This window comes from Muscardinus avellanarius, assembly GCF_963383645.1.
Source record: "Muscardinus avellanarius genome assembly, chromosome: 9".
Lineage (NCBI taxonomy): Eukaryota > Metazoa > Chordata > Mammalia > Rodentia > Gliridae > Muscardinus > Muscardinus avellanarius.
Window position 1 is genome coordinate 96591761 of NC_137795.1, and position 72089 is coordinate 96663849.

At 38.4% G+C, this 72089-nt stretch overlaps 1 protein-coding gene across 2 annotated transcripts; it reads right to left on the reverse strand.

The window, feature by feature from the left end:
- Positions 1 to 27421: 27421 nt before the first annotated feature.
- On the reverse strand, positions 27422 to 50191 carry PTN (pleiotrophin; the record flags this gene model as incomplete). Of its 2 annotated transcripts, none has more annotated exons than XM_080700911.1 (4): positions 27422 to 27474; positions 46071 to 46232; positions 48768 to 48941; positions 50077 to 50191. In XM_080700911.1, the coding sequence occupies 4 exons, from the start codon at positions 50189 to 50191 to the stop codon at positions 27422 to 27424; spliced, it is 504 nt and encodes a 167-aa protein (XP_080557037.1). The 2 variants fall into 2 exon arrangements, with proteins under 2 accessions (XP_080557037.1, XP_080557036.1); XM_080700910.1 differs by having other exon boundaries at positions 27422 to 27477.
- Between the last annotated feature and the right edge of the window lie 21898 nt (positions 50192 to 72089).

Sequence of the window (72089 nt, forward strand, 5' to 3'; positions counted from 1 at the left end):
CTACTAAAGCTTTTCTTTCTTTCTTTCTTTCTTTCTTGGTTTTTTTTTTTTTTTTTTTTTTTGTAGGTAGAGAACTCTGGGTTTGGTGAACACAGGAATGGCTTAAATTATTACAATCACCAAATGGAACCAAAGATTTAACCGGAGCAGAACTGCACAGGGACCATTGCTAGTTGTGCTGGCTAAGGTCCTACCTTTACTGTGTTGGTATCACAAATTTCAAAACAACCTGCTGCTGAAATTAAAAAGCAATTGCGGCCGGGCGTGGTGGCGCACGCTTGTCATCCCCGCGCTTGGGAGGCAGAGACAGGAGGATCACGCAGGTTCGAAGCCAGCCACGCTGGCTTAGGAGACCCTGTTTCCAAAAAATAAAATAGATCTGGGTGTGTAGCCCAGAGGTAGAAGGGCTTCAGGAACCCCAGTACCACCAAAAAAAAAAAAAAAAAAAATTGTAGCTGGGCGTGGGGGTGCACACTTGTCATCCCAGAATTAGGGAGACTGAGACAGGAGGATCAACTTTCACAGCCAGCCTCAGCTACTTAGTGAGGCCCTTTGCAACTCAGTGAGATCCTGTTTCAAAATAAAGAATAAAAACTAGGGCTGGGGGTGTAGCTCAAAGGCAAAATGCCCCTGGGTTCCATCCCCAGTACCACAAATGTTTTTAAAAAGGCAATTGCAGGAGCAAAATATTAGTGACAGACCTGATAACACTGCACCAGAACCTTAATCTTGGACTTAGCTTCCAGAACTGTCAGGAATAAATATCGGTTGTTTCAGACATCCAGTCAATAGTAATTTATGACAGCAGCCTGAGCTAAGACAGCAGCATAGGCCAGGCTCAGTTCCGTGAGCAGCCAAGCATGTGTGTGCGCTCATACACGTGCATGAACACTCTTATTTGGCAATATCTTGGAGTACTTTTTAAATAAATTATAATTTAAGTAAATCAGTTTTAAAACAGGACAGTTTAATTTGAGTTGTTGAATAGAAAAAAAACCACAAGAGCAATTTTGCTAGAAATCCCAGAGGCCAAATTCATTTTGTTGTAGATTCTATCCAACTAGTCAAAATACTGATAGAAAGCCCATGTCTGTTAGATATTTTCCACATTTATCAAGTGTCTTTTCCCTTAATAGTATTCATTGTGCTTAGTATGCATTGAAGTATTACTAAAAATGAGTCCACTAGGCGATAGTATGGCAGAAGGAAAACAAATCTTTGCTACATGTCTCCGGGCTCTGCCCTATTGAATTTCTCTTCTCAAATTGACCTTTTAAGCAGCCAGAACGTGGTCAGATACTTTGATAATGACAATCCATGCACAGTTTCTTTGAACGTCTCTGCAGCTCATAAAAATACTGTAAGAAGTGTCATATCAGTCCTGAAGATTCTCTTGATATATAAGAACTCTTCTTTCCCTACTTATCATCTTGAAGTCTCTCTTTTCCCTCTACCCTCATAAAATGTGAGAAGATGCTTCTTTGAAAAGGTTATTAAAGTTTGTTTTTCAGCCCACTGGCTGGGAATGAGATTTCCTGGTGATTTAATTTCCATGTGTTTCCGAACTCAGGTTTAATTCCATTCATTCAAATGAATATCAGAGCAGAGAAGTATATTTTACTATGAATGCAAACTCTATGGCTATGAAGTTGATGATACTTTAAATAATTTAATGCAGGGAGCTTTCTACTCTGGTAATTTTAATGACCCATATCAACTGTAGAAATTTCAAAAACAGTAATACGAAATAGAAAGACAACTTGGAAAAGGAAGGCTACACATTAGAAAGTACCCCACAGGGCAGCATCACATCAGCTAGTGTCCTGGGGTTCAAGAGCTGACCCCAGCTGGCTCAAAGACCGTATTATCAACATACTAATATTTAATATTAGACAACTATGGCAGGGTCAATTCCTCCGATCATGCTACAGAGATGACACAGTTGTGAACATAATGGGCCCTCATTAAAGCTTTAATAGTGTTGTTACAAAGTGTTCTATTTTTTTTTTTTTTTGGTACTGGGGATTGAACCCAGGGGCTCCTGCATGATAGGCAAGCACTCTTCCACTAAGCTATACCTCCTGCCTATAAATTTTTGAAGTCCATTATAGGATTTGATTTTTAGAAAAATAAATGTGCTATTATTAATAACATAATGACATAATATTTTAACATAACCTAGAAACTTTTCAGAAATCATAACATCTGAAAATGTGCATAATATATAATTGTATTAACAATATCTCTATATTAAATAGATCAAGGTGGCACACACATATAATCCCAATATTTAGAAGGCTGAAACAGGAGGATCACAGGTTTGAGGACAGTCTCAACAACATAGCAAGACTCAGCAACCTAGTGAAACTCTGTTTCAAAACAAAAAGTAAAAAAGTCTGGGGGTATAGCTCAGAGCTAGAATGCCACTGGATTCAGTCCCCAGTATCAATCAATCAATCAATCAATAAAGAGATCAAACAGAGCATGGTTAGCACATGCCTGTAATCTCAGTACTTGGGCAGCTGAGACAAGAGAATCATAGGTTCAAGGTCAGCCTCAGAAACTTAGTGAGACCTGTTTCAAAATTAAAAAAAAATGGCTAGAGGTATACTTTATAGGTAGGATGCCTCTGGATTCAACCCCTAGTACAAAAACAAAAAGATGATCAATGTTGCCATGAGAAGTTAGAATTAAGTGATGAGATAGTAAAGTACATGGGTAGGGAATAGATTTTGGAACTAGTCTAAGAGATACTTTTTCACATACTTTTTCACAGCAAAATAACTGTTAAATAAACAAATAAATGCATAAGTGAAATAATGGTGCTTAAAAGGAAACAAACTAAAGAATTGGGACAAAGGGCCTTGATTGCACTAATTCCAGGAGGATTAGCATTCTAAGGAGAGAAAATAAAGTAGGAATGAAGGATGTAGACAGGAAGGAGAGTGGTGCATTGGGGGCTTGGCAAGAAAGAAAGTCTAATGTTGGGGAAGAAAGGTGTATGCCAGTCTGAGGAAGTCATGAATGGACTCACCAGGAACGACAGCTGTCATAGCTATATCCAGTGTCTGGCTCTAGTCTTGACTATGATTGTGTCTTCCATTGATATAGAGTTTTCAACTCCTGGGGACTAAGTAAATTTGGAACTTTATGACTTAACTAGAGAATAAAAATATGTATTTTTATTTACATCTATCTAATATTCAACATTCTCTTTCACATTTTAAATGTGAGCAATAAATCACCACAGTATTAGGAGCACTTGTGACTTTGCCATAAATAGAAATCTCATCACGTCAGAATATTTGTAGATATCCGCAAATATCATTGACATATATCACTACTTCAATAATCATTAAGCCTAACTCTAGGTTTTACTTAATGTGCTAATAGAGAAATAAACTGTTTCCATACCAAATGCTTGTTTCTTAGTGTAAGTGACAACTGTTTTTAAAAATAATTGAATCATTCATAATTCCATTAAATTTATTCTATAAATTTATTTATTTATTTATTTATTTATTTATTTATTGGTGATACTGGGGTTCCTGGAAGCCCTTCTACCTGCAGGCTACACTTCCAGACCTATTTTATATTTTTATGTGGAAACAGGGTCTCTTAATCCAGCGAGGCTGGCTTTGAACCTGCGCAATCCTCCTGTCTCAGCCTCCCAAGTGCAGGGATTACAAGCGTGTGCCAACACGCCCAGCTCTATAAATTTAAAAAAACTACCTTCTTCCCCCTTCCTTTCTCCTCCTTTAAGTTGTCTTGTTTGCTCCTCTATAGGATTTCCTTTTTCATCAAGAGTTCCTCCTATGACCCATTTCTCCTTAGCTTTCACATATTAGGGAAAGCATCTGATTTCTTATTTTATCCACCAATAAAAATAAAAAATAAGTAAATAAATAAAAATTTTAACAGCAAAAATATAAATAAATAATAAAAAAAACTACCCTGCCAAGAAGTCCATAGTTCTCGGTAGATTGCTAAAAGGAATTATGAAACAAAATTTCTAAGAACATTTGGCTACCTTAGAGCTGGGATTTGATTTTCCCATCGCCCACTCATTTTCTCTATCAAACTTGTTCTCCAACAGTCTCCAAGTAGCTCCATCTAGTAGCTCGCTCTCTACAATTCTTATATAACTGATACCTAGGATACTTTCTATTACTGCATGTGTTGATAAATTTTAAAACTTGTATAAACTTTACTTATTTTTAAATTTTTTATTGGTGCATTGTAGTCATACATCTTAATGGGTACAAGATGGTGGAGATATACATGCACACATCACCCAATTGGTCCTTACCCAATTCATGCCCCATTCCCTCCCACTCCCTCCTTCTCGTGTTTGGCTTAGTGATTGACATTGATATATTTGTTAAAATACGTCATGTGCATTAGAGAATTTCCCTCTTCCCCCCTCTCGTCCTCTCAGGTTCCTTTATTTGCTCATCTATACTATCTCCTTCTTCGTCTAGAGTTCTTTCTATGACCCGTTTTCTCCCTAGCTTCCACATATTAAGGAGAGCACCTGATTTCTTGCTTTTTCTGACTAATTTCACTTAGCATAATGTCCTCCAGTTCCATCCATTTCTCTGTAAATGATGTAATTGTGGTTTTCTTTATGGCTGAGTAAAATTCCATTGTGTACATATCCCATAACTATCTACAGTTTTCATTATTCACCCCCATGCCATTAAAGCAAACTCCTCTATCTCAGCACAACCCTGAAGATGAAGGGGATTACTTCTAGAGGGAAATGAATATTCAGAATGTCTTATATCTGAAAGTGAAGATTTTCACATATAAATGAGAGTTGCCCAAGGGAAAGAAAGAAGTTGGGGGAGGAAAGAGAGCCACAGATATTGAAAGAAGAACTAGCAAAATAGATAGAAGACAGAATCCAACACCAGGAAGAGATAGAAGTAGGCTACAGTTTGTCCAAATACTGAAAGCAGGGAAGTCCACCAAGAAGGGAAAACGTTTTCTGAAATCTTGAAGAGGAAGGCAGGAGGCATTCTAAGGTCCGGCAGAACGGGAGAGATGTCATGGCTTGGGCATTCAAGTTGCACTAGACAGAGTCTTGGCAGACACGGTAAAGTATTGAGAGCAAGACTGCATGTGGCACGGTGATCGTGTGTTGTGGAGGTGATGGAAGGAGAATAACAGAGCTCAGTCTTGGAGGAAACGACTCTAAGCACATTAGTTGAGGAAAAAGTACAAAGGGACAAAAGTTGGAAACTTTATCCCAAGTATAAACCAGAATCTTAATTCTTATACCTGGGCCTAAGTAAGCATGAGAGAAACAAGGCTGGCATAAAATCTTATTTTATCAGATCATCATAAATAACTGTTTACAAAATCCATAGTGAGAATTAAGGCAGCTAGTGACCCAGCTCATGTTAATGGGAATGTAGCCATAGGAATACAGGGAACCTAGAAGTCTGTAACAACTCGTCAGCTACTTAAATCCACTTCACTTTCAGGGCGATATCTACTCTATATGACAGTAGGCTCCCAATGCATGAAGCAAGATGTGTTATGAAATCATATCTCCTTGGATCACGGAGAAAATTTCAAGCCAACAGTGATTGAAGAAGAGAACAAGAAATAAGGGAGAAAATAATTGGGTGGCCCAAGGTGAAATATATGACATATTCAAATGACCTTCATTATTTCTCAGCTGGAAATTTCTGATAATGTTTTAAATGGCCTCCCCATTTTAAATGCTTCACAATTTAAATTTATAATGTTAATCATTTCTAGGTGACTGACTAAAATTCTTCAAGTGTGCACTCTTAGTCAGTTCAGCCTTCCCCTAAATTATGCAAACAACTTTCATTGCTTAACAAGCTCCTTTCCTTGGCATCCTAATTTCTGTATAATAGAATCATGTAACCCGGGTCAGCGCTTACTATTTAGTATTTATTTTTTACCTTTTTTATTACTTTATTAGTGCATTGCAATTACACATCAGTGAAGTTCAATATAGTGAAAGCATACATGCACACAGATCTTGGTATGTTTTACTCTACATTTGACCCTTCTCTTCAGTCCTTTCTCCCCATATATGTTACTGAAATTATAATAAGATCTTCATAAGCTCACATAGTATTATTTGAACTATTTTCTTCCTCAGTCCTACTTCTTTCTCTCTTTGTCTCCCTCCCTTAGTCCCCCTCCACCATTCTACACATCTCTCCCCATATTATTTAAAGTCCTTTATGCTTTCTATTTTTTTTTTCCTTTTGTGATATTGGGGATGGAACCCAGAAGCATTCTACCTCTGAGCCAAACACCCAGCCCTATTTTTTCACTCTTTATTTTGAAACAGAATCTCACTAAGCTGAGGAGGGCCTCATTAAGTAGCTGAGGCTTATGTTTAGTATTTTCTCTCTAGGTTACACATGAGAAAAAAAAACATACAACTGTTGGCATTTTGATACTGGCAGATCTCATTTAGCATAATATATTTTATTTCCATTCATTCCTGAAAATGACATATTTGTAATTTATGGCCAAGTAGAATTTTATTATGTGTAGTATTTTTTTAATTTAAGCATATTAGGTAAAATATATAATACTGTAGCACTTTTTTGAAGAACTGTTGCTCTTTTTTGAAGAATTGTTCTACTCTACTTCTATGCATTCCTGGTGGTCTGCCAATTTGAAGACTATGAACTTTTGACAACATGGGTGCTATCTGGCCCAGATTGGTCCAAGAAGAGTCCCTGTTCCAGGTGGAATATCCCAATAATGCAAGGATACAGAGACCAAATAGATTAGAACTGTCAGAGGAGGAACTACTAGATGCTTGGATGCTCAGAGTACTTGTATGTTTTATCTTCTCTATATTCTCAGTCTTCTACCTTTGTCTGAGCTCTATAGTTGATTCCTTGAGCCATCTACTATATTTTCAAGAAAATTCTTCACACACACACGCACATACCACATACATACACAAACACCACACACACACACTTTACAACCAAAATATTCTGTTGCGGGAATATCTTACAATCAAAGGACACTAACGGTCGCAGGAATGTCTATGAAAGCATGGCGGTGGGCTCTCTTAGGTGAGGAGCAGGAAGCAGATGCCCAGGGACTAATGAAGCATATGGAATTAATAATTGAGATAAAGTCTCATAAAAAGCAAGAGAATGGCATTACTATCCTAAGCTGGAAAATTAAGACTCCATGATGGATGAGGAAGAGCTGCTATAAAAGATCATCAAGGGGGCCACCTGGTGTAATGAGAATGAAACTCTCAGGAACTAATGGTTGTTGCCATAGATGTATAAATGTAACTGAGGGAATGATGAGCTTAATGTCACAGTGTTCACCTTGAGACATAAGACTAAAATTCAGAATCTATCACCAGGCCCTAAGCATCTATTTTGACTAGTTGTCTGCCAGAGCCTGCCCGCAAGAGTAGGGGTTCTGAAGTGAGGCATGAGGATGAAGAATTTTTAACCCTAATGTGGGGGAGCTGCCAGGCTACTATCTCTACTGGTCGACCCCTGTTCGTGGGTCAATATTTCCTACGGGTCAACGACTATGCCTGGGTCAGTATTCTCTATCGCATGGACACTCCTGGCCAACGCAGCTTCTGGGTCAATCTCGTCTTTATTTTGCCAACACCGACCTTGTTTTTCCAGAGGTATTTATACACAGCTACAGGTCAATCAACATTCTCGTGCTACCACCACCAGAATACAATAAAGACCAATACAAAACACATATTATAGATAGGCCTATCAGTACCCTTGTGTCATCACCACCTGATCCTCTCTCAGACCTCTTTGAACTTTCATAACCCCAGACCTTGTTGACTCTGGGCGAAGGACAATCAGCTGAGTCAGAGACACCAATCTAGGGGAAGGCCTTAATGGCTCCCCACAAGTCCCTCCCCCCTTTTTTTTACTATATTCTAAGAAGACTGTGCCTGTCTTAGGTTGTTTCCTTCAGGTACCAAGGATTACCCGTCTTTGGACAATACAGAGCTAAGCTGTATATCCTGTCAGGTTTCCTTGTCCCAAGGAAATCTTACCCGTCATTGACTACCAGCCTCTTAAATGGGGTACCCTTCAAAGGTAAATTGTACACTTCTGCTGAAAAACTGTTCTCACTTTGTCCTGAGACCACACTTTGTCCCAAGTCTCTAATAAACAAGGTATTGGGAGTATCATGTAACATAGGTATTGCAGCAAGACATTTTCTCCATTTAACACAATGCTTTTTACATGTTGAATCAGTTACAGAGTAAACAAGTTATTAGTGGGCTAACATTTTTATCTCCTTTTCCTGGGTAACCAGGGCCCCACAAGACCAAATCTTCAATAGCACAATTACTCACCAGTCTTTGTCCAAAATAATCAAAAGTACCGATTTCCAAAATAATACTATCAGTCTTTGTACTATCAATTCTCTGCCCAAAATATCAGTCTCTGTACTTGTTCTGCAATATCACAGGTGTCAACTGTAGACATCCCATCTTCCCGACATTTTTAACAGTTCTTTGTTCAGCATAACCAAAAGTTTCCACAATGGGTGCAAAATTCCCGACATTTTTAACAGTTCTTCATTCAGCATAACCAAAAGTTTCTGCAATGGGTACAAAATTCAAAGCAAGAAGTCCCAACAATCGCAAGTTGTTACTGAAGACAGTGATCTCCCGCTGCTCCTAAATAGCTGGACGAAGTATGGGATGATCTGGAACGTAAGCACATGTTTCAGTCATCAGCATTAATCTGATCATGACATAAATGATTGTCAATTTCTCCTATAAAGGATTCAAAAGCAATAGCCCATGAATCCGCATTCTGAAAAAGCCACTGTACTTGTTGTTTAGTAAAAGGAACACTAATAAGTGAAGGCTCTTTTCCAAAATATTTTATAGATTCTGATCTAACAGAACACACCAAGCAGGCAACTAATTCCCAATATGGCATTAAAACTCTGCTTGGAGTAGTGGGTAAATGTATCCACATTAATGGTCCATTCTGCCACAAAACAGCAGTAGGTGTATGTGCTGATGTTAATATATAAGCAGCCCATTCTTTAATATAATCAATGTACTGTTTTCTTTGACATTCAATAGCCAATTCAACTTTTTTAAGAGCAGCACATCCTTACTCTGTTAAGATCCGAGAGGAAGTTGGGTTTGAGTCACATTTCAAGATATCAAACAAATGTTTTAATTCTCCAGTAGTAATACTTAAAGATGGTCTTAGCCAATTAATATCTCCTAAAAGTTTTTGAAAATCATTTAAGGTTTTTAAATTATCTTTACATAATTGAATTTTTGTGGCTTAATAGTCTTGGGATAAAGAATGTTTCCTAAGTAAGTATACGGTGGTTCTCTTTGTACTTTTTCTGGAGCTATAATCAAACCATTATTTTGTAATGCAATTTGTAAGCTAGCATAAGCTGACAACAAAATTCCTTCATCTGTATGTGCTAATAAAATATCATCCATATAATGTATCATATATACAGATTTATAGGATCTTCTGACAGTAGCTATAGCCTTTGCAACAAATTTTTGACACAGAGTTGGACTATGGCCATTCCCTGAGGTAGCACTTTCCACTGATACCTTTGCATAGGAGCTCTATAATTTGTAGATGGAACACTAAAGGCAAATCTCTTACAATCTTGTTTTGCTAAAGGTATCGTATAAAAGCAGTCTTTTAAATCTAAAATTATTTTATGTCTTTGGGGATAGCTGATGGATTGGGTAGTCCAGGCTCCCATTAATTCCATAGTTTTATTAACTTGTCTTAAATCTTGTAACAGTCTCCACTTACCAGATTTTTTCTTAATGACAAATATGGGTGAAATCCAAGGGAAGTTAGAACTTTCTATATGGCCACAGTCAAGCTGTTCCTGTACTAACTGCTCTGTGGCTTTTATTTTTTTTAAGGTTAGGGGCCATTGATCAATCTAAACTGGTTCCTCATTTTTCCAAGTAATAGGATTGGCATGGAGTACAGGCTGATCAACAGCTCCTTCTAAAAATACCCTAGACCTGTTCGAGGGAGTTGTAAATGAAGCTGTAAAGGTTCTATAATACCCTGATTATTTATCTCTAGACCTTCTTCTGGTAAAAGTCCTAGATCTAACATTTGCTGTGTCACTATAGGACTGGGGCTATAAAGATATACCCCCATGTTCTGCATAACATCTTGGCCCCATAAGTTGACAGGAAGTACTGGAACAATATAGGGCTGAAAAACTTCAGAATGGCCTTCCTCATCTTTCCAAGTGAGCCAATCACTGCTTTGTTCAGGGTTTTGCGTCTGTCCTATGCCTTTAAGGTGAGTGAGGAAAGAATGCTTAGGCCATAGATCAGCTGTTATGACAGAAACATCTACCCCTGTGTCTAATAACCCTGAAAATTCTTTCCCATTAATAAACAATTTCAATTCTGGCCTTTGAGTTCCAATTGCTTGGACCCAAAAAGCATCTGATGAACCAAATCCCATTTTACCCCGTTTAGGTCTCTGAGCACTATTATTTGTTTGCACCTGAGGTAGCAATACTAATTGTGCCAGTCGTTGGCCTGCATTAATAACAGCTATTCCTTGAGGAGAATGTATCATGATTTTTATTTCTCCTTCATAGTCAGAATCAACTATGCCAGGGGCTACTATAATTCCCTTCATGGTGACACTACTCCGTCCTAACAACAAGCCTACTGTCCCTTTAGGTAACGGACCATAAACGCCAGTAGGAAGGGCTTGCATTCCCATTTCAGAGTTAATACTGTATAGGTGGAGGCACAGAGGTCCAATCCTGTGCTGCCTGGGGTGGCTCAGAATAAGTCCTGAATGGTTTGTTGAGAGTTGTCCTACTGTGGTACAGCTGTCTGGAGTGCCCCATAACATTGTTGCTGCGGGGCCTGAGGCGGGCCCCTCCTTCCATTTCCCAACAGGAACTGATTCCCTTGCTCATCAGTCCTTGATTTACATTCCTTATCCCAGTGCTTACCTCTTTTACATCAAGGGCATAAGCCTGGCTCTCGTCTATTACTAGCACTCTGCCTCTGTGGACAGTTAACTAAATGACCACTTTGTCTATACCCATAGCTTTTAACCATATTATTCTTAGGTCCCGATTTATGTTGTTGGAAAAGGATTTCTTGTACAGTTTTCCTTTGTAATGCTGCAGCCATAGCTAGTCCCTGTGTATATGCAAGTCCTATATCGGAACATAGTTGAATATAATCAGACAGGTCTCCTTTCTTTCGAAAAGGGCATAAGGCAGCTTGACAACAGTAGTAGCATTCTCAAAGGCTAACCCTGCTTCACTGTCGCCTATCAATCTACTAGCAGTTTGTAATAACCTGGCTACAAACTCCTGATATGGCTCATCTGGTCCTTGTCTTATTTTTTAAAGATCTTCTGTTTGTTTTCCTGAAGAAGGCAACTTGTTCCATGCTCGACGCGCAGCAGCATTGGTCTGAGCATAAGAAGCTAGACTAAATTTCAATTGCTGAGCCATCTCCCTAAACTGTCCTTCTCCTGCTAACATACCAAAATTTATGGGTATTCCCTGAGCTATGTTTAAATCTGCTGTGGATTGGCATTGTTCTACAAATTCAGACTTTCACAATAAAAAATCACCTCCTGATAAACAAGCTTGGGCTATCTGTTTTTAATCAGAAGGACAAAAAGCCTCCATGGAGAGAGATGGCTTGAGTAAAAGGTGCTGTTGGTCCATATTGAGCACAAGCCATTTTTAATTCTTTTGATTGTTTGAAAGGAAAAGGCCTATGTCCTCTAATAACACCTCCTTGACCGTCAGGATTTTCAGTAACTGGATTGTTTGAAAAGAAAGGGTCTATGTCCTGTAATAACACCTCCTTGACCCAGTTTTGTCGGCATCTAAGAAATCTAATAACACTTCCTTAACCATCAGGGTCTTCAGTATCCGGAAAAACTCTAAATCCCCTAGTATCTTCTTTTTTTGCAGCCTGATTTATAGCTGCTTGAAGTGGTGAAATTAAAGAAAACAACTCATCTCTATGGTACTGAGCAGCAGTTTCCTCAAAATGCTCCTCTCTTTCAGTATCTAAAGTATCTTCTTCAGAAAGTGAAGGCAAAGAGCCCTCATGTTCCCTCCTAGTTTCTCTAACAAAAAGCCTATGTAACAAAAACAAAAAGCTAATCTTCTGACCCATTGTATATTATATTTTTTGACCCATTGGATTTTTACAATTCTTACATTAGGAACTAATCTTCTGACCTATCCTCTATTACTATTTACACGTTAGGCGCCTTCATTTTCTATCCTAGTTTCTTTTTTCACTTTCTTAGTTTCTTTCTTCATTTTCTATCTTAGTTTCTTTCTTCATTTGCCAGCTTAGTTTCTTTTGCTCAAAGCTTTACTTTAGTGACCGATTATATATTACAAAATTCCCACGTTTCACCACTACCAAAAATCTTTTGAGTGCACTCCTTTTTTATTCAGCGGTGTCCTTCACGGAATCCTCAATTTCAGAATTTCCCCGTATGGGCAACCACCTGCCGGAGCCTGCCGGCAAGAGTAGGGGCTCTGAAGTGAGGCGTGAGGATAAAGAGTTTTTAACCCTAACGTGGGGGAGCCGCCAGCCTACTATCTCTACTGGTCGACCACTGTTCATGGGTCAATATTTCCTACGGGTCGATGACTACACCTGGGTCAGTATTCTCTATCACACGGACACTTCTGGCCAATGCATCTTCTGGGTCAATCTCGTCTTTATTGCGCCGACCCCGGGTTTGTTTTTCCAGAGGTATTTACCCACAGCTACAGGTCAATCAACATTCTCGTGCTACCACCACCAGAATACAATAAAGACCAATACAAAACACATCATTACAGATAGGTCTATCAGTACCGTCGTGTCATCACCACCTGATCCTCTCTCAGACCTCTTTGAACTTTCCATAACCCCAAACCTTGTTGACTCTGGGCGAAAGACAATCAGCTGAGTCAGAGACACCAATCTAGGGGAAGGCCTTCATGGCTCCCCACAGTTGTCAAATTATAGAGGTTCACGAAAACCAAATTCAGAGATGGATCCTGCAGTTCACTAAATTAAATAAGGTCACTTGAGAACTCTTCCACCTACTTTATTTGATCCTTGAGGAACATAATGGGATACAAACTTTTTACCAGTTTTCTTGGTGAGGATTTGAAGAACCTAAAGAAACTCGAGCTTCCAAACTTCCTGCCATCATTCCGACCTTTCCTCTCTTCATCATCTCATACAAGAATGTTGGGGACCACTCGGCAGGACCGAGGTGGCACCCAGGCTTGTTGCCAGCGTGGACTCAAGATGGCGCCTGGGCTTGCAGCCAAGTCACGAGGCTCACGAGGCTGGCGGTGCCCTGAGCCTGCGCAGTGAGCCCTATCAGGCGCCTTACGGATAATTAGTGACGCAACGCCTCGTGCTACCACCTGCCCGCCCAGGAGAAGGTTAAAAAGCGCGCATGCCCTAGCGGGCGAGAGCTAAGGGAGCTAAGGGAGGAGAAGGAGAAGAGGGTTGGTGGACAGGAAGAGAGTTTCTTGGCGGACTGCTCTGGGCTCCGAGCTGGGACGGACATGTTCACAAAGCCACCACTGTGACCGGTGTGTGCTGCAGCAGAGACGTAGAGTGCCACGGAGGAGGGTTGGTGGAGTGATGAGGGAGGAGATAGAAGACTGATGTTGTTTTTACCTGAGAGGGCGTTGAGAGAGCATTGAAACTGGGGTAATAAAACTGCTTGAGGAAGATCGTGTAAGAGTCGTCACTGCGACCGACAAATGGTGGCCCGTACGGGGAACCTTCGCTTTGATCAGAACCTCGGCAGTCCAGGGCAGCCGGCTGGTAAGTAGGGTTATTTTCCCCGATCAAAGGGGGCTCCATTAAGGAGGATATTTTTTAGTGTAAGCAAGTTATTTCCCCGATCAAAGGGGGCTCCATTAAGGAGGATATTTTTTAAATAAGGCTCGCGGATAAGCGAGGCTCGCGGAAAAGCGAGGGACAGCGCTGTATTTTCCCCGATCAAAGGGGGCTCCATTAAGGAGGATATTTTTTAAATAAGGCTCGCGGATAAGCGAGGCTCGCGGAAAAGCGAGGGACAGCGCTGTATTTTCCCCGATCAAAGGGGGCTCCATTAAGGAGGATATTTAGTAAATAAGGCTCGCGGATAAGCGAGGCTCGCGGAAAAGCGAGGGACAGCGCTGTATTTTCCCCGATCAAAGGGGGCTCCATTAAGGAGGATATTTAATAAATAAGGCTCGCGGATAAGCGAGGCTCGCGGAAAAGCGAGGGACAGCGCTGTATTTTCCCCGATCAAAGGGGGCTCCATTAAGGAGGATATTTAGTAAATAAGGCTCGCGGATAAGCGAGGCTCGCGGAAAAGCGAGGGACAGCGCTGTATTTTCCCCGATCAAAGGGGGCTCCATTAAGGAGGATATTTTCCCCGATCAAAGGGGGCTCCATTAAGGAGGATATTTTTTAGTGTAAGCAAGTTAGAGAATCGGGCTGGTCCTGATTCGACTCCCTCTCCTAATCCGCCACCATAGATGGAAGACACCTGAGGTTAGTTGGAAAAGGCGCCTAATGTGTAAAGGATAGGTCAGAAGATTAGTTCCTAACGTAAGAGTTGTAAACTGCTGCTCGGTACCGTAGAGATGAGTTGTTTTCTTTAAGATCTTTGGGGAATTATTTCTACTTTCCCTCTTCCTTTACCTTGGTTAATGATAGTTTAGGTTGTTTTATTGATACCTGTTTTCTGACTTTCTGCTATGCTTCTATGCACCCTTGGAGACTTTGGAATTTCTGCTCTTATTGCTGTAATTGTGGCCTCTGTGGCCGTGGCAGTTATTGCAGCCACTATGAATGCTCTATCCTCACATGTGGCTGCTGGCATGGCTCAGCAAGCTCAATTATCTGGACTATATGTATAACGTATGTGCAGTATCAGAATTTCTCCCATGCAGGCAATTTGTTTCGTCAATTAAGCAAGACGCTTCTAGGAACTTGGAGCCGTGAATTTGAACACACCATGATTGAGCTATGAGCATCCATCGCTGCAATTAATTCTACCCGCGTGGAAGTCGCCGCAGTACAACAATGAATGGACTTAATACACGGAACATTGGGTTTTTTAAAAGACTGGGGTGGCATGGCGTTCTGGGCATTCTTGCTGGTGGTAGCATGATGTTTCATGGTTGGATATATCAGGCGAACTCGACAACGCACACTGCAACAACAGCGCATATTGGTGCAAGCTCTGGCAGCCCTTGAAGCTGGCTTATCTCCCCATGTACGGCTCAGTATGCTGGATCGGTAGTCAGTGACGGGTAAGATCGTCCCCGGGACCTTTCAACCTAAGACAGGGAAACAATCATGCTATTGTTCTCCCAATGACGGGTAAGAATGGTCCTTGAGGGTCGGCAACCTAAGACAGGCACGATCCCGAGCCTTATTTTAATAAAACAAAAAGGGAGATATGTTGGGGACCACTCGGCAGGACCGAGGTGGCACCCAGGCTTGTTGCCAGCGTGGACTCAAGATGGCGCCTGGGCTTGCAGCCAAGTCACGAGGCTCACGAGGCTGGCGGTGCCCTGAGCCTGCGCAGTGAGCCCTATCAGGCGCCTTACGGATAATTAGTGACGCAACGCCTCGTGCTACCACCTGCCCGCCCAGGAGAAGGTTAAAAAGCGCGCATGCCCTAGCGGGAAGAAAGGAGAAGGAGAAGAGGGTTGGTGGACAGGAAGAGCAGTTTCTTGGCGGACTGCTCTGGGCTCCGAGCTGCGACGGACATGATCACAAAGCCACCACTGTGACCGGTGTGTGCTGCAGCAGAGACATAGAGTGCCAGAAGGAGGGTTGGTGGAGTGATGAGGGAGAGGATAGAAGACTGATGTTGTTTTTACCTGAGAGGGCGTTGAGAGAGCATTGAAACTGGGGTAATAAAACTGCTTGAGGAAGATCGTGAAAGAGTCGTCACTGCGCACGACACAAGAATAGTGAGTAACCATGCTCCATTGGGGCTTTCCATTTATTGCTCTCTTACACCTTCGTTTAAAAAATTCATTCTCAAGCTTTCTCCTATTCCTGGAATTTACTAGGAACTTTCATCTCAGAGCTTTTGCAATCTCTCCCCAGAATGATCTTTCCCCATTAAACCACATGGTTGGCTCATCTTCTCCACACTTGTTGACTTCCAAATCATGTTTTGGAGGCCTTTTCTGGCCATTGTTCTTGAAATTTCAACTCTTGTCCTATGTTATATATTGTTTTCTCTGGGTTGCTTAATTTTTCTCTATTGTAACTACCACCGCCTAACACATATGTGTGTGTGCGTGCGCGTGCGTGCGTGTGTGTGTGTGTGTGTGTGTGTGTGTGTGTGTATTCTCTCTGTGGTTAAATTTGGCCCCAACAAATTGTGCCTCCTGGATTAGCTTTTTTGTGTAGTCAGCTACTGTAAAATCTATATCAGCCATAAACCTAATTTGGACCATTTGAGTGTGGCAGAATTACTGTGGGACAAGTCACTGGATGAAGCTTTAAGGAAGTTTTTTGGCTTTCAGTTTTGTGCTTTGGGGTTCCATGATACCATGTGAATGGGCTGCTTATCCTGATGGGTATGACATGAAGGAAAAGACACTGCCATGTGTTCAGAGTGAAACCTTGATACTATCTGAACACAGAAATTTAGCTTTCCCAGGCGTGGCGGCACACGCTCGTCATCCCCGCGCTTGGGAGGCAGAGACAGGAGGATCGTGCAGGTTCGAAGCCAGCCGCGCACGCTGGCTTAGGAGACCCTGTTTCCAAATAAAAATGTACAAATAGGTCTGGGAGTGTAGCCCGGAGGTAGAAGGGCTTCCAGGAACCCCAGTACCACCACCAAAAAAAAAGAAAAGAAAAGAAAAGAAATTTAGCTTTCCATTGTCTCACTGGAATCCAGTTTTCATCTCTTTCCCTTAAGAAGGCAAACACATGAGTGAGCCATGTTGGATATCCCAGTTCCTCAAGCTAGCATCTCAGGGTGCAAAAGAACCACCGAGATGAATCTGGTCAAACCATGAGATAATCATGAAATAACAAAGTGACTGTCACCTGGCATGATGCACATCTCATCCCAGTACTTGGGAGCCTGAGACAGGAGGCTCACTGGTTCAAGGGCTTGGGGTATAGCTCAAAGGTAAAATGACTCTGGGTTCAGTCTCTAGCTGCCAAAATATAAAGAAAAAACTAAAGTGACTTCCATTTTAAACCATTAGTTGGTATTTTTGTGCAGCAATAGATAGTCATAACATGATTCATTGTGTCCTGCACAGAAATTTTAATTCCATGAAAACAGAGACTGTTTATTCTTTGCTGCATTTACAGCACCTATAACAGTGCCGAATACTGAACAAACATGTTAAATAAATTAATACATGAATTAATTAATAAATTTAAACTAAGAGTAGCCTATAGGGTAAAATGCATAATCAGTATTTAAAAGGGGAAATATACTCAAAGAGATTTTTAGTTATTAATCTAAATAATTAACATCAAATGGTATTTGTTCTAAGGAACTTCAGGGGTGCTCTTCCTAAGAGAACTAAATCTTCTTTTGGATATGGTTAAATTTTTTAATAAGGATGCATTTGCTAGAATGTCTGAATTCAATTTTCCATCTGTGGTTAATTTTCCTCACTTAATGAATGTAAAACTTAACTGAATGATGCCCAAAGCCAGATATCTTCTCACTTAATATACAAGAAAGAAACACAAAGATTTTGCAAATGTTAAATCAGATACACATCTTGCCCTCTCCCCTCTTGACTACATCTCAGAATTAACTTCTAATATCTCTCTCCTTATCCTTGCCATAAGAAAATAGATTGGAAATTCTCTAAATAAATTGGTAAGAATTTCAATTATTGGCTCTTCTCTCTTGATCTCTAATAGAACACTGGAAATCTAGAGAGCTAGAAATTCAACTGAGGCTTAAATTGCAATGAAGCCCTATATCTTAGCAGGATAGAGAGAAATTCCACTACTCAGGTCACTGGAGAGAAGTCAGTCATTGAGTACATGTGGCCTCAGTGATTCTAACAGACCACATGATGTAAGTTTTTTTTTTTTTTAACTTGGCAAGGACAGTATTTCACTCTCATCTTGCAGCAAAGAAAACTTCAATGTTTTAACTGTCACATTCTGATATTTGGACTTCAATCTCCAACACACCTACCTATATTATAAAGGCCTATGGTATTTATAACTACACGCTGATATAACGGTTAGAAACAGTATAGTCCTAGATGCATCGGTAAGACATATGCGCAAAGATTGGATATAAATCATGTCAATAAAAAGAAACTTGTGACAAAAGAAAATAGCCTCTCAATAGTCATCAGAATATCTCCTCCATCTAATATTCCGAAAGTTAAGAGATATTTCAGGCCAAACATTTTGATTCCTTTAAAGATCTTTAATGTTTTCTTCCCTTGAGTGAATACTAAAATTTCTTTATAAATTTTAGATGTTCAATGGTGTGTTCTTTCTTATATAAGCATTACTGGAATATTTTCAAAAAGCAATTTTGAAGTATGCTAATGTATGATTATAAGATGCAAATTTCTTCCCCCTGGTGAGCACCATTATGGAAAGTCTGAATAAGGGTCAGTTTGTGAAGGTATAAACAGGGGGAGTTCCAGAAACCATAAGTGGTCATACAGTATTCAGAGGTACTTTTTCTGTGCATAAAGCGGTTTAATAAGAGAGAAGAAAGGAAAGAAAGAAAGGAGAAAGAAAAAAGAGAAAAAGAGTCAGGTATTAAGATCCCTGACAGGTGCCAAGAACTTAATCAAGATGCAAGCTAATGCAATGCCACGAGGAGAATGGCAGGGGATTAAATACAATGGCCTCAAAACTCCCTTCCCTCCTTCTTTCTTTCTGGTACTCCCAGTTAGAAGTATAAGGTCAGGTTGCCTGGATTATCCTTCTGAGACACAGAGAATGGAGAAGGTAAAAGGTGGACCTGTGTGGGCAAATATAAAACACTTAATATGACCTCTCTATTTATTCTTCTCCTAAAAAGTTCTCCAGATTACCTGTAGGCCCTCATAGAAACTAAATGGCCAACTACAGGATACCCTGTTGCTATGGTTTGAATTTAGAATGTCTACCTAGACCTCAGGGAAGCAAGGCAGCCATGCTGGAGGAGTGGCTTGGTTTCTGAGACAGAATGCTAAGGATATAGTCTTGGGTATTAAATTTGGTCACTCCTTCTTTTGCACTCTCTCTTGCCTCTGGCTTATGTGATGTGAGAACAGAGCCATTGTGAGTGATTTCTCTGTTCCCCACACCCTCCCCCAAGCCCCACAACCTTTACTTGGCCTAAATGAACTGACCTGTTGAAATCTCCTGAACTGTGAGCAAATAAGTCTCTTGCCTCTAAGTCATGATGATCCGGTACTTTTTTTTTTTTTGAACATTTAAAGAAGTTTATTAAAATGATAGAAATACAGAGGATAGGTACAGCTCCATACCAGACCGGCATGGAGGGGTGACTCAAATGAATACACCCGATCAGGTACTTTGGATAGAGTAATGAGAATGTTGACTGAAACACATGTGATAAGACCTATTCAACATGATTTTAGTGTATTCTGCTCTATCTAGTGTATTTAAATTTTACCTAGCAAAAAACATCTAGTAGTAGAAATAAGATACTTATATTTTCTCACCCGCCTTTAAAAGTTTAATGGGGGAATGTTCAATTGCTACCAGACTGCTGACCTTCCTTCTCCACCTGTATAGCCTCATCACGGCAATGCCTTCAACCCTGGGAGAGGAAAGGGAAACTAGTTTTTGCCCATTGTAGCACTGGTTTTGTTAGGAATGATTATGTAAAATAGTGAAAAGTCCTGCCAGTAGACAGAAGTTGCAGCAGTATATTTCTTTCCCAAAAGGAACAATGTCCCAAGCTCAGTATCTACAATAATTTTTCCATAGTAGATAAAGTTTTGGCTAGATGCCAAGCTGGCTGTAAGGAAAAACTGCTCAAATAAGGATTTTGATGCATAAAACAACTAGACATTCAATTAAATAAATTATAATCAAACTTTTTAAAAATGAAATAAAAGAAATATATCAAAGTATATAACACATAGTATGGACAAATATTGTTTTGTGAAGCCTGTATTAATAATTGTTCATGTGTATGTGTTAAAAGAATGATGTCCATGAACACCAAATTCAGTATCACATGGTGGTGTGAACGATTTTAATGATGCTACCTGAAACTTCAAGTAAATTAGTTTAGCTCTATTTAATCTAGGATATTACTATTATGAATGAGTCTGTATCTTTTTCATAATTTTTCATTCAGTTTTCACTTAAACTCCATCCAAATACCATCCAACTCCTAGGAACATACCAAACCTTAACTCTTTTTTCCTATGAAATCGTCTGTAATTATTTCGAAACTTTTAGACTTTATCCCCCATCGTCATTGCAAATACTATGATTCTATCCTGTCACATTATTTATTTTTTTCTCCTATTGTAAAAAATCTTGTATATTCAAGATCTACAAAGGAACAAGGCTGAGGATCACGAATTCTTAATTTTATTTTTTTCCTTTAAATATCTGATATCACATTATTCAGATAATTGTAATTCAGCTGAATGCCGTTAACATTTATTAAAGCAAAGGCTTATTCAAAATCTTTTAGTATTTTTACTTTTATCCTACTTCATAATGTTATATAGAATTTTAATGAATCTAGCATTTTACAAAGTTATGTTTCAAATAGGCTAAATAATTACTAAAGAGCATTCATAAGAATGTTGCTCCACATCATATTTTTTCTCCTTTCACTCTTTTCAAACTTCTCTTTTTTTTTTTTGAAAACAAAACATTGTGATAGAAATAATTCCAGAAATATCAATAATCACAAAATATACAAAGATGCTGCATTCACCTAATAAATAACAGAGACAATGAGATTGGATGATAAAAAAAAAAAAATCCAGCTATGTGCACCTTATGTGAATCACTGGTAAAAAAAAAAAAAAAAAAAAAGAAACACAAAAAGATCAGAAGATTAAAAATACAGCTGGGTTAGCAACATTAATATATTTGTAGAATATATTTTAAAGCAAAAAAAGAGATGAATGGAACATTACATAATAATAAATAACACTCTATGGATAAGATATAATTTTTGAACATGTACACATAAAATATATAAAAACAAGCCAGGTGTGATAGCAGGCTTGTAATCCCAGTACTTAAAGGCTGAGTCAGGAAGATCGAAGGTTTTTGGTCAGCCTCAGTAATTGATAAGAAAATTTGAATAATATAAGCAATTTAATTTCAAACAAGTATGGATAAGTTATATATCTATGTAAATATTTTAAATTTATATAAATGCTATATAATGCTTATATAAACTATATGTATTCATATGTCCTGCACCTAACAAATACAATATATACATAATATTCAAGTATACATGTAATATTCTCATATATTTATAGCATACAAAGTCACAAAGGAAGACCTGCCAAATTTCAATGAATCAGATTTACATAGACTGACTTTTTTATCATAACAGAAATGAAAAATTAATAAAAATATATAAATACACATATGCAAAAAAAAAAAGAATGTTGCTCCATTTTGCAGGAGCAAAATGTTAAATATGGACTTTCTACCTTTGTCTATTTTAAAAAATCATATTTTCACTGGTATGGAATTAAAAATGCTCATATACAAACAATTATGAAACACTTTACTATTAGAAATGACTGTTATGATGATTAACAATTTGCATACATTCTCAAAATGATCAGTGTCCCACAGTGCTCCGTTACCTCAACATGAGAAATATAAGTGAAATAAAAAGGTAGGCTGAAGAAAGATTGTTGGTGGTTACTGATATAAAAACAAGAGAGAACAAAAGAGTATGTATGTATGTATGTATGTATGTATGTATTTATTTATTTATTTATTTTGTGCTGGTCTGGGAATGAAACCAAGAGTATTTTTTTTAAAAAGGCAACAAAAAATCTTAAAATTCTTAATCTTGAAATTTAGTTATATAATTCTGGATAATTGTTACTATACTATACTATCCTATGGCTCAGGCAGTAGAATTATATACTTCACTCCATCTTCATTAAGAAGAGACAAAATTTAAAAGGAGCTATCTTAGTTCTGAAAACCTAATGTTAGCAGTTTTCCCCCTCATACCAAGTTTCAGGTTATATCTTGGTACAATATCCATTTAATCCCAGCACCCATGAGCAACCGATGAAAAAGTATTAACAATTACAGCTACATGGTAACAAAAATAATAACCTGATATTCACGGTGACCAGAATATGTCAAGACAAGCTTAATTTACACTTATCATGTTCTTCTAAAGATAGAGTGGTGCCTATTTTTTTTCAGAAAGAGTATTGATTACCTTAAAAAAATTGGCTACTTTAAACTAGGTGTGGTGGCTCATGCTTGTAATCCCAGTACTTGGAAGGGTGAGACAAGAGGATTGCAGGTCTGTGGCCAGTCTCAGCTACTTAGTGAGGTTCTCTGTAACTTAGTGAGACCCTGTTTCAAAAATAAAGAATAAAACTAGCATTGGAGTAGAGTTTGGGGTATTGAATGTCCCTGGGTTCAATCCCCAGTACTGCAAAAAATAAATAAATTTTGGATCTAATAAACCTAAATTTCATGTACTTCACTGAAAAATATGTCAATCTGCAGGCCATTCATATTGAGTAAGGCATTCAGGAACCGCTCCAAGATTCTCATAAATAAGTATTCTAAGCTTTACCCTATTTTCGACAATCAAAAGAAGCTCTGACAACAAAAGAAGAGGGAAAATTATTCTCTGTGATTAGTTTACTTTATGTAATATTTTTATCTCCACTAAATGCAAGTTGAATGCATGGGCATAATCTCTAAGGTATCCTTCATTCCCAGGAGTTTAGGGATATGAGTCAGGATTTTCCATGTTTTTATTCTCTGGTAAAACATATTAACACTTTCAGAGAACAAAATAAAATATGTAGCAAAAATATTATATTATTATATATGATGACCTTAACCAGCTTCGCAAGTAACTTAATATAGTAGTTGTAATGGATGTATGCATAATAAATATATCGGTATCTGACTGTTAATATTTTTATGCTTTAAAAATCACTTTACAGAAATTAGGTAACTAAGTTATTATTCATTATTTTTCTTTTAAAATAATAATCTTAAAAGTAGATCTTTATTCCTCTTTCATATATACTAAAATATTCTTGAATGGAACTAGCTTATTTGTGACTCCAACAGGTTGAAGTATTTTTTATTTATTTTTGATGCATAAATTATTCAATAATTGAGAAGAAAAAGAAAATAGAGAAAGGGGATTTCTAGGAGTATGCTTTGTTTTTATTTAATTAAAAATAGTCACATCTTTTATTTCTAGAAGAATTAGAACCTATGTGGGTTTGAAGGAGACATTATTTGCTGGATGCTTAGAAAATTATTTACCTATTTTTCTTACATAAATTTATCCCCCAACTTTTAAAAAGTAGATTGAATGCTTTGATATTTTAATATTAATAATGTTGGTCTGCTTTACTTTTGGGAGAGAGAAAATGTGGGAAAGCCTCTTTATCTCACTCTATTAGGAAACTCCATAAATAAAGGTTGATAAAGTTATAATGTTTAGGAAATATTTTAAAATGATTCAATTTGTGAAAGATGGACCTTGCTATTCTCCTATTCAGTGTCTCCTAAAGCAGAGTTACCTCTATTCTTAAGTTGTAAAGCAATTAAGATTTTTATGATTATGTGTCCAAGAGTTAGATGTAACAGGAAAAAAAAAATCTCTTGTTCTTCAAGAAATTGATCTTTCTTTTATAGGGCAAGAACTGTCATCTTTCTTTTTCCAAGAAAATTTCTTGCCACCAAATAAAATTATTTAGCTTTTTTAATATCCATCCACACCTTCCCACCCACCCAGTTTAGTAGTCCTTCCCTTGACATATCCAGAGCATTTGACTCCCTATGGAGTTCACGCCAGCAGAGTTAACAAGATGGTAAGGAGCTCCTTCCAGGACTACATAGGGCATGAGGTCTTCACCCACGATTCTCTCTTCACACCTACATGCACACGCGTGTGCCAGTAATTGTAATCCAGTGCGCCCAGTGCTCTGGATTGTAATTTTGCGCCCAGTGGAGCCAGAGCTCTTTCTGGTCACTGGATGGTTGTTTTCAGCAGGGTTTTGGTGAAGTGCCTTTACACCCTCCCAAAGAATGAATGAAAAGCTTGCTGTGTTGGTCAGATATAGAGTATCCCCTGACAGCTTATGTTTTAATAGATTAGAGTTGATGCCATTGTGTCATGAAGACTGTCATCTCATTAGTGGACAAGTCCACGTGATCGATTCCCATTGCCTGGGTGGTAACACTGGTAGGTGGAGTGTGACTCGAGAAGGCGGGTCCTGGAAGCATGGCTTTAGGGGCTGTGCAGAGTGTCTGTATCCCCGTCTTTGCTTGCTTACTCTCTTTTACTCTCTTTGCTTCCAGCCTCTATGAGGTGAGAGCAGAGCTTTACTGTCTGCGTCTCCACTTCCTGTGACCATACCCTGAGCTCCAGACCCTGGCCTCCCGAGGACTGAATCGGAGATTTCCAAAAAACAAAAAGAAAAAAAAAAAAAAAACACTGAGAGCAAATAAATCTTCCTCTGAGTCATGTGGTCTGTAGTCTGGATTACGGTAGCGAGAATATTGACTATGACACTTGACTTCACTCTAAGTTGGAACAAATACAGATCCCTCCTTTACATTTGCTCTCCCCTCCTCAGTGGTAACTTGAGGGTAACATTCACGAAGCAGAGCATTTGGGAAGAGATGGTGGGCTCAGACACTCTGCCAGTGATAATGTTTCTCTATTAATGAGAAACAGTGATTTTTGGTAACTGGGTCTTTTACGTTTCTGATTCGTTGATTTCTTTTGATTTAACAAGGTGTTCAAGGCTGCAAGTGGGGTAAAATAATTCCCAATACTTAGGGGAAGTGGAATTGCACCTCCCGTGTATTTCAACCCTACTTTAGGGCAGAGTCAGCGAGTTGTAATATGGTTTGCTAAGAATCATAGTCCACACAGTAGAGAACGCCTGCCCTTCTGGCTTCCGGCCATACCCTGTGAATAAAGGAGTGTGCCGCAGTGATTTACAGGCCTGTGTTTCCCTTGGGAGATTTTGTTCCATTTCACCTTAACTCATTACTGATTCATGGGCTGTTTTGGCTAAATGATGATGGAGGAGCCACATTAGCTGAGAGTCTAACAAAATTCACTGCAGGCTCTCCCATCATTCCACCCTTTTGGAAATTTACTCAAAAAAAAAACCACTATTTTTTTTTCCTCTTTTGACATCCATCCCCAGGAGTACTTTTTTTTCTTATTAAAGTCAGTTTTTAAAAGGACTATGCTTACTGCTCATGTTTTTGTCATTTGTGCTTTGTAGATGACTCTGTTTCTGTTAAGCACCAATTCCCAAAATGCCTGGAAGTGCATTCTGCTTTATGCCGGCAGCTGGCTTACAGCGTGGTAGAAATGGAGCCCCTCAGCCTTTATGGCTTAAGTGGAGTCTAGATACTAAACTAGCTGGCTAACGTAGTTTAGCTTCAAGGCCCTTTGCCTACATCTTTAGACAAGTATGTATGTAATTATCTATTTTATAGCTAGCCCAGGGTGTGTGGAAATTATCATTTCTGAAAATGGACTTACAATCATTTTGGTAAATAGTTATTTATTTACTGAGTCTTACCAATTTAGAATTTGAGGTGACCATGTCAAAATAAATGCTTTGAAGCTAATCTCAGCCAATTTTCTAAGACTTTTATTTCTCTGAGTAGTAGAAGGATACATTTGTTTACTTAAATACCTGCTTAAAGTCCAGAAGATAAGGGAGTTGTACAAGTTAGTCCTGGTCACTTATGGTATTTAACAGAGTGGAAATTCTTGGTTTATGGAAACTAACTACCCACTACCATTTTGTATTTTGTTTCTCAGATCTTCACTGGTACTGCGATAGCCCAAACTTATTCAATAAAACAAGATCATTTTTCTGTTCCATCTAATTCTAGACTACTTTAGTATTTTTGTCGAGTTTAGTAGCAGAGGTCAAACCTACTATATACGAATACAGGTAGAGTCTCCCTTATCTAAAATGTTTTGGAAAAGATGTGCTTTATATTTTATTTACTTTCTAAAACTGTTGAATATTTACACATATATAGTGAGATATCTTGGGGATAAGACCAAGCTCTAAGCACTAACTTATTTATATTCCATATATACTGCATACACACAGCCTAAAGGTAATTTTTTACAATATTTGTCTAGTATACCTGTGTTTGAACTAAAACCTGTCATATGAGGTTAGGGTGAAATTTTTTCACTTGTGGTGTTATATCTGTACCCCAAGATTTTTGAACTGAATTTTATTGCATTTCAGATTCTGAGTTTTTATTTAGAGATGCCCATTCTATAGAAGTTCCCCAACACACACACACACACACACACACACACACACACACACACACGTGTGTAACTTTTCCCTTGAGTGATTTAGCCCGTGTCTAAGATAATATTTTCACTAAGTTTGAATTGGTGAGCGTCGGTGACAAAAGGAAAAGAGTTACAATATCAAATTATTGCACACAAAAGCACCTTTTATTCAGCATCACCTTGATTTATTTTCCTAGTATTTTTTCCTCAGATGAAGAAATCATTTCATCAAGAAAACAATGATTTCTGACAAACTGAATGAACTTAATGTTTTAATGCTTTTTTTTAAAAAAAAAAAAAAAAGGTCAACATTGCACTTGGACCATTGTTCTGCCCCCCCCCCTTCCCTTATTTTGCTAACTAATCTTTTAAAAAAGAATCCTCTGGCAGAAAACAAGATAGTTCCCTCAAATAGAGCGATTATACTTTATTGCAGCTTTCTTTAGTATATATTTTTCTCAATTGGGGGGAAAAAAGTCTAGGTGAAAAAAATTACCTAACAAGAGTAGTTTACATGGTCACAACATTTAAATTGCTGCCAAAGGGGGGGAGTAAAAAAAAAAGTAATTGTGAAATATTGTATAACTTCAAAGAACTTACCTCAATTTCCTACCATTTACCATGTACTATAAGTAACTCACTAAATAGGATTACAGTCCTTTATTATAAGCCCCTAGTGGTACTATGGTATACATTTAAAAAAATGCTACTACAAACTTTTTTTATTCCTCTTTGTTTCTGTCTAGTGTGTACTTAAGCTATGGATAATTTTTGAATAAAAAGCCTACAGTAGGTATAAATGCGATAGTTAACTGATTCGGTTTGCTCATGTTCTTTTCATGTTCTTCAGGAAGTGGCATCATTTAATCCAGCATCTTCTCCTGCTTCTTGCCTTCCTTTTTCTTCTTCTTAGATTCTGCTGTTATTAGAAAGAGAAAGAGAAAAATAAGTGTCAAGTGAATAATCTATACAGGAGGAAAAAAACAATTCTTTCTAACAGGCCAGGGATTAAAAGATAAGACCAATAGACATAGTGCTTGCTGTTGGCAATTCTCTTGGTCAGTTGAAAGAAAAGCGTGCGTGTGCGTGTGCGTGTGTGTGTGTGTGTGTGTGTGTGTGTGTGTGTATGTGTGTGTGTGCATGCAAAAATTTTGATCAGGAAAGCACTTTAAGGGTACCCAGGAAGAACATAGCCTACCCCTGTGTGACTCTCTATAAATGTCTGTTACCTAATCCTTGAGTCCATGTGGTATGCAAAACTTTTTCTGAGGTCTTGCTTAGTAAACAAGCACAGCAGGTTAATTCCCTAATTCTTAGAAAATCGACTAGGTCACTGCTGGATGAGAGCTTTACTTTGTCCTTATCTTCTCACCTCCCCTCCTCTTGGACTTATTTGAAAATATTAGCACTTTTTCTTTTTCTCAGTAAAAATCTCCAATATGCCTCCACTCTGATTGTCCCCTTCGCTTATAAAGTCAACCAGCTCTTTATACACAAAAGGGCCGGCGATGAACTACACGTAGTCGGTCTGGTGCTTTGCCTACTGGGACTCCTAGATGGAAGGTACCAACTTAGGTAAATTAGAGAAGTAAATGCATGAGGAGTTAAAACAAAAGACCCTATCCTTTTCCTCTCAATCATCTTGCTTTCTCTCTGTTCCTAATAGAAGAATGCAATAGAATCAAAGACGCATTGACTTTGGGTGCAAAGATAAGAATGTTCAGAATTACCAGGCTAGCAAGTGGAAAAGTATTGCTGATTGTTTCTAACCTTCTTTCCCCATTTGGTCCACAGTAATGGCAGGATCATACTGACTACCTGCAATTTCTGGAGCCAGACATCCAGAGTTTAAATCTGGGCCACATCACTAGGTTATTGTGAGACTTTGGGAAAGCTAATTAATGCATTGGAGTCTGAGATTACTCTTTTGAAGGACCACATGAATATTATCATAACGTATGATAGTAATCACAGGACTAATACCCAAATCACATGACTTGTTTCAATCCACTAAGAACAGAATATGGTAAAATAGCACATGCCCAGTAAAGGTGCACAGTTTATCATTAGTTGATAGAATAAAAATAGGAGGCCCTTTTTCTGTGTAATTAAAATTCTTCATTATCACCAAAATATATTGACTGAACATGGCATGTCAATTACCATGAGTGTGGTACTCAACAGAGGAATATTGGAACAAAAACAATGGCCAACAGAAATTAGGACACTGTATTGGCGTACATAGCTCCCTCCCCACCATGGGCTTGTGATGACAATCAGAAACGATGTATAAAGCCGGGCGTGGTGGTGCATGCTTGTAATCCCAGCACTCGGGAGGCTGAGACCAGAGGATCACGGTTTGGGGACAGCCTCAGCTACTTAGTGAGGCCCTCCGCAACTCAGTGAGACCCGGTTTCAAAATAAAGAATAAAAAAAATAGGGCAGGGGGTGTAGCTCGGAGGTCAAATGCCCCTGGGTTCCACCCCCAGACCCACAAAAAAAAAAAAAAAGAAACAATGTATATTGCCCAGATCATACTTACCTGAAAATGGAAAAATTCCCATTCTTATTTACTACCCTTATTCCATCTTCAGGTAGTTCCCAAAGTCAACTGCAATTAGGCCAAGTGGCAATTCTGTTCAAGTGTAATTGTCCCAAGCTTCCTTTACTCTAATTTCTTTTTCCCCCACTGTGGTAATGGGGATGGAACCCCAGGGCATTCTACCTCCAAGCTACACCCCCAACCCTATTTTTTAGATTTTTTTTTATATTTGAAACAGGGTCTCACTGAATTGTAAAAAGCTTCACTAAGTAGCTGAGGCTGAGTCCAAACCATGATCCTCCAATCTCAGCCTCCTGAATGCTGGGATGACAAGCATGCACCACCACACCCAGCCTCCCTTACTCTAATTTCAAGGTGTATAATATGTTCACAGATTATAAAGTGTGTCCAAAGATTATAAAACCCTGATTAATTGCTGCACGTAACTATATTCGTCTTGTTCAGATCCATCCTTAGCTTTTCTCATTTCTAAACTGGAGACTTAATCTTTCAATCTGTATTTGCTTGTTTTTATAAATGTCTCTTCTCTTCAACCTATGAAAGGTGAGATGGCCAGAATTTCCAAGTTCATGGATACCTGTAAGGCCCCAAAACAGATCCTATCTAATTCATGAGCAGTTAGTGTTCAAACATTGAACAGTTCTCAGTTTTGGATTGGCATGTGACACATAGCCATGAAATAGGATGGTATTTCCAAAGAAAGAGATAAAATGTCAACTGGGATTCTAATTCTGGTTTCCTTTGTCTCAATTTTCTCATATGCCTTACTAGGAAAGCCTGAGTAATTTGTAATCCTTGAGCCATCTAGTAGAGTGGATGTTTGTGGCAGTATTTTCATATTTTGGCTAACACATTCTCTTTTCACACAGAAGTCCAAATGGATGGTGAGGTGCTTTCAAACTGCAAATTATTTTAAATATTGGCCACTACTGAATCTGTCAAATGTTGATTGTCCGTATCAATGAATACCTCCCAAATTCTCGTTGGTACAGACAAGGGAACACCCTTGCTCTATTACCTGAACCTGACATTTCATTCTTCTCACTCATTAAAAATTTGTCCAGTGCTCTAAAATCAATCACTTGCCCACGTCCTCTGCTTGGTGACGGTCAGTGCATTCTTCAGACACAACTTCCAGGTCATCACAGCACTGAATAAACCCACCCACCACAGATCTTAAGTCCACTCTGACCTCAACCCACGCAGAAAGGTGAGATGTCTTCCGTAAAAATTAGTGGAAAGAAGGAAGAATTCACATGTACACTGAGGTCATTTTGATTTCTCACATAATAAAGTGTTTGCAGTTTTGCAAATAAAGAAAATTGGGTCAGTAACATTGCTTGTAATCAAAGCCACATTTTTCTGACTTTTATGTACATTTAACTGGCAGATTAAAGGATCTTTCTCATTGCTTGTCTCTTTGGCCTCAGAAACTTATTAACAACCTCTCAATATTTACCTAGCATACATGTAGAATTTAAAATAGTGCCGTGAAATCTGTGAGCTAGCAGGAACCTGATGTGACTCCTTTATGTAATGGACTAAAAAAAACCATTCAAATCACCTTCATTTGCTTTGGGCTTCATATCTTTATTTATTTCATTTCCCCCAAGCCCATCTTCCTTTTTCCCCTTTGGTCTTTTTTTAAAATTTTTATTCTTTTAGCCAGGCGTGCTGGTGCACGCTTGTAATCTCCACATTTGGGAGACAGAAACAGGAGGATTGCGCAGGTTTGAAGCCAGCTGTGCTGGCTTAAGAGACCCTGTTTCCAAATAAAAAGTATAAATAGGTCTGGGAGTGTAGCCTGGAGGTAGAAGGGTTTCCAGGAACCCCAGTACCACCAAAAAATAATTTTTTTTTACAGGACTGGGGACAGAACCCAGGGGCATTTTACCTCTACGTGTTATCCCCAGCCCTATTTTTTATTTTTTATTTTGAAACATGGTCTCACTGAGTTGCAGAGGGCCTCACTAAGTAGTAGCTGAGGCTGTCTTTGAACCGTGATCCTCCTGTCTCAGCCTTCCAAATGCTGGGATTACAAGCGTGCGCCACCAGGCCCAGCTCCCCCTTTGGTCTTTGATACACAAGCCCTCTCCTCACTGTCAACCACACACAGTCATTAATTTTCTTGGCTCCTTCCTCCCACCTGTCAGGTGTAAACTTCCACATCGGTTCTAGTTTGCTGACCTTGTGGTTTGAGTGAGCTTTCTCTCTCCTTCCTAGAGCATTTATCTCTAGCTCTGAGTGAGGACAGAATCTCTATTTGCTGTCGTATCTCCAAAGGATTGTGTACAGTAGCTGATCAGAATTAGCTTGCAAACTTTCTGCATTTGCAGACCTTCATCTTTGCTTTAGCCTGTTTTTGAATTGATGGAGAATAGTTCTCATACGAGTTAGGATATAGACATGAGAGAGGATGGTAGGGGTGTAAAACTTGTACTATTTGAAAAGAAACTAATTCTTTTACCTAAGATATGTTAGAAAGTACGAGAGAGTTCTAAGCCTTACCTAAGAAAAATCAATCTAATAAGGATTTGGGCTGTTTCTACTGGTAGAAATCCCAGGATCTGAAGTCCTATCTTTACCATATTTTTTGAAAAACTCAAAATTTTGCCAAGAAAATTTTTCAGGCAGTGAGAAGAAGGAGGAAGAATTACTATTCATAAGGCTGCAATGAATTCAGAGTCCCTGTCTTTTTATTCTCAGTAGAAATCTTTAGCGAAAAATAGAAGTCAGTAACATGACAAGGGTATGCCTCACCATCTTCCTAACACAGGTTCCTTGAATTCTCTTTGCCTCTTTCTCCCTCAGCCCTTACATGCGATGTTGTTTTGCTGGACAGCTTTCCTCCTGCTGCCTCAACCTTCCTTAGGCAACATCTGCTCATCCTTAGAATCTTAGTTCAATTTTGCTTCTTTAGGGAAGCTTCCCTGAACTCCCACCCCCAACTAAGCAGGTTTCATGCACAAACACAACTCTTGTTCTTCTCTTTTTTTTTTCAAAAATTAAAAGTGGAAGTATTACTTTTTTGTCTAATTAATTAATATGCATTTCCCCATCCAATTAAGTAGAGACCCTTTCTGTCTTTTCCCTCTGTATCTTCAGTACCTCATATATGATAAGTTCTCATCAAACGCTTCTTGAATGTAGACTGAATAAATGAACATTTGAATGAGAACTGAAGTTTCACCTCCCTAAGATGTTGAAAAATCGCTCTTTTCAAGGAAAACGAGTAAAATTTCAGTCAGAACCTTGCTCTATTTTAGTGTATCTATATATATTTATTTATTTTTATTTATTTTTGTGTGTGTGGGTCCAGGGATGGAACCCAGGGGCATTTGACCTCCGAGCTACACCCCCTGCCTTATTTTTTATTCTTTATTTGAAACCGGGTCTCACTGAGTTGCAGAGGGCCTCACTAAGTAGCTGAGGCTGTCTGCGAACCGCGATCCTCAGGTCTCAGCCTCCCGAATGCTGGGATTACAAGAGCACACCCCTATGTATGGCTTAGTGTATCTTTAAAGATAAACATTTCATAAAGAAAGAAATTAAAAACACACATACACGAGATTCATCTAGATTTCTTAACATTTTTTCTTTCCCTTAGGGTAGAGGCCTGAATTACCTCTGTTGGTCAAACTAATGCCCTACTTTAGTAGCCTTTCATGGTGACAGTAAGGGCAATGTTGCTGTCATCAGGAGGGTCATGAGTTGACCTGGGAAAAACCAAGTGCTGTAGGATGAAGTCAAGTAGTGTCTACTCTGTAAAGGATTAAGAAACAGCAGGACATCAACCTTGATGTGAAATAGGAGGCCACCTTTGTTCACACTGAACAGAGCTAAGTGAATAACACTTTAAATGACACCCCTGGCTTTGTGTCACCTGTCCCCAGGCTGAGAAGCACACATGAAAGGAAACGGGAAGTGAGCCATTGTCAAATGTGAGAGCAAAAGGCAACTGCCTGGGAAATGACTTGCTCTGTCCCTTGGATGGTCCCCACCAGGACGTCCCTGCACTGGAACCCCCAGGAGCACCCTTGCTGTGGTTTCACTTTGTGTTTGCAAGCCGTCCTCCTTTCTTTAGCCTGTTTCCAATTGGTGGAGAATAGTGTTCACAATAATTGGGATAGATAAATGAGGTAGAATGGCAGGGGTGGCTACTACTTGACTAGAAACAAGTTGTTTTGCCTAATATATGTTAGAAAGGGTTGAGAAAGTTAAAAAATTCTAAGCCTTTTCTTTTTGTAAACTTTTTAAAATTGGTGCATTGTAGTTGCATATATTAATGGTGGAGGCATACATGCACACATGACTTATTTAGCTCTTTTCCAATTCCCACTCTATTCCCTCCCTGTGCTTCCTTCTCATGTTTGGCTTACTGACTAAGGAGGGAAAATCTAATGAAAGTTTGATTGTAGCTGTTCGTATTGCTAGGAATCCCTAGATCTAAAGTACCATTTTTACACTATTCTATACAAAACTCAAAATTTCACCAAGAAAAATTTTCAATGCATAGCAACTACTGATAGGAAAGAAAGACAGTGAGAAGAAAGAGAAGGAATAACTATTCGCCATGCTGCAATAAATTCTGAGTCCCTATCTGTTTATCCTGAGGGCCTTTTGGTTCAGCAAGGCAATGAAGAAACAAGGATGTTGGTTAGGATCATACCAACAACCAAGTCCCATGTAAGAGAATGCTTTCTAATCCATGTCCGCCACTGCCCAGCTCTGTGATTTGGAAAGAACCAATCATTCTTCATCTGTATCTTATACAAACCTACATCCTCAGAGGACCATCACGGTGTCATGTGAGATTATGACCCCTGAGATCCTGTTGGACCACTGTTATTAAAAAAAAGATGCCGGGCGTGGTGGCGCACGCTTGTAATCCCCGCGCTTGGGAGGCAGAGACAGGAGGATCGCGCAGGTTCGAAGCCAGCCACGCGTGCTGGCTTAGGAGACCCTGTTTCCAAACAAAAATGTAAAAGTAGGTCTGGGAGTGTAGCCCAGAGGTAGAAGAACCCCAGTACCACCAAAAAAAAAAAAAACATCATTTATTGATTGAGCAAATATATCAATGTATCACTATGTATCAGGAAAAGTTCTATGTGCTGGGATATAATTGTGAATAAAACAAAAATATATATGCAAGGAGCTGATAGTACAAGTAATGATTTCAAGATTGCCTTATGTGAGGTTTTAAAAATAATAAAGTGTTCAAAAAGCAAATATTTATATTAAAGATCATGGAAAGGTGGCCTCTACTTTTATGGTTCTGAGGCTTATTGTTGTTGCTGATTATTTACTACAACATATGATGTACATATGATGTAAAAGCTAGATTCAACAAGGAGAATGAATTATTAGGGAGAAAATATATATACTCATAGATACCTGATATAAAAAAATAGAAATACTTCCACCTGCGTAATTTCATTCTTTTTAAAAATATTAGTTTTTCTGCTTTGAATATAAGAAAGGTTCACAAAGAAAATAAGTAACTACACATATAAGGAAATTACAATTTATTTTACAATATTGAGATGATATGCTTGGTGATAGGTTCTGTTTGTGTTTTCTATGATTTTAATTAGAAATATAGTGACAGCTAATTGGTAATATTTTTATTCTAAATATTTGATTGCATTTATTTTTCATGCCATTGTATGAACTTTGAAACATGACCAAAAAGCAATCTTTTATTTCATTCATTTGTAACCTTCCCTTTTTAGTAGGCCATTTGAGTTGTTTCTACACTGTTATTGCAAATAATGATGTAATGCCATTGTTGCATGTAAATCATTGTATATTTAAGTTTTGCCTCAGGAGAGATTATTAGAAGAGGATTTACTAGATCAAAGAGTAGGATATTATTTTAAGTTCTAGATATATTTTGGAAACTTCCTTTTTTAGAAGGAACTACCAATCTAAGTTCTTTTCAGCAATGTATTTGAAAGCTTATCACAGCACACCTGCTCTTGGAAGGCAAATAAACAAACAACATGCATCATCTCTTTCCATCACAGGTCCTTTAGGAATATGATTACCACACAGTTGGCACAAGTAAACACCCACCTCCATTTTCTTTATTAGGAAAGCCTGGAAGAAACAGGGTGTAACGTGGGCCTTGAGAGAAAGAATAATATCAGTCTAAAGGATTGTTGTAGACTTTGAATGGAGATGCTTTTCCAAGAAGTGGAAGAATTAATATATGTAGGACAGGCTTATCCCATTTTCCTTAGCAAAAGGTCGTGCTTTTTTTTTTTTCAAGTGGCCTACTGTATATTCAAAAAATTAAAAAGTAAATTATGTGATAAAATTATTGAGGGGAAACCAGCTCTGAACTGAGAGCCTCTGTTTACGGCCGACGTAAGCAGAGTTGCTTTGGATTACTAGCACAATGGGAGGAAGGAAAAATTTGCTCCATCTAAGAGATTAAATTCATATTTTCGAGAAGCAAAAAGCACTCAGAAATGAATACTGGAACTTCAGAGGGCAAGAGTTGCTGGGAGGGTGTGGACAGTTAGAGCATGTCATAGAAGCCACTGCTAGTTCACTTTTAGAGATTTGTTCAATAAATCACAAGACCTCACTGCAGGGAAAAGATCACATCACTGTCAAACAATACAATTGCCATGTAAACATGACCCAAAGCCTGGATAGCTCTGAGATCCTTTCCATGCTTTGTGAAGCTATTAAAGTAATTCACTTGTACTTAAGAATTAGCTGCTAGTCACCTACAGGTACCTAATGCCTCCCATCATATCAGCTGTACCTCAGAACTGAAACTGAACCATAAATGTACATTTCAGTGGTCCACCTAGAACCCAAGTACTAGTTGACCAGGCTTCCTTACAGAACACTATTTATTAAATTTCCAAATATTAGCCAGGCATGGTGGTGCACACCTAGAATTCCATTACTTGGGAGGCTGAGATAGGAGGAACGTAGGCTCTAGGCCAGCCTCAGAAACTTAATAAGAACCTTAGAAACCCTTAGGGAGACTCTGCTTTAAAACAAAAATTAAAAACAAGGTCTGCAGGTTTAGCTCAGAGATAGAATGTTCCTGGATTCAATTTCCAGTATAAAGAAAAAAATCAATATGCTGCCATGTAAATAGGAGTCGCAGGTATTAAGTGGCACAATACAAAAAGACATTTCGATTTGAAAATCAAAAGTATAACCTTTAAAAATTTGCTTATTATTCACAGATATGGTTCAGTCAAACGGCTACATAGTAATGTTATTGCTATCTCATGTTGTAAGAAACCAAGTATCTGCTTCATTTCTCCTTATATTGACTCCATGCATTTACTTTGAGCGTGCATGGATACACACAGCATACATCCATCCATACGCATATACATACATGCCTCCTTGTGTACATACAATTGCCCCTCATTGTTATCCACAGCTGACGCTTCCCTGCCCTCAGACCCATCCTGTCCCTCACTGTCCACCTCCCTTGTCACGCATTTATTATTCATGTCATCAAGACCTCCTTGTCTCTCAACTACCTGCACACACTGGCTTTTTATTGGGTCTATGTGAATCAAACGGTAGCTTGTATCTGTGTCCAGACACAAACCAAACATACCCACAACCTTTCAGGAACCTGTTTTGCTTTTATTTGCTTTGGGGGGGTGTTCATTCCTCAGGATAGAAAGTTCAACAGTGAGAGCGCTGGTAAATAAGGTAGAGGCAGCTGAAGGCTTAGTGGAGAAAGTTATTTCATCAACCTAATAGAGCAAAATGAATAAAAGGCCCTGAGCATGTCAGCTATCTTCCAAAGCAAGTGATCCAGCACCAATAAACTAATGCAACAAGTAATAATAATAATAGTAAGAAATAGTTTTGATCTAATGATTCCTCTTCACAAATTTTCAGTCTTATTCCCCTCCTGCTTTTCCAACGCCCCTTTGGATAGAGAGATGAGTCGAGGTGTCTTGGCTTTTCCAACTCTTTAGGATACACTTTCTTTATATAATAGAGTCACAGAGTCGGGAGTAGGTGAGTCAGCCATGATTAAGTGATTCGGTAGAGAATCTGCGTGCATATCTGTGTGCCATGCAGAAAATTGCCAAGCGGAACTTCTTCTTTTAGTTCAATGCATTTACATCATCCTTATATATTAGCTACACTTACACCTACACACACACACACACACACACACACACACACACACACACACGGAATTCATGTTTGAGAGTCTTCTATTTAGAACAGCTCTGACCCTTCTTCAATCTGTGGTCCACTGTCAAGTCCTGACACCCATCCATGGTGACCTCTTCATGTCAAGCTGATTTTCTGGCCTGACCTGTTGTTCTATTTCAAAATTGGAAAGAATAATTATCTGTGATATGAACACTTAAATACGGAAGAGCTGATTTCTGCAATCATGAGGGAACAGGTAGAAAATCTGCCTTATTATAAAATATTGAAAATTATATTGGCAGACTCTATGAGAAATAAAATGTATTATTATAAGCAGTAATGATCGGTTTCCACTTAGCTCGTCATTATTTCCCATTATCATATCTGATGCATCCTTTAATATGATATGACCAGTGCTCCTGGGAAATCAAATTATGATTTATGAAAAGGGTAAAAGTTTAAACCCTGGAGTGTGTAACATTTTAGTAGGTACAACCCCAGAAATGGTTCCTTATTTGCTTCCAAATGTATTGCTCTTTTTGGCTTAAAAAAATTAGAGTCATAGATAAAATGTAGTCATAGATATTATGTAGCGGTTTAAGGCTAAATATATCTCAGAGATCTGTGACAAAATCTTAATCTCTGTATCTCAGGGTATGAACATATTTGGAGACAGAAGCTTTACTGAGGTAATTAAGGTAAAATCAGGTCATTAGGATTAATCCTAGTCTAAGATGACTAGTATCCTTCAGAGAAAAAATAATTTTTCAACAAGACACACAAGTTTAGGATTGACAGAACAAGACAGCCACCTGCAAGCCAAAGTGGAAGCCCTCAGAAGACATCAACCTGTGGACACCTTGTTCTTGTCATTTCAGCCCCCACATCTGTAAAGAAATACACTCATGCTATCTACGCCACCCCAGCTGTAAAACTTTTTGACAGCAGCCTGAGCCAACTGATGCATCTGTGATTTTGATTTGAGACTATCTCATATTTCTGTACCCTTCAAAGTATCCTCATTCACTGCAGAGGGGCAAAAATACCTGTTCATTGTCAGTTTTTATTTCTCTTGCAGAATTTAATTTTTGTAACCTTAAATTACTTTTGAAACACATGGCTGGAGTACTGCATAATATAGGATTTTACACCCAATAGCGGTTCCACAAATACATTCTGCCTTAATTCATTTACCAGTCTCACAACTGTCCTTCCAGCTCTAAGCAAGCAAGGTACCCAGTGATCTGTCAACAGCAGCAGTAAAGGCCGCACCTGAAGAACTTTCCCTGAACCTCTTTACATTTTTTAGACAGCAGCCTTCAAAGCCGAGCTTATGATTCTTATGCATCTGGGTTAGGAGATGAAAACAATGGTTTCCTATTTTCTGTAGAAAGAAAATTACTTTCAAAAGCCTTGCAAGAGAGGGAGCTATAAATGTGTTAGCCTACAGTAAATATCTTCGGGCCTGACCTCCTCAGTGCCTGAGCAGCAGGACACCAGAAATTATTCTTTACCTGCATCGTGCCCTTGGGTTTCTGATGAGCTCTTCTACAAATATTGTTTACTCTTCTAGAAAAAGGATTTATTTTTTTCTTTCCCCTGCCTCTGTGTGCTGAGAGCCGGTCAGGCTGCTTTGATTTCCCTGTGGGTTTCCAGAGGTTTTGCATCAGTGTAGGCTGAGCAGAGTCACTGGATGTGTAAGACGTGTCCCCAGTGACGTGCTTGTTACGAGGACAGCAGCACCTCAGATCCTGCTGGAGCACTGAGCCTCCATGAATCTCACGGCAGAGAGGAGACCATCTGAGTGCTTTCTAGGACCCAGCCCGGGGTGATGGGAGTCTAGGGAAAATAGGGTGCCTTACACCAGTATTTCTTACTTTTGAGAAATGTAGCCCCTTTAAAGGACCCCTGTTTGAGAAAGAGAACACTAAAAGACATCATTGGCTTCAATGTATCACTATAAAACGTTGAGTTCAGGCCAAAAATTATTTGATAAGAGCCAATCACAAATTATCCCCAAATATGCTTATATGAACATTTTGCAATTATTATCCACAAAAAACAAACTTATTGATTTGGGTTGTTTTTAAAACACCCAAAGAGACCCCTGGAGAAGCACTCAGTCTGGGGAACATTGGGTATCGCAGAAAAGAACTCTGAAAACCCACGAAACTGACTTCAAGTTCAAGGCTGATCATTCACAGGCTGGGTGACCTCACGCAGTCACCTAGTCCTCTCACAGACGAGGGCTTATGAGATATCCTAGTTTACAATGCTGTGCTCAGGACGGCATTGTAATTACAGTACCCCAGATTGTAAAGTGGGAGTGCAATTCTTTAGGGCTGCAGTAAGGATTAAGAGAGACAATATACGGTAAGGGCTTAGCATAAGGCCTGTCCTATCATAAACATTCAATAAACAGAGCTTACTTTTACAACACTCAGTAAGTGGCAATGCTACAACTTAAAACAACAGAAGATATTTTCAATTCAGAAGTTTCTAATTTCTAGGGAGATATGCAACCCAGTAAGTAATTAGTGTGAACCTTGTTCTCTTACACTCTCTTCCTTAATACTAATTATCATATGGCTGCTTTCTGTGTGCACGGCTAATGAGCCTCCAAACATGACATTTGCCAAGGGACATGAAAGGAGACACATAGTGCAAGGTAAACCCCATGTATATTTATAGTTCCCAATTATCATATCTGCCCCGACAGGACTGAAAATTCTTTACGAAGGATGGGAGTGAAACACCTGGATGCCTCTTCTTGCAGGTGAGCTAGTTCCCTGTGCTTCAACAACTCCTCTGTACATATGTGAAGCCAGTGGATGAATGATGTGTCCTAGTGAGCCAGATCAGGACAGTTTAGCTGGGTATTATCACTCGTTCATTCAAGCTAGGAGGCTTGAGTCCTTACAGAGTAGACCCTATGAGATGTAGTAATTTTACAAATTAAAATATGGTTTGCAAAGGGTTTCCTTGCCGGGTGAGGGGCATCGGCACTGAGAATACCATGGATATGCCATTATCAGAAGACTGAGCCCTTCAGGGAAGGCAGTGGCCGAGTGTTGGAGAAGGGAAGTCTGGAAAGTTTTCACACTGGTCTCTGTTCTAGCCCCTGAGCAAAACAAGCTTTTCTTGGCCTCAGGGACTCTGTACTTGCTCTATTTTCGTTGTTGTTGTTGTTGTTGTAGTTGTTGTTGCCAGAACTAATATGACAACCCCATGATCTATCTTTAAGACTAACCTCAAGTTACCTTCTGAAAGTGACTTTCCCTGGTTATTCTATAACCTGCTTCCTCCTGGTCATCTCGTCGCTTGGTTCAGTTCTGTTCTTAAGGCCATTTATTTCAATATGTCATTATAATTTTAATAATTATTTATTTATGTTTTAATCTCTACATACTACCATTAGGACATGGTAGTAGCTGGGAAGAAAACTTGCTTGTTTACCATCACTAACACTTGCTATACTTTATGGTCTATTTGGAGCTCTTGGTAAGTTTTATAAATAAACAAATGAATTTAAAATAGTGCCAAAGGACTAGGTTTCTTTTTAATAGCATTTGTTGCCTTTTGCAAAACACTGGGTCATTTCTCTCTCTGCTTCCATGACTACACCATCAGTCCCTGAGGGCCCTTACCTTTCCCCCAGTACTAACCCTAGCAGAGTACACCTAGTCAATGAACAAGCCAGTTTTACAGAATGAACAGAGAAATATGAAGAACAGAAAGAAAACAGTGGATCCATAAGAAATTGTGGTCCTGAGCTTTGGAGTTGGCTTGGCCAGGGCAGAGTACACTGGAAAGTCTGGTGCAGGGATCAGGCAAGGATATTGCTAGGAGGCCTCGTGAGCAGGATGTCCCACTACAGAGACGGGATGGGTCTGCAACTCACTACTTAGATAAGACACTTTGGCAACCAGTTTTGAAAAGATACAGGAGAAGATATTGCATAATCCAGGAGCTATAGAGTCAGGCAGGCATCTCTGTGTGTCCTCGACACCTGCTTATTAGCTGTAAATCTGTAAGCACCTAACTCCTCTAAAGCCTCAGTTTTCCCACACATGAAACAGAAGATGATAATAAAAACTATTTTAGAGTTTTGTGAATGTTCAATGACACCATGCATTAGCAGTGTGCTAAGCCATACTTAAAACACACTAGACTTTCAATAATTACTAACTGTAATTATCATAATTCTTCTTTTGCCTGAAAAGGTGCTGAGAGAAATACCTAGCTCAAGACATTGACTTGGAAAAAAAGAAATAGTCTCCAATATACTGCACATTTACCAAGCATTTGTTCCTGTGGTCCTTCACTTCATCTTAACCATTCTGCTATGAGATATTCATTGTCAACCCTAATTTATGGAAGACAAAACATATTCCAGTAAGAAAGGAATAGAATTAGATCTTCTTACTCCAAGGACAATTTTGTAGGATGAAAAATAAAATAAAATACAAGTGTTGAAAGACATTTCCACAAAGAGAATAAGAATAAATTTAAAACCTTGAGAGCAAACTGAAGAAGAGTTTTCCCCCTCTGATCAAGAAGAACAGAATTCTGAATTCTTTTTTCTGGCCTTTCCCCTGCCCCTGCCCCTATCGATGGGTCTGGGGGAAGGAGTAGGTTCCAGGCTAACCTGTTAAATTCTTTAAGCTTTATCAATACAGTTAAAAGTCTCTCAGCCTAGCAAAGACCAGCTATAGCATTGCCATCCTCATTTCCAATGGATGTCAAGGCCCCAGATAGAAAAAAAAAATTGGGAACTTCTTTTTATCTTTAAAAGACTAACAAAGATTCTATTTAGTGGAGAAAGAATTGAGAATGCTGGGAATATTACTTTACTGACCCTTTTTCCCATGTAATAATCAGCTGCCAAAAGCCCTGTCTTGTTCACACTGCAGCCTCACACTTAAAGAATTGAGGTTCTTTTGATCTTTAAAGGCGAATTCTCAAATCTAAGAGAAGGCCAGGCTGCTGTCCAACAGAGAGCTGCACCATGGCAAAACTGAAATCACTGGAAAGAAATAAAAGGAGCCGGGGTTATCATGAGCAGGGAAATTCAACACAGACCTGGTGGCAGCAGAGGGCGGGTTGTTACAGGAGGGATGAACACTTGCTCACTCTGGAACCACCTACAACACAGACATCCATCCAGGTGCCGGTTGCAAGAACCATTTGAGACAATGGCTAGAGCAGACAATCTTTGAGGCTGCATGAATGCTATGCTGGCTTGTTGAAACCCAAAGAAGCTTCCCAAACACCCCTTACTTCTGCATCTTATTTAAAAGCAATGACCAAGCTGGGCGTGGTGGTGCACCCTTGTAATCCCAGCATTTGGGACAGTAAGACAGGAGGATTGCGGCTCTCGGACAGCCTCAGCTACTTAGTGAGGCTCTTTGCAACTCAGTGAGACTCTGTTTCAAAATTTTAAAGAATAAAAAAACAGGGCTGGAGTGTAGCTCAGAGGTAGAATGCCCCTGGGTTCCATCCTCAGTATTGAAAAAAAAAAAAAAAGCAGTGACCCATAACTGCCATGTAAACAATAGCCCAAGATCCCTGACCGTTTCAAGATGATCATTAGGCAACATCACCCATAACCCTAAAAAGGCTTGGCTCCTTGGATCCTCCCAAGCAAGTCCCAGGGCCAGCCCCGCTGAGGCTGCACTCCAGTGACACATGTTCCTTCTAGGGGCTACACTGCTCACACAGGGCCCCCTGGAAGCCCTGTTTATCTTGCCATTTTCTAATTCCACAGTAAGCCAGTCCTCTAAGAGGACCCCTAAGAAACATGTAGGGCTTGGGAAGAGTGACTTGTCCTCTCTTGAGTTCTCTGCTCTCATCCATCCATCCATCCTTCCTCCCTTCTTTCTTTCCTTTCTTCCTCTCTTCTCTTTTTTGTGATACTGGAGATTGAAGCCAGGGACATTCTACCTCTAAGCCTCATCTCTACACCTTTAAAAAGAATGTTTAATTTTAAACAGGGTCTCACTAGGTTTCAGAGAATCTCTTGCTAAGTTGCTGAGGCTGGATCTGCAATCCTCCCGTCTCAGCCTCCAAAGTACACACCTGGAATTACAGGTGTGTACCACCACACTCAGCTGCTCTGACACTGTTCACAGACCTGTCAACACAGAATGATCTTTATTTCTAATTTTTTTAAATGTTCACAGACAAATTAACGCTACAGGGAAAAGAAAAATACTGATGGCTTCAAAGAGGAGACACCTAACCCACTTCACAGCAGAGTACTCTATTGCCCCAAATAAAATTCCTTCAGGCAGCTTTTTCTCCATGGAGTGGCGTCGGTGCCTACGCTCCTCAAAAAGTAGATGATTCAGTCTAATGATGGACTTAACACATTCTAAGGCTCCTGTGCACTCTATCAGATGAATTACCTCACCAAATACCAATCCCAGTCCCTTTCTGTGTCTCTTCTTATGTTTTGAGGTTAAGGCCAGAAACTCACATATACATTTCCCAGACATGCTTGCAAAAGAATTTTCTATTTGACCCAGTTTCTATTGAGCTGATATGCTTTAATGAGATGCAGAGGTCAAAATAACTTCCATCAGGGGTCAGATATGCAGAGATTGATTATTCTGGTGAGAAAGGAGGTAGGAGTGTCTGGCTGGAGAGAGGTCCTATGATGGAGTTTCCAGGTTCTGTTATTACATTATATGTGATGGGCATTGGGATTTCAGCAGAAGGTTTGGTTCGATCATTCACATGCACTATGATTAGACACATGTTGGATCTGTTGCTTTTGGCTGTATTGTTCCTGGCCTTGCAGGATCCATGCCAGACCTTCTGGCTGTCCTGCAGATTCGGAACTGTACAATACCCTCCATAAACAACTTCAGCTAAGCTAGTTAGAGTAGATCTTGCTTCCCTAAAATCCATGACAGATTCAGGGTTTTCTTTGTTCATGAAAATAAACTTCATTCTTTCATCTCTTTTCCCACGAAAGTAAAAATTAAAGTCTTCAACACAATTGTAGACTCATTTCTCCATGTTAAGACTCTTCTGATTACAGTCTCTCAGTCCAGGAATAATGATCCTCAAAGCAATACCACCTTCATTCCCAGGAAGGCTACCTTCCACACCGGTGTCTTTTCTACATATGTTATATCTACATAACAGTATGTCTACATAACAGTAGCAATGCTCTCTCTTCTTCTGGGTATATAATATAGAGTAGACGGCTGAAAACTCTCCATGTATTAAGTGGGCCCCCACACGTGAGAACTGTTAGGTAAGAGGCTCCATTGAGACAGCCAGTATTACTGGAATTGTGACTCAGGTTAGAGAAGAGGTTTACAAATCATCGACAGAGCCATAGGAAGGACTTCGATATCTTAAAAGACAATAATGCTATTGGGCTGTACTGGAAAGAATCGTAAGGTAATTTTTAATTTAGGTGGTGTATTTAGAAATTTTGAAATGTTTAAATGGCATCTCTATAAATTAAGCCTGCCCTTATTTCCTGACCATATTTTTTTAGCTTCATCAGTAGTAGACAAGTCACAAAGATACTGTCTACTCCTCCCTCAATTTAATGTTGAGTGATCACAGCCTTACCCACACTCATGTTCTATTCTAAAGGCTAAAGGTATTTTGTTCACACTGCAAATCAAACAGTTTTTATATTAATCCAGCAACATTTCTCAAAATAAAAGAGGTAGGAAAATAAAAGAGCTAAGTTTTTGGAGTTCTCTAAAACAAAACAACAAACAAATGAAAATAGGCAAACAAAACTGAGCCTGGCCGTGTGCTGAGAGAAAAATGATGATGAGGGCAGAAGGTACTTTTTGGCTCTGTGCTCAGTGACTAGATTGTATGATATAATTAAACTTGTTTTTCTCCTCAAGAACACAGTATCAGTTTACTCTGGAAAGTCTGGTACTGATTTTCTCTGTCCTCATTTGTTACATGAACATTAGACCAGATTTCAGTTCCCTAGGTCAGCTACCATTTAACTACTCTAGACCAAAAAATAACCAAATGTGACCAGAGCTCTCCATGATTTTTTAATGCCAAGAGGCAGCATGGTACAGTGGAAAAGGCAGAGGGTCTTTGTGTGGGTCTGACTATAGATTTGAATCCTGGCTACAAAACTTGTGATGTGAATTTTGGAACCTATCTAAGCCTATGCTTTCTCATGTAAAATAGGTAATATTTATTGCATATATAGAGTTGCATTGAGGTTTAAATTAAGTAATGTGGGGCTCTCATCACAGTGCCTAGTTAAAATTAGTGCATCCCTACTTCTCTCTATCCTCTTCCTGTAGTGATGAGTACAGTGGGCAAGCTAAGCCACCTCATAAAATATTTTTTTAAAATTTGCTCGAAAAAAAGTATAAGACATACAGCAACTATCAAGTTATGTAGTAAAGGAAGGAAAAGTGTAAAATAATTGTCTGTATATTGTGAAAACTCTATTCCCAATGATCTCTTGCTTCCTGAACTTTAGAAATATGTCTTGCCTGGATCTAGTTCCAATTTAGAGTTTGGGATGCATGTTCACCCTCAATCAACCATCTGCACTGACATGTTTTAACTAAGTTATCCATCCCCCTCCCAGATATACGGGGAACTTCAGTTGAATTCACAGACTGCTTGCTGAACAGAAAATGTGTGCTGCTCAGTATGTGGGACTTTTCCAATCCCTTTCTTTAGGTAACTCATCTAACAATTCTTTCTACAAATTTTGTGATTCTCACATACGGAATTATCGGCCGAATCCATCAATCCATTAAAATCATGGAAGAATGGCAGGGACCCACCTTGAGGTTTGGGCTTGGTCAGCTTGCCACAGGGTTTGGAGATGGTGACCGTCTTCTGGCAATCGGCATTGTGGAGGGCGCGCTTCAGACTCCCGGTTCTGGTCTTCAGTGCCGTGTTCAGGTCACACTCTCCCCAGGCCTGGAACTGATATTTGCACTCCGCTAAAGGCAGGGGTGGATCAAACAGAAATCCTTGAGAGAGACTACCGTGGTGTCACAGAACCAAAAGCACACATTTTTTCCCCCCTTGAATGTTCTGTATTGGGATAATTGTAGATTCATAGGCAATTAAAAATAACACAAAGAAATTCTACATATCCTTCACCCAGTTTCCCTCCATTGTGAGTTCTTGGATAGCTCTAGTCCCATAGCACCACGACAACACTGACGCTGATACGTTCCACAGAACTTAGTCAGATTTCGCCAGTTATACATGAACTCATAGTTCTGTACTGTGCAAGTAGATGCAAGGAACCGCAATTGCCATGACTATACAGAACGGTTCCAAGGTAAGTCCCATGGTCGCCTTTTATTGCTACAGTCTTCCCATCTCCTAAAAACCGGACCTCAATCTGATCAGAATACATAAAAGGAAATATACAGTAGGTGACCTTTTCAGATTGGCTTGATCTTCCTTAGCATAATTTCCTGGAGATCCACCAAAGGTATATGCATCGATAGTCTGTTCCTTTTTATTGCTGAGCAGCCCTCCAAAATATACTCATACCACAGTTTGTTTGATCATTCGCCGGTTGGAGGACATCTGTTTCTGGCTATTATAAATAAATGTGCCATGTACATTCATGTTTTAGTAGAAACATAAGTTTTTATTTCTCTGGGACGAGTGCCTTATCAACTGTTGGGTTGCATGATTAAAAAAAAATGTTGAATTTTGCAAAAGAAAACTTGTCCTAATTTTTCCCAGCACAGCTATATAAAATTACACAGCAGTGTAAGTGTGATCCAATTTTTTTTAGCCCTCACTAGTATTTGGTGTTATCGCTATTTTTTATTGCAACCACTCTGATAGGTCTTTCATTGTTTTTAAACTTCCATTTCCCTGGTGGGGAGGAGACGCTGGCCATCTTTTCAGGCATTTAGTTATCATCTATCATCTGTATATCCTCCTTAGTAAAATGTCTTCCCACTTTCTTACTGGTACTTACTTTTTCCCATTGAGCTTTGAGGATTCTTTCTATATTCTAGATATGAATCCTTTAAGATGCATGTGTAAAATTTTTCATTGGTGGGATTTTAAGGTGCTCACAGGCAATTTAAGATCCAGTGTGTCTGAACTAGTGTTCAGTGTGCCTTTACAGAGCCTTCTGTGATTTAAAAAAGTACAGCAGCTAGGTGTGGTGGTACGTGCCTATCATCCCAGTATTTGGGAACCTGAGACAGGAGGATCACAAGTTTGAGGCCAGCCTCAGCAAATTAGTGAGAGCCTATTTCAAAATAAAATAAAATAATAAAATAAAATAGGCTGGTATAATTGCTCAAAGGTAGAATGTCCCTGGGTTCAATTCCCCCTACTCAAAAAAATGTACCCCAAAGGGTATAGAGGGAGAAATGCACACACATGTATGTATGGCTGTGCTTTTTACTTCTATCCTTTTTGTCCAGGAGACAGTAGGAATATGACAGAAGTCATCATCCTTCGTCACTTGCCTATAGACCACAATACATAGAATATCTGTATAACACAGATAGGACACTTGGGGCATTGTGTCTCACAATGGCCAAGAAAGAGAAGAGGCCCGGTGGCCTCATACTGAATTAAAGGTGAAAGTATTGAGAGAATCCATCTCAAGTAGACAGATCAAGTCAGCATCAGGCTGTCTATAGTCAGTGAGAAGGGGAAAAAAAAATCCATGAAAGCTAGCTGTGACCAACCCTGCTGGATTCAGTAAGTAAATCTTTGATCCTTTGGGGGGTAGAGAAAGATCAAAAGATGGAAAGCTTGAGAGTCACAGACAGACACATGGAGAAGGAAGAGAATAAACAGAAAAGAAAGGAAATGAAAAGAAAAAGAATGTAGGAGGAGAAAAGAAAGGAGTAAGAGGATAATTCCATGAACATTTTTAGGAGGGATGAAGGGCATAATTGATGTTGCTACTGATGAGGCACAGATTCTCTCCCAAGGATCATTTTGACCCCAATGAAACACTTGGCCATAAATATCTGAGGACATTTTAGTTTTCACAACTAGTGGGGGTTAAGAGTGTTCCTGGAAATTAGTTAGCTGTGATCCAGCCTACAATGTACTAGATAGCCTCCGAAGCCATGAATTAACTGGCCCCAATATCACTAGTGCTGAAGTTGAGAAACCTTGGGGTTAGGTGAGAGGTCAACTTGCACCTGATAAAATAGCTTCTTTGAAATAAATCGTGATGGGCAAGGTGGTACATGCCTATGATCTCAGTACTTGGGAGACTCAGAAAGGAGGATCACTGATTCAAAGCCAGCCTCAATCACTTAGTGAAACCCTCAGCAATTTTGTGCCTCCCTGTTTCAAAATTTAAACAATAAGATAAAAAGGAGTTGGGGGTGAAACTCAGAGGTAGAATGCTCCTGGGTTCAATCATCAGTACCCTGAATATAAGTCATGCTCAACCTCAAAAGGACACTTGGTGTAGATATTCCAGAACTATCTCTGGGCAGGAGATTAACTCAATAGGACAGCAGAGAAAAACTCACCTCCAAACTGCTTTTTCCAGTTGCAGGGGATCTTACATCTCTGGGTCTTCATGGTCTGCTTGCACTCCGCTCCAGAACGGGTGCCCTCCCGGGTACCCAGCCCGCAGTCCCCACTGGTGGGCACACACACACTCCACTGCCACTCGCCACAGTCAGACTTCTTCACTTTTTTTTCTGGGAGGAAGGAACCAGAGATAATCAACATTCAGAACACTCGTTATCTCCCGGCTATGATGAAGTTCATTTCTGAGTGCTTTGGTTGTGAGACCTCTGCCTCCTACTCTAATCATCTTGTATAATAAACAGTAGGAATGTGGCAGATGTTATTCAGATGATCAACCAAGAAATGATCAAGAGGGAGAGAAAAGCTGGGGAAGAACCTACAGCGACTATTAATTCAACTCTTCCATGTGCCAAAGACTGAAGTGATTTACTGAAGTGATCTCTTTTAGAAGCAAATGTTTTCCTAAAAATGAGAGAGAGAGAGAGAGAGAGAGAGAGAGAGAGAGAGAGAGAGAGAAATAACTAAATCTAAAAATCTAAGAACATGATAAAATATTCTATTAGAAGCATCAGTTATCAGATTAGCTATTTCACTGCAGGTCAATGCCCCTTTCTCTGTCTCCCAGTTGAAATAACATTGGAATAACATAATAGAAGTCTGATGGCTCACAGATGTAAACAGACTCCCAGGTCCATGGTCTACTTATGACTGTGGGAGGGGCAAAGGGAAGCTGCCTTATTCTCTCTGGGTTTCAGCTTCCTCCTTTGTAAATTTAAAATTTTGAAAACAATCACTGTATAACATCATTTGAGAAAGAAATAACATAAGTGAATGGCTGCTCTAACAACTGTTAGTGCCTTTTTACTTTTTAAGGCTTCACTATCTCTGATAATGTCTTGTTTTATAGAAGCACCCGGTTTCTAGTCAATGTTCTATACATGCAGCATGTAATATGGTCACACTTCAGAACTTACAGTGGGCAAAAAATAAAGGAAGTATTTCTTAGATCTCTTTAAATAATTAGAAATAAAGGAGGTAGAAGCTGGAGAAGGAATGAATGAAAGGAAAAGAGAAGGAGAGGGGAACAAGAATAAAAGCAGGTCACTGGATCCAGCTGGTGTAGTACACCTGCAATACCAGTACTTGGGAGGCTGAGACAGGAGGATCACAGGTTCAATGACAGTCTCAGCAATGTAGCAAGACTACAGTGAGTTGCCTACCCAGTCCTACCCCCCCCACACCATATAGCAGGAAAGTTAGGCTAGATAGACATTAATTGATTAAAGCTATAATTCCTCTGCTTACCTGGTTTCTCTTTCTTCCCTGCCTCAGCAGTGCCTACAGCTGCCAAAATGAAAATGAATGCCAGAAAGGCAGCTGCAAATTTTCGACGCTGCTGCTGGTACTGTTGAGACTGCATTCTAGGAATAAACATAGAGAAAGAGGGGTGATGTCAACCACAGGCAAGGAGGAAGACCCACTGAACCATTAGCTCCGTGGCAAAGGGCTCCACTGTTCATGTCTGCAATGTTGGATTTCAGGAAGATGCATATCAATTATAACAAGCAGAATTTTATCTTTTCTCCCCAGTGGCCACTGACATAAGTGCTCTTCTGAAATCAGTCCAACTTTCACCAACAGAAAGCCACAATTAATTCTCTACGGAAGACACAACCATTTGCTAAGTATAGCCCAGGAATTCTAGAAGTGAAAGAATTTTGAAGGCCTGTATTAAAGCAGACTCCCACAGCAAATCTTATTGATAGCATCACTTGTTAGTATAAACAACTACAACCATCTTCAGAATTTCTGACAATTCCTAGAAACAAGCATGATGTTGTTGTCCGTTGGGCTCATTTGGATGAAGAAAATGAGTGGATTGTCTATACAAGGGTACAAGTTACTCTTTGTCTTCCTCGACACTGGTAAGGGCCAATGTCTTTGATTTTTTTTGTCACCTTTCATGATCATGTCTACCATCTTTATTCATTCCAGTATTTATTAATCAATGAGCTCGCACACTGATACTCCTATCAAATACAGCTCTAAATTCACACATGCCCAAGACCCTTGCAATCCTGGGACAGAGTAAAGAGTTGTCACACTCACTCAGAATTTGAAATTCTCCACATTTGAAATGAATCAAAACCCCCAGACAACATTAGAAAGACTGCCTGGAACTTGAAGACATGACAATCTATTGTCAGTATGGCCATCTTGCCAAAACATCCTTAAAGAAATCTTAGCCCAAGCCCCTGGGCGATCCAATTTCCAATGGTTTCCCCAAGTTACGGGCTTCAGCTGCTTACTTATCTCTATCTGCTGTGTTAATAGTGTTATTTTTGTATAAAAGTGACAGAAATGAATTTGTAAAATCATTATCTCTGAGGATTCCTTTTTCCAAAACAGGTAATAGAGTAGTGTGGATGATTTTACATTTTCTTTAGTGTGAACCACAAAACCTTTCTTATATACAGGAGTTGAGATAACTCTGTTCTGCAATTTACTTTCTTCATCTAAAAATATCTGTTAAATGGGGCATGGTGGCACTTTTCTGTAATTTTAATACTGGGAGGCTGAAATAGGATCACAGGTTTGAGGATAAATATATATGTATATATATATAATTATACATATGAGTTATATATAATTATATATATATATATAATTTTCTGTTAAGTGAAAAATATATTCTGTTAGATAACACCATTGTTAGTAAATCTGTCTCTACTTTTGTGAGATTGTAAGTGTTTTCACTTATTAGTGTTTTGATAATTTTAGATACTAGTATATAAATAAGGCATATTTCACTTATGAATTGAAATGAATGTTTTGATCATATGGTCCTTTCATTCAATCACAATCTCTAATTAGCTACTCACAACCCATATCCACATCCCCACCACTTTCTACAACCTAATATTGGATTGGATGCTTTTTTCTTTTTCCTAATGCTATTTTTTTCTTTTTTATATCTTTTTTTTTTTTTTTTTTTGGTACCAGGAATGTTCTTTTTCTGAGCTACATCCCCAGCTCTTTTTTTTTTTTCTTTCTTATTTTGAAATAAGGTCTCACTAAGTTTCTGAGGGTTGTCCTAAGAAGCTGAGGATCACCTTGAACCTAAGATACTCTGGTCTGCTTCTTAAGTACTGAGATTACCAACTTGTACAACTGCGCAGTTATTAAGGTTGAATTGTTATGACTTTATCCACTGATGGTCACACAGAAAGGTTCCTATTAATTCTGAGGCCTTTTCAATGCTTTTCATTGGACATGAATAACGTAAGATTCAGTCTAGATTTGCTGGGGTGCAAGTCTTGCAGAGTTCTCAGAGTTGAATACCCTGGTATTTTTATATAACTATACATTTTTATAATATATTCAACTATTAAACCAACGTGGAGTTCTCCTAGCTTTCTCCTAAGGCTGAGCTTCTTTCAGTGATTACCACTTTGGCAAGAGAAACTTTTTATTTGAGTTTTTTGAAATGGTCAATTAACTTTTCAATTCAGAATTTTAAGATTTTAATATATTTCTCTCCAACTGAGAATTACCTTCATGTTTAACAATTACCTACAAATGCCTGAAATCTCTAGACTATTCTGAATTAAATTACTATGAGAACTTGGAAATTCCTGCTGAGAAAGTGCAGCTCTTCTGACCAAAGAGTGAGATAATCCTGAACAGTCCAGTAATACATCTACAGGAAGCAAAAGGTCAGAAGGACTTCAGGGTCCACTGAAGAGCCATGTTTTTTTGGCCAAGAAGAAAAAACTGTACCTTCTACAAATAAAACACACACACAAACACACACACAGGAATTGTGAATCAAAGATTAATTTTAACCGCAGAATTTCTAGTTTTACGCTGCCAAACCCTTACTTTCAACCTTATTTTCAAAAAGATTTTTATCAAGTTACTTTCTCTTATTTAAGAAGGAAAAGAACCCCACAGACTAGAATTTCCTGATCATATAGGCTTTTGAGTCACAGAGTGACTTACTGAACAAGTTATCATAACTGAGCTATATATAGGCTGAATAGAAAGAAGGAATTGGGGCTGGGCGTGGTGGCACACGCTTGTAATCCCAGCATTTGGGAGGCTGAGACAGGAGGATCGCAGTTGGAGGAGACCTTCAGCTACTTAGTGAGGCCCTTTGCAACAAATAAAAATAAGGCTGAAGGTGTTGCTTGCAGGTAGAATGCCCCTGTTTCCATCCTCAGTACCTAAAAAAATAAAAAAATAATAAAAAGGAACTGGGATGGGATTTGGAGAGGCAGAGGAATGTAAATGTGTTCTCTCTACTTCTGATATTAATTCAGAATAATTCCGAAATTTAAGAAGTGCTGAATGATGAATTTTAGTCCTTAAATGCTCTAAAAAGTATGCAGAAGCCCATGTTTAAAGTGACTCTCCTGTGTGAACCTTGTTCAGCAAGGGCTTTGGGGTGAAGAATGTCTGTTTTCAACTCACTCTCTTTCCCTTCCCCCTAGTTTGCCTCTCATTCTGCCTAAGCCTGTGTCTTGATACCATCGATTTTCTGAGTAGATAAAGGGAATAAAAGTTTTTTAAAAGTGTAAAGGGGTTCAGAAATGGGATGATTAAAATTATTCCAAATCTCAAGTGTGCCCAAACAATACCCAATTATCCTGTTGGTATTTCTCTGCGGTGGTAAATACTTGAGTAATTAGTATATGTGTAGATAAATAGTTCCCCTTGCTTGTGATATTTGCATAGTTGATTGTTCATTTGTCCTTAGCACCAAATGAAGGTAAAAGCTCTCCCTGCATCCAGTTTAACCCTGCCTGTCCCCCAAAACCCTGGTGGATGAGTGCAATAGCAAAAGTATTGCGCTTCAGTAAGTGATTAGGATAGTGATTTTTTTTCACAAGGAGAAAAACAGTGGAGGAATGAGAATTATTATATTAATTCAGTTCTTTTTAATTGCTTTGATTTTTTCTCACTTCCTCCTCACTTCCTACAAATGTAATTTTATTGGGTTTGATGATTAATTTGAAGACTGTCATAGATATTTATCTATGAGAATGCTGGTATCTGGAAATTATTGTTGCGTTATCTCAGTGAGGCTTGAAACTCAATGATTAAAATTAAAGAAACTAACACTGGGGAAAACATTCATTTATTAAGTCCCCATCTCTTCACTTGTAAAAAAAAACTGATTAGAAAAAGAGAACTCCTCTTTCCTAAAACATTTCAATATGATTGAGAAACAGCTGGTGTAAACACCTGACAAAGATGCTGGGAACTGTCCCTCATGTCTGAAAAGACTAGTCAATTTGCAGGATTTGCAGGCAGAAGCTTTAGCTCAAAATTCAACTCCGCCATTTACTTTGGGGGAATGTCTTCGACCAAGAGAACAAATCACGACTGTTCAATCTGTTCTGACATCTGCCAAGCAAGAGCACTTCGTAGGACTGGCAGGACAACTATTAGAGATACCTGCCCTAAACAAGTGTCTACATCTGCAAGATGCAGACATTCATATAATCCTGAATAGTATATAATCCAGAATATATATCCAGAAATATATTATTAGATGCTGAATAAATTAATTCACCTCTATAACCTTCTTATTAACTCTAATGAAGTACTTCTTTTTAATAAAAAAAAAGATAGAAGATGGAAGGAAGGAAAGTAGATTGTACTTTATATCATCTAATATTATCCAAAAGAGAAAAATAAGACATGATTTAATTAAAGCCAACTAAAGGCTTGTTTAGCCTTGTCAGGGCATAAATTTATTCTGCCTTTACTTTTTAGAAGCATAATATAAACTCAGACCTTCATTCCAGTATTTCTTTTGAGTCCAGAGGTCACATAGTTAAGAGCATAAGCAGTCATGTGTTAATGTAATTTAACTTGTGAATAGGGGAAAATCTTCTCAATTTGTAACTGTATTTTATGTCACTCCACTTAGTAAAAACATTTTTCCTATTCTTTTTATTAAAAGTACTGAAGACAAGCCCCAATGCTTAGCTGCATTATTATTATTATTATTATTATTATTATTATCATCTAATAAAAATACCACCAAAACATGTCATTAAGCAGGAGCATGAATATTCATGTTAAAATAATGGCTCAGCCTTTTGTCGATAATAAAGGATCTGCAATTCATTGAAGAAACTGATCTGGAAAGCACAGTGTCCCCAGCAGTGTCACATAAGCAAGAGTGACACCAGAAGGCTGGACATGCTCCTCACCCCCATCACAGCCTGGTCCTTCTCAGAGTTACTTAGAGAGTAATTACATACACGCATTACTCGGGGGGCTTTTTTCAAGCATACTCTATCACCTTCTTTAATTTTAAAAATGAACATATTTTCATTTGCTTTTAAGGAACAGGATTCCCTTTCATTGCTTTCTTTCTTTTGTTTTTTTACATTTTATGAACCCAGGCCTCTGTGCAATAGTGTTCTCCATTTTGAGTCTTGATGATTACAGATTCATGCTCAATTCAACATTCCTCTGTTCAGCTGCAAATTGGCAGCTGGATGGCGAGGCTTAATCAGACTCAGGCGGATCTCTCTGTCACAAATAAGTGGCATCCTGCTCTTCCACCAAGAGCTACAAGCTACTTGGTGCTAGCTCTTTTGTGATGTTAACAGCCATTGGTTCTGGAGTGCTGACGAAGATTGTTAAGCAATGATATTCCAATTCTATCTTTTTATCTTCGTTGGTTATGTGAGATCATTCCATAAAGCAATGTTTCCCCTTATTAATATTTTGTCATGCAGTTTACAATTCATAAAGAAATGCTGAATAAATGCTTGATTTTTCCTTTTACTTATCTAGTTTTCAAAATTATGAATTTGTTCCCTAAGAGTATTAAAATATGGCCCATTACCTGTGCTTTTAATGTTACAAATTATTGGATCTGATCATTTTTATGGGTTTCCAGTCATCACATTTTTTATCTTTTTTGATGCTCTACTTGCCCCATCTTTGGCCAGTGTGAGTGTCATAAATCGGGTCCTCGATTCTTTGGATACAACCTTTGTAACCTCAGATAAGGTCCTCTCTACCTAATAGATTAAGATGTCCCAGGTCTATCTTGCCTCAGGTCTGAAATCATCCATTCATGTAAGAATTTTTGTTTGTTTTAATAGTAGGTAATATTTCAAACACAGATTTGGGCTTTAATAACTTGTTTTTATCTGCATGTCATTTTCTGTGAAAATACTGAGAAAGGACGTAGGGAATGATAGAATTAACTATCATAAAAGTAACATCTTAATTATGCAAACAATATTCTCACAGTAATATTAATACTAAAAACATCAATTGGGAATCTGGAAAGCAGTTTAGGCTACTTTTTCATGTATCATCATAATAATGTTAGTATAAAACTCCAGTTATGATTTGGAAGAACAGTTAAATTATTTTAGATTTACCATATTCTTTTGCCGTCATCTTTACAATTGCTCCATATCTATGTCACCAGACACTTTAAGGTTACCACCTACTATGTCATCACCTTTGAATTCTCAGTGATCTTAGCTATGAAAGCAACTGTATACTTATGTCTATCACTGGCTTTGACATTAATGTGTCTCTAGGCAACCTTTTGGCCTAAAGCTCATTCTTTAGTAAATTCCTGTTAAAAAAAAAAAGTTTGTAGAAATATTATTACTTGAGTTATTGAACTTTTTATCTTTTTAATGGTACTGGGGATTGAACCCAGGAACATTCTATCTCTGAGGTACACTCCCCAGACCTGTTTTGTTTATATTTTTTGATATAAATTGTGGATGGCCTCACTAAGTTGCTGAGGCTGGCCTTGAACCTGCAACCCTCCTGTCTGTATGCATCACCACACCTGAGTCTACAAACGTGTACCACCACACTGTGGTGTGTGGTGTGAGTAATTGAGCTTTGATAACAGATTAACACTGTGTTCTTTTTTTTTTTTTTTTTTTTTTTTTGGTGGTGGTACTGGGGTTCCTGGAACCCTTCTACCTCCGGGCTACACTCCCAGACCTATTTTATACTTTTTATTTGGAAACAGGATCTCTTAAGCCAGTGTGCCTGGCTTCGAACCAGCACGATCCTCCTGTCTCTGCCTCCCAAACATGGGGATTGCAGTGTGCGCCACCCCATGCCTGGCAACGCTGTGTTCTGATAAGAAATACCAAATGCCAGGAAGTGTAAGGAAAGAGCAAATATCCTACTTCCTTTTGTTGTTGAAATTTAAGACAAGCATCCAGTTAAGGTCAAAGGTTTAATTTACCAGATTTCTGTATGTTATAAAACCATTAATAAATATTTTATTATAGAGCATTAACTATTAATCATTTCCCCAAGTCATAGAATAAAATACTTGTCCTTTCTCACTTACTGGTAATAATTTTAATTTAGTTTAAGGAAGATTGATAATGATGTATCAGTCAGGAAGGCACCCACTTTTTTAGCAAGTATATTTATGTAACTAAATACACTTAAAAATCTATTTTAAGTAATTTACATATATGGACCGGATTAACATTAGCTGTTTTTTGAATCATCATCAAAATATGTCCATTTACTCAATTATTAAAAATTATATGTATTAAAGTATTGCGATTACTCTGTATAATTTTTTTTCTGGACGATTGGAGACAAAGATTTGAACAAGATGGACAAGATTTCTGACCTTATCATACTGAGATTTAGTTGGCAAAGTAAAACCTGACATGCATACAGATGAGAAAACAAATTCAAAAATATACTTATTTCTGGGGGAAAAACTAAAAGATGATGTGATGGAGAGTGACTGCAGGAAGGACTCTCCATCAGGGTGGCTTGGGTGCCTCATACGATGGCTGAGGAAGAGCAGGCGCCGTGGGCATCTCTTACTGATAAGGATTTTGTATTATGGGTCCCTGGCTACCACTTTTCCTTCTTTATTCTCTTCTGAGAATAGGTGGTCATGTTTTTGCCTGCAAACCTTCATAATTCTTCTAGAATTCAATACTTAGCCATTTGTGTGTCTTGATAGAGCTCTCTCTCTCCATTCTACTGCAATCTATGAATCCACTTAATTTTCCCCAAATCAAACAATTGCCCACGCCTATTGTTTAAGCAGGAGTCAACCAAACCAAATCTGAAATCTTAACATTTTTATAATCTAGTTAATATTTAAGTAATAATTCCCAAAGTAAAACTAAACAAACAAATCATAGTTTTAGGTAATATTTGTTTTTCCCAAGATAAAAAATATAATAAACTCTTTTTTTGTTTAAATGTAATTTCCCAGGGTGTGCCACTCTTATATTTTTTCTTCCTGATTTGGTAATATAGTAAGAAATCCTACTATAAAAATCTAAAAGCATGTAGCCTTTTACCTCTGCCCTCTATAATCGATGTAAAATTTCATGAGCATTGCCTTCTCCTTCAAACTCAACTCTAAATACACAGAAGAATGCAGGAATGAGGAAGGAAACGCAAGTCAACTGAAACAAATATTCACAGGAAATGAATTTGGTTTTCTCTTTGTTGTCAGACTGTGAAGGTATGTTTGTTCAATTACTTTACGGTGCAAATGAGTTAAAAATGACTAGGCTTGTTTCTTTTATTTCCTTACTGCTTTATTATATTCATAAGGACTTAGAGATTGGCTTTTAGAACTTTAGAATGTTCTAGTTTCCTTGTAATTTGTTTTAGAATCTAATGTTCTCTGATCCGGTTTGGTGTAAGTCAGACTTGAATTAGAATCCCAACACTGGCTGGGTAATCTGAAGCAGTGCATTAAATTTCTCTGAAACTTCTTTTCCTTAGCTACAGACACAGGCAGAATATATTCCCCATAATATTTTAGGATTAGAGATTATGTACTAAAAGTTAGCAAGACTGTTGAGCATGCTGGCACAAGCCTATAATCCCAGTACTTGGGAAGCTGAGACAGAAGGATTGCAGGTTTGAAGCCAGCCTCAGCAACTTAGCAAGATCCCTCAGCAAATTAGTGAGACCCTGTACCAAAAAGAAAACATAAAATAAGGCTGGAGTATAGCTCGGAGTTAGAATGCCCTGGAGTTCAACCCCAAATACCAGTATCACAATTTTAAAAAGTAAGCAAAACAGTGCCATGGCAGCACATCTTCCCTCCACGGGCTTTCCTCCTGATATACACCCTCTCATCCTTCATCCTTAATTATACTAAGGCAATGAATGGACGCTTTGGGTCCACTTTCCCCACAACAGAACGCAAACACTGAGTGTTAACTGGGCAAAAGCAGCAAGTAGCTCTCCCCTTCGGCAGGTCGCTGCGGACCCCTGACTCAGCTTCCTCTGTTTTTCTTGTTTCTTCCTAATGTGGATTCTTCTGAATCCTCGCTGTCTGGAGTATATGACTTTTCCCTGGAGTATATGACGGAGGCCCTTCAGTCTGTCCTCCCCCATCCTGTACCCAATCTACCAGAAAGAATACTTACAACCCTTTAAACCCAGAAGTGTTGTTTTAATCAACCAGCCTTGGCTAATTCTGTCCCATGAAGCTGGAAGTTCTCCTCCAAGTCAGTCTACCTAACAAAACTTGGTCATCTAGAAAAATGATTTTCCCTTCCAGAAAGCCTTTGGCAAGATGATCATATCTCTATTTTCAGACCACGTCGTGCTATGCCTATTCCATATACACTTCTCATTTACAAACACTGGATATACAAGTGATGTGTTACCGAGTCCATGAAATGGCAACGTATAAAACTGGAAAGCAAAGTGCCACGAGATCTGTGCACCTTCTATTTAGTAAGTGTCTCGTCTGGGCGCTCCCTTCATTTTTCTCTTCTTTTATTACCAGTACTAGCAGTTCGCTCATTTATAGAGTTAATTCTTCCTGAAAACAACTAAAGTAAAACAAAAATGAAAGAGAGTATACATTTTAATTGTGATGCACAAAACATGCAGAGAATATCAAAGCTGTCCTGGGAGGCAGATACCGAAAAAGCATCTAGGGTTCAATTGACTGGTGTTTCCTTCTCATACCAGAGTTAAGTCACAGAGTTTCATTTTAGGAATAGCAGCCATGAACCATTGAGATTCTATGAAAAAAAGAGACTCCCAGAACAGCATCGGTTGTTAAAGAGCTATCAAAACATTTGGGTAATACACATTATGCATGTACGATTGGGTTTGTGTGTGCATAGGTATCATTAGTATATGTGTGTATACACTGAGACTTTTATACTTTTATATATCTTCCTTTGATAATCTGTAAGATTTAGAACAATGTTTGGTACTTACATGTCATATATATGTACATAAATAAATAAATGAAAAATCAGCCTGGAATTTGTTATGATAACTGAGTATGTTACTTAAAATAGCACTCGCCTGCACAGCTCTGTTCCCTCACCTGTCTGTATTTTTTTCCATAGCATGAATTAATGTTGAATGTATGATAGCTCTATTTTTTTATTTGTAAATTAGCTCTCCCGAGAGGGCAGGCTTTCTGAAGAATAGCAGCTTCTTCTGGTCATTGAAATTACATTGAAGATGGGTGATAGGGAGCACAGAGAAATGTAAAAAACACATCCCAGGGGACATGCCCAGCACCGGGTGTTATCTGTCACCTCAGCTAAAATACTTTTTTTTTTTTTTTGTCGGTACTAGGGGTGGAACCCAGAGGCTTTCTACCTCCAGGCTATACTCCCAGACACATTTTATATTTTATTTGGAAACAGGGTCTCACTAAGTTGCTGAGAGCCTCACTAAGTAGCTGAGACTGGCTTTGAACCTGTGCAATCCTCCTGTTTCAGCCTCCCAAGCGCGGGGATTACAAGCGTGTGCGGCCATCTTAATTCTTACTTCCTTTTGAAGCTAAGGACCATGATTGATTAAGTCAATTTTTTCCACATTGCTCATGAAATACAGAGAATGGATAGAAGTCATCTATCCTAAGGTTACAAAGTCTAAAGGTCGGCTAGGTAAATATGCTTTTTTTTTTTTTTTTTTTTTTTGCGGGTCTGGGGATGGAACCCAAGGGCATATGACCTCCGATCTACACCCCCTGCCCTCTTTTTTTTTTAATTATTTATTCTTTATTTTGAAACCAGGTCTCACTGAGTTGCCAAGGGCCTCACTAGGTAGCTGAGGCTGTCCGTGAACCGGGATCCTCTGGTCTCAGCCTCCCCAGTGCTGGGATTACAAGTGCGTGCCACCACGCCCAGCTGGTAAATCTGCTTCTTAAACTTCATCTTTCTGCTTTATAATTTTTTTTAAAAAATGGTGATTACTTCTGCTTTCTATGTTATATTGAAGAGATAGTCATCCCTATAGGAGATTTTGTGCTTTCAATTAATTTTTTTAAATTTCTATATCACTTTTCTTTCTGATTTTGCATTAGCTTTATATTGGTCTATTGTTATATGATTTGACCTGGCCTTTGATTTGTATAGTATTCAATAAGCAGATTTTATTTATTTATTTATTTATTATTTAATTTTATTTTGCGGTCTGGGAATGGAACCCAGGGACATTCTACATCTGAGCTATACCTTCAGCCCTATTTTTTTTTTTTTTTTTGGTGGTACTGAGGATGGAACCCTTCTACTTCTGGGCTACACTCCCAGACCTATTTTTTTATATTTTATTTGGAAACAGGGTCTCTTAAGCCAGCACAGCTGGCTTTGAACCTGCAGGATCCTCTTGTCTCCGCCTCCCAAGCGCGGGGATGACAAGCGTAAGCGTGAGCCACCATGTCCGGCTCCCTCAGCCCTATTTTTTAGTCTTTTTTTTTTTTTTTTTTCGGTACTGGGGAGGGAACCCAGGGGCATTCTACCTCTGAGAGACACCCACCCTGCCCTATTCTTTCTTTATTTTGAAAGAGGTTCTCACTGAGTTACAAAGAGCCTCACTAAGTAGCTGAGGCTGTCCAGGAACTGCAATCCTCCTGTCTCAGCCTCCTGAATGCTGGGATTACAAGCGTGCGCCACCACGCCCAGCAGCAGATATTATATTTGTGATGTAGTCTCTCTCTCAGTCAAACATTCGTTTTGGCCTTGTTGAGCTGTGTTATTCAAACAGTAAGCCTTTAAACAAAAGTGCCCCAAGGACACAGAGCAGTGTAGCCTCTGATACACACGTTATGAGGCACAGAGATGAATCCAGAGATGCCCCGACTTCAGCCCACTGCATGTCAATTAGACTAATTTAAAGTAGGGCATGCACTTAATTTGTAAAAACAGAAAACTCTCAATTTCTCAATGGCATGGTGGCACCTGCTGGAGAAGTGTGATATTTTAGGATATTTTCCTTAAACATTCATTCACCATTTTTTATAGCATCTACAAAGAGCTATACCTGTGCAAAGGCTTGGGAATATGAGAAATAAATACAATGCAGCCTTCTTCCCCAAAATTTTTTGTCTAATTGGGAAAAAAAGTTATAAGTGATTATGTTCCTCTTTGGTAAATATTGTGAAAAAATTATATACGTGGTGCTGTGTATATAGACCTGAGTGATCATTTGCTTAGTAGGACTGAGGTAGAGGACTGAGGATATATTTTAACTTTTTTTGAAAGAAAAAAAATGATGTATCTCTGAGCTACACTCCCAAACCTTTTTATTTTTTATTTTGAAACATGGTCTTTCTAAGTTGCTGAAGAAGAAAAAAAAAAGTCAGGCAGAAGGGATCATACAGGCCAAAGGGTGAAGGTGACCTTTATAAGCTATACAGTGATAAACATGTTAATATAGAGCTGGGTGTGGTGGAACACATCTGTAATCCAGCATTTGGGATGCTGAGACAGGGGGAGATGGATTCAAGGCCAGCCTCAGCAACTTAGCAAGACCCTATTAAAAAAAAAAAAAAAAGTTAGCCGGGCATGGTATCAAACGCTTGTAATCCCAGCATTTGGGAGGCTGAGATAGGAGGATCACTGTTTGCAGCCAGCCTTAGCTACTATTTAGTGAAGCCCCTTGCAACTCAGTGAGACCCTGTTTCAAAATAAAGAATAAAAAAAAAAAAATAGACCCAAGGGTGTAGCTCAGAGGTAGAATGCCCTTGGTTTCATCCCCAGTACCAAAAAAAAAAAAAAAAAATTGTAAAGCAAAAAGGACTGAGTTTATAGTCTTCAGATAGAATGTTCCTGGGTTCAATCTGCAGTACTAAAAATTTTTTTTTAAATATAATTACAGTATAGAGAGTAGAGAAACACACAAAGGGGAATTATTGGTGATATCATGAACCTTACAAGATTGCAGACTCATTAAGGAGATGGAGAAGATAATAGTATATGACATATTTCTGTGTGAGGTATAAAAAAGTAAATAAATAAATAAATAAAAGTGTTGATAGATAAAAAAAATTCTTGCCAAAATCTCTTCTGGGTGAGTAAAAGGATATGTCTCAAATATTGGAAGCAGAAATAAAAGAAAGTCTTCTGTACTGACAAACTAAATCACTTTCTCAAAGAATCTCAAGTACTAACAAGTCATGGCTAAATGCTCCATGATTACTGAAAACCCAAATCTATACACATTCAGTCCAACTCAGTAAAAACGTCAGGGTTAAATATATGTAAACCTCAGCTTCAAAAAAGATATGTCAATCAACATCAGTACTATACTTTCATGTTCTTCTAAAATAATGCAGTGCAGATTTATTAACTACTGTGTTAAGATGGCATTTTTAATAATTGGTGACTTTATTTGTCCACATGAGTAAATTCAATTAAAAACATAATTAACAAAACAGCATGCAAATTTTCAAGTTCACCGGCATGCCACTAAGTAAATAGTGTCACGGGTTGCCATGTACTTGGGGGACATTAAAGAACAAATATTATATGATCGATCTTGGTTTTATGTTTAGGGAAGAGATTTCCCAGGGCAAACCTTTTTACTCAAAGATAAAGCTCTTCTACATCACCACAAAGTCAAATAACTAATGAAAGTGTCCCGCCTGAAGAGGGAGGATTTTGAAAAGGGATTTAATCGTGTTGATTTGTCTGATTAAAATGATATAGAAAGTGTGATAGGACAAGTCCCTGCTTAGCTTTGCAGACCCTTTTCCTTTTTCTCATTTGTATTTCAATAACGATTATACAATGTGCTGATAATTTAACATTCTGAGATAGGGAAAAACTAAATAGAGTAACCCAGGCTTTGTTCTCAACAGAAAGTATCGTAACATGCTCACTAGACAGTTCAGGTGCCTAGGTGTATAGTACTCAGGAAAGAGGAATTTTATGGGTCCCTCAGGTGCACTGTACCATAAAGCACACATATTTAAGACTCTCTCTGTCCTGGACAGCTTTTATGAGCCTTGGAGAACTGATTCACCATGAATTCTAATCTTCTGTTATCCCTTGCTGACTACCCGTGAGTAATAAAGTTGCTTTGTCTAACTTGTGTGACAAAGATGTAGATCATCTTTAACAATAACAATTCCACTCTAGCCCCTCCAGTGGTGAGCCTATGAAATGACTGCAACTACTTTAGAAACATCTGAGCACATTTTTCCCCCCCAGTACTGAGGATTGAACTCAGGGGCATTCTAGCTCTAATCTGTATCCCCAGCCTTTTATTTGTTTATTTTTTAATTCTTTATTTTGAAACAGGGCCTCACTAAGTAGCTGACGGTGGCCACAAACCTGTGACCTGTGATCTTCCTGTCTCAGCCTCCTAAATGCAGGGATTATAAGCATGTCCCACCCCCCCACCCCCGGGTTGTTGTCTTCCTCCTCCTCCTCCTCCTCCTCCTCCTCCTCCTCCTCCTCCTCCTCCTCCTCCTTCTTCTTCTTTAAAAACACCCAACATGCAATTCAGCCACTCTATTAACTTGGTATTCTCAAAAGAATAATTAGGTCAATATTAAGCCTTGTATATAAATGTGGTGAATATCTTATTTTGCTACTAATAGCTCAAACTGAAAATAACCAAAATGGCTGTCAGCAGGTAAACTGAGGAATAATTTGTGGTCTAATCATATAGTATCCTAAGCAAATAATAATATTATTATTTATAATGCAAAAATGAATACATTTCAAAATGTATTGTCATTGAATAAACTAAATGAAGCTTTAAAATAGTAGCTATTAAAGTACTATGAAACTGCCAGGCGTGGTGGCGCACACTTGTAATCTCCGTGCTTGGGAGGTGGAGACAGGAGGATCACGCAGGTTCGAAGCCAGCCGCGCTGGGTTAAGAGACCCTGTTTCCACATAAAAAAGTATAAAAATAGGTCTGGGAGTATAGCCTTGAGTCAGAAGGGCTTCCAGGAACCTCAGTACCATCAAAAAATAAAATAAAATAAAAAAGTACTATGAAATGGGACATAATTAAGCAATAGAATAATCAGCAGAAATAGATTCTAAGATCACAAATGTTAGATTTATCTGTCAATAAAAAAACACAGATATGATGATATATTTTCAGATTTCTCATCCTGGGCATAGGGGGTTGAAGAATGGAAACCAAGCAATAGGAATTTTCTAGGAGATTTAACAAAGTAAAGTCAAATCCAACAGGTGTCAATAGAAATTAGCATTAAGGAATTATTAGTAGGTTTAATCAGAGAAATTTGTGTAGAGTTGTGAAGTTAAAAGAGCACATAGCTATTTTAAGAACAGTCATTATTTGAAATGTTGGTTTAGAGACTGTTTCTTGGCCATTAGATATCCTAATGTGGTTCAACCACGTTATTATGTTAGAAGAGCCTAATAAATACTAAATGTGGCATCATAAAAGGCTTTGAGAATTGACACAATATAAGGAGAAAGACTGTCCAAGAACCAAGGGGCCATAGCCTGCTAAGGACATTGGTATCACTCAACAGGTTGTCAAAGAAATGGAATCCCATCTAATTCTTGGAAGGTGATTTTGGCTAGAGAGATGAAGCTTTTTCTCATAAAAGAGTAAGAAATGAGACCAGCTTGTTGCTTTGGGTTGTGATTCAAGGATTCCCAGGTACTGAATACTACACGTTTTTATAAAGCTCTGAGGAATCTCTGCTGCACAAAGTGCTGCTCTGTGGCCAGCAGTATTAGCATTCCCCAGGTGTCTACTGGAAATGCAGTCTCAGGCCTCAGCCAGACTGCTGTCAAAGAGCTCACATTGTACAAATGTGATGATCTCCAGTGAACTCCTGAGCACGTTAGAGTTGGGTAATTTATTGTTCTGAACTAAAAATGGGGTGTGATAGGACACGGAAGCAGAACAGAGGGTCAGAACCAGCCTCTCTTATTACTGCCATTTTGTCCACTGAGAATTATATTCACAATGTTGGGCAAAATGGCTTTTTGAAAGGTTTTCAAAAGTGTCTTAAGATATGAAAAAGTGCCTTTAGACGAAGAAAATAGCAAAGTTTGAAGTTAATGTTTAATAATGGTTATATAACAAAACATGATGTCATTTCATAAAATAAAAATGTAGAGCAATAAAAAAATTCTCTGTGTAGAAACACACTATTAGATTAGGTTTTTTGATTTTGCAGGAATTCTTGAATTTGCTTAGTGATGATCTTGAAATAAAGTACTAAAGATTAATAATTTAAATAATATTACAGATAAGTTTATCTTTCCCAAAACACACTTGTGTGTGTGTGGGTATGTGTGTATATATGTGTGTGTGGGGGGGTGCTCTTAGATTGCTCCCAAAGTTCCTAGGTTCTCTTGTCTTTAGTTTGAACTCTGTGGTAGGCCAGGGATGAAGAGAAAATATCAGAGCCTTACAGACTATACCTGTATCTCCCACATAAAAAAATATATATGTAAAATTCCATTCCATAACACTTGTAAGAGTCCAGATGGGTACTAAGGCACAATAACATAAAGATCAAATGTGAATTTTCTTGGTTTAGCTGGCAAAGGCTGGGTTATGAATGCTTGGTTCCATAGCTGGAAGAAAACCCCAGAATAATCGAACTATTGCCCAGGAAGCCATCTGGCTTGAAGTTAGCTTTTCCTTCAAGAACGGAAGAACTAGAACTTGCCAGCTTTGATTTGCATGCCTTTCTGCTACTATTTCCAGCCAATTCCATTCATACAACTCTAGCTTTCATTTAGTGCTGAGCTCATTGACTAAAAAAAATAAGGAACAGAAAAGAAAAAAAAAACAAGAAAAGAAATGAAGGAAGAGCTTAATTGATTATGCAAAGTGTTGCTTTGGGAAAAAGAAAATCTTGTTAGAAGCTTGGCAAACTTAATTCATTATAGACCTAGTGACATCTTCTACACCAGAACATTACATCAGGTTTGTTTTTTTAAAACATCATGTGGCCTTGTAGTTTGGTAAGTATGTTAGCTTTTGGTTGCCATGACCAAAATATCTGAAAAGAACAAGTTAGCAGAGAATTTATTTTGCCTCAGGGATACAGAGGTCTCAGTTCAGGGGCAGCCAACTCCATTGCATCAGGCCTGAGGTGAAGCAGGACATCATGCTGGGAGAGCAAAGAAGAAGAGAACTGCTCAGTTCATGGTAGCAGAAAAACAGAGAGAAGAGAAGGGACCATGAACAGATATGGTCCCCAAGGCTATGCCCCCAGCAATCTACTTCCTTCAGCCACTCCACACCGGCCAACAGTTACTACCTAGAAGTCCATCCAGATTATCAATCTACCAGGTGGTTTAATCCACTGATGAAGGTAGAGCCCTCATAATCAAATCATTTCCTAGAAGCCTCTACCTCAGGACATTGCCTCATTGTCTAACACGTGAGCTTTTGGGGGACGTTGCAGATGCAGATAAAAACAGTAGGGGTAACCTACCTCAATCATTCTGTTTTCCACATTCTTTGCATTCCCCATCATACTTTTAACAACAGCAAAAAGTCTACTACTGAAACATATGCTCAAAATAAATGTGACCTATTGGAAATTAGAAGCACGAAAATAAGGGGTGGCAATTCTGACCCCTTATCCTGTTCTCTAAAAGTTCAATGATTTTTCTGCATATATGGTCATTTGTACCTCATTTCCTCTGTCCCACGCATAGTCGCGTTCAGTCTTCTTTCAAACTAACAATCCGCCGTATGTAATGTTGATAAATGAATTTGAACATTAGCATCAGCTCTCATAATGCTGTGGAAGAATCGATTGCTTCCTGCCCTTTGAGGATCTGAACAGAATCTGTGTCAAAGAATGATATTATTTTTTTGTTTGTTCCTTTCTTTAGGAGAATTAATGGTCCAGCTTACTGATCGCTAAAGCTACCACTGAATTTACCAAAGAGTAACTAAAAATATAAAAATAGTTTAGTCATGCCAACTAAGCCTTATATAGTTTTGCAAAAACAAATGGCTAAGCTAGAGTTATTTCATTGCCACAGAGAATCTCGATTTCAGGAAATTATTTGACAAATATTATCAAAACATATGTCAGAGTACAATAGCGAATTTTAAGTTAGTACAGTAGCGAATTTTAAGTTATACCATCATATTACAAGGTGGATAAACATAGATGACTGCATCCCAGAGAAGTTAACTTGGACAGATTAATATCAGATTCTCTCCTTAACCTGTTCTGAAAAAGATTGTAATAACTGGAGTGAACTCATACAAAAGATTCCAGTTCAATGTGAAGATACGCAAAACTGGGTTTATTATAAAATTACATTGGTGATAGGATCGAGATTAATAATATTCTGAATGGAGTATAATATTGACTTGAAATAAATCCAAATTTACCAATGATAGCTGTAAAATTATGTCACTTAATGCATGTTAAACAATGACTTAAATAAGGATTAGAAGATAACTTGCTTTGCAATGCTTTACAGGATACAGTGAAGATTTTATTTGATAACAAATTTAATTCTATGCAAGTGGTAAACATGGGGGGGAAATCACAGCTAATAAGCAAATGAGTATCTTCCACTTTAGGAAAGCTCAAATTGCTGGAAAGTTTTTCCTAAATGGCTATTCATTGTAAATTTCATGAATATTTTGTGGAAAGGGAGAAGGTTGAATTCCTGGCGACTCAAATAGAGGCACTAGAGAACAGATTTAACTCTTATTATAATGTGTCTGATATAACTACAACAGTGGAGAACAACAGTCAAATAAGAGATTATGACCTTGCAGTGGCAACTTTTAACTGGGTTGGAAGTTGTAGTAGTCGCCAGTATAGATCCTAGCATTTCCTTCAAACCATGTAATAATGCCTTTCCTTTTAATCGGATATAGAAATCCAGCAACTACATATAATGAACAAATTGTGTTGTCTAACATCTTCCCACCCCTATACAGTAAAGTACCTAAGCAATTTGCAAATATTGAATGGGTGAATGAATTAATGAAATAAAAAAGACCAAATCCAATGAATCAATATCAGGCACTTAAGACTCCTAGAATATTAGTCATTATCTTTCTTACTTTTACCTATAATTCTGTAGGCTTGGCTATCTTTCTTTCAAGTCTGTGGTTAAGTAGAGCAAAAGTAAATGCAAAAGCTGAGTATGCTGGTAGCAACATAAGTATAACATACCGGGAAATTATTTTTAAAATTTATATGCACATACTTTGGAGTCATTTAAGGTATTAGCAAATAATTCCCAGTAACTCATGATGACATCACTTCAGTTTTCATATTACTGATATCTACTAAAATAGCTGAAATCATCAACATACACATATTTAGAAGCATGCATGCAATATTTTTTTAGAAGACTATGCCTAAAAATTAGTTGAAAAATTATTACATGAAGACATAAGTTCTCAGCTTGCTAAACAACCCCCTCTCCCCATGGTCACTGGCTACTTCTAGAATACTGACAGCCTTAGTTTCATTACACTTCAGGAAAACCTTAGAGCAACAGGTCTCAACAGCTTCCAGCAAGAGATCGTTCTTATGAAAGATTCCTGTTTTTCAACTCAGTGATCATGAAAACTGAGAGCAGTAGAATGACATTGTTTCATCAATACAAATAAAAGTAAACCAGATTCCCTAGAACATTCTGAAAGTGATACTCTTGGATCTGATTTTGAAATTCAAGAAAGCATCCATTCTCTATCATGCCTGACTTAGATCTAAACCTTTTGAAATTATGATTTTGTCCTCCAATTTTAATACATTTTCTTATATTTCTTTTTTTAAAAAAAAGAATGACATCGTATCCTATTTGTAGATAGGTATACTAAATTAAGACACATACAAAGAGTAAAACAGGAGAAAAGTGAGCCAGTCTATGTTTCAAAACTAATGGGACTGTTTCTCACTCCATCATTCTTTTAGAATGAACACATTTATGGTGTGAATGCACACTAAATACCAGGCCTGGTATCTCTAAATAATTCAACACTTTTGGGAAAATAGACATATAAATATTAGAAGAATCATTTTAGAATGAGTTAAAAATTGGAAGACCTGACATGACCAATATACCATATAGACATACTAAGCTTTCTTCATTAAATAATATTCTCATACTTATAAGTACTTTCTATTCCACAATGGTATCATTTTATCTTGTTTAATTCTAAAAGATCACTGTGAGACAAACATGATAGGCATTGTTAATATTCAGTTAATAGTCTATGAAATTGAAGATTTAGTATTTCCAAAACCTTCTCCAAAATAGCTAGTTAATAGAAAAGCTACATAAAAAGTTAGTTTTGAGTCCTAATGAGTAATTATTACTTATTATGTATGGTCTCTCATTTGTGCTTAATGATAGGAAAACATTGGCTATTCCATTTTGTAGATTGAAATCTCATTCTGGTGGTGTTTATAAAGCAGCAGATTGCATAAATGAGACTTTTCCCCAAATGGTATAATATTTGCTGCTTTGCTAGTAAACTTTTTCAGCCTCCTCACTTGGCATTCCACATGCAGAATTTATGAACTAATTCACCATTATCGCTACTTATGGTGCTTTTTGGAAATAACTGCTGTTTCCAGAAGACTTGCAAAAAGTAATTGATGAATAGCCCCAACCTGATTATTATGTATATTTAAAGCCTGTCAAATATTGTTGGATGGCATGAAGTTACTTTCCACTTAGGGAGGGTCATTCAAGATGTGATCTAGCCAGTACTTGGAAGGCTGACACAAAAGGATCTCAGGATCGAGGATACCCTCAGCAACTTAGTGAAACCCTGTTTCAAAAATAAAATAAAAATAAATAAAATAGGGCTGGAAGTGTAGGTTGGAGGTTGGATGCTCCTAGGATCCATTCCTGGAGTATATATTTTTTTTCAGAGAATTTTATAAAGGACAATGACTTTACGTTGGTCCTTAGCCACATAATCCATCAACAAAATTTTAGTGATGTGACATAGGCAGTCACATGGGCATATAAAATAAACATAGCATATAAACCTGACCAAAAAAAAAAAGAGCTAAAACTAAAACTTGAACGGTCTCGATGAAATCCATGCTCAATAGGAAAAAATGTTCCGTAGAACGTAAAGCTTTCTTTTGTATGCATCTCCGACACATTTATGATCCAGTCCATTCTGAAACCAGGGGAAATCTGTTTGATGATTTCTTGTCTTAATGATAATGTCAACTCTTGATTTTTCTCTAAAAGACCCACCAGAAAAATATATCAGCTAATCAAAGCCAGTTTTATTAAGTCAATTGCAATCAAAGTATAACCTAGGTTGCTTCTTATGGTCTCAGGAGGAGGCAAAGTCTGATCTCAGAGGCATAAGTTGGATATTATAAGGAGGAGAATTGGTTAGGATTGAGCAAAATTTATAATCTGATGCTTTAGTGGGAAGAAGGTTTCAAAGTGAGTCTTTATAAGTTAATAGGGAGTTGTCATTTAATAACAAAGCTGATTATCCCAGTAAGCAATTGATGGTTCTACTGGGCAAGCAATGACCTCAGATGAGTTTGTTTGTCTGGATATCTTGGCCTTCCAGAATTCTGAAGCAGCAGAACTGTGAATTCACTTTCCTGCCTTACCTTCCTGATCAGATATTTTCTAGAATAATAGGAACAACTTGGGAGTTCTGCCTGGTACCAGTCTTGGTTTTATTCCTCAGATCCCAGGTGACACAGAGCATGTATGGATCACTCAGTTGTATGTTAAATGTGATTTATTGTTATTGTTTTTTATTTAAAGTATATTTTACTACATTCTAGGGTCCTCCAGTTAAAAGAGTACACACTTTTGTCAAGTTTATTAATTTAATTTTATATAAAGCCAAACGGGTTTACAATTCAGTGCTGTTAATAACAATCAAAAATTAAAATTTTAGTCAGGCATGGTGGAGCATGCTTGTAATCCCAGCATTTGGGAGGCTGAGACTGGAGGATCACAGTTCACGGACAGCCTCAGCTACTTAGTGAGGCCCATAACTAAGTGAGACCATCTTTCAAAAAAAATAAAAAATAGGGCAGGGGGTGTAGCTTGGAGGATGAATGCCCCTGGGTTCCA